This window comes from Gavia stellata, chromosome 2 (assembly GCF_030936135.1).
Source record: "Gavia stellata isolate bGavSte3 chromosome 2, bGavSte3.hap2, whole genome shotgun sequence".
Lineage (NCBI taxonomy): Eukaryota > Metazoa > Chordata > Aves > Gaviiformes > Gaviidae > Gavia > Gavia stellata.
Genome location: NC_082595.1, coordinates 7,412,468 through 7,484,556, shown reverse-complemented (window position 1 = coordinate 7,484,556; position 72,089 = coordinate 7,412,468). Strand labels below are relative to the sequence as shown.

General features: G+C 38.7%; 1 protein-coding gene across 1 annotated transcript; it reads left to right on the top strand.

The window, feature by feature from the left end:
* Positions 1 to 14,725: 14,725 nt before the first annotated feature.
* Positions 14,726 to 41,903, top strand: LYPLAL1 (lysophospholipase like 1). Its single transcript, XM_059835537.1, has 5 exons — positions 14,726 to 14,810; positions 18,903 to 19,002; positions 29,424 to 29,593; positions 40,907 to 41,022; positions 41,646 to 41,903. Exons 1-5 carry the CDS (start codon positions 14,726 to 14,728, stop codon positions 41,883 to 41,885), a joined length of 711 nt encoding a protein of 236 aa, XP_059691520.1. The 3' UTR covers positions 41,886 to 41,903.
* Positions 41,904 to 72,089: the final 30,186 nt, after the last annotated feature.

Here is a 72,089-nt window from a genome sequence, read left to right as displayed (position 1 = left end):
AGATCTTCATCTGCACCAGGTGGAGGCCAAGACAGAAAAGGCAGGACAAAGTGTGCCACTTTGTCCACCTTTTCTCCCAGTTGTGACTATGGGGCTGGTTCAGGCTGCTGCGCTTGTAAGAGGAGGCATGAAACTCCTGCAAATTTCACCTGGCTGCAGTGATCCTAAAGGCACCTTTCTGGTATTTGTGACTCACTGGGACTCAGCTGTTTTCTGATCACTTACTAAATTCAGCCCAACTTGATGCCAGATAGCAGGGTGCCCTAAAGCCATTATAACAATGCTTTAACAATACACTTTACTCCAGAGAAATCCCAAGGCAGCTCAGCAACACTTAGGTAACTCCCTACCTATTTTGTTTACACCTTGTGTCCATGAAAGGAAAAATGGATGTTAAGCATTAAGACAATATTAAATCTCAGTATAACATAACAGGCTGCGAAGAGCTTTGAATGACAGTCAGATAGTCAGCAACCTACAATTTTTGGACCTGAAAGGCTTACTTGCTTTACACGGCTCTCTTCTGTCATATGGACCTTCAAAGCAAGGCACTTACGCAGAGGAGGATTTACAGAGGGAGTGGGCTAGGAAGGCTATACCCACCTTTGAATCAATATATGCTTATGCTGTTTGATGGAGAGAGGCACTGCACTGTGTTGGATAAACTAGTATTTTTCTTTCAAGCTCTCTCTCCCCATCTGGCTCCACACCTGTTATGTGTTAAGCCTATTTTCAGTGACGATGAAAAACATTTAGGATGACCTAATAGATGTGTACAAAATAATGAAGGAAGTGATAATGATGCACATGGTAAAACATCCTCCCATCCAAGAGGCCCAACAGCCATGAAATGTGGCAGAAGCGTTCTAAACATAAACACGAATAAAATCCAATAAGAACCTTTTTCACGAAGATAAATAAACACCTGGAATAAATGGTCACACTGGGCAATAAAACTAAACTGCAATAGTGATTTAAGTATTTTCATACTGCAAATAAAAATATAAACCACTGGAAAGCAGGAATGAGATAAACGTTAACAAGAAAATAAAAAGAAGACACTTGGATGTGTCCATGTGCAAGCTGTGTATGGAATAAAAGCAACTGCAAAAGAGCAACTGTTTATCATTATTAGAGTTATCACTACTTTATTCATTCTTCTGACACCAAATGTATATGAAGCCAAAGCCAGATACTTACAATGGAATTATAAGCACATACACGCTCACAAGATTTACAAGAACAAATCCTGATTTCTTATTTTGCGCTATCACTGTTGAAGATGTTGGCACTGACATATTATACCTGACCACTCATGAAGGATGTTAACCTTTCAGAAGTGAGACCACTGTTACCAAGAATATTTTCTGCTTTGAAAAACCCTCCTGGCCTCTGAAACTGATTTGCTCTATATCAAGTTAGTCCTAAACCTGAACCCCAAATCCTAAACCTTAAAGGTATGGTTCTGTCCCTACATTTGAAACTTGGACCCTTCTCTGGGCTTGGTTCTCCATAGTTTTATTGGTGCCACATTGATTTACACTTGCTGAGTGTGTGGTTCTCTATATTTATTCCCTAAAGACAAGTGGAAAAAGTACATATACCCTGTGCCCAAAACATGTGTGTTTTGAAACAGCCTTTGAAAGCAGTGTTAAGTCTGTAACATCATTAAAAATATGGAAGCACATTTGATTTCTTCTTCAGCAGCTCTACTCCCTCTCAGTTCTGCTAATTTTTGCTCTGAGGCACAAAGCTCATGTGTTCAGATACTACCCAAACACGCTGGACGATAATCCTCTGTTTACACACAGGACAACTCTCAGTCCAAGTTTCTCTTCCCAGTCTTCAGAAGATGTTTTCATGTTGTTCTCAACAGACTGTCTCGGGGCAAGAAGTAACATGGTTTCATTATTGCTTTGCTTGGATGATTGTTGATTACTGCCCACTATGGATGTGGGATTTTATGCCGCGTTTTGGCCCAAGTGTGCTGCAGCTCTTGCCGCATGTCCCATGGCCAAACCAGCAGAAGATGGTGATGGCTGTCACTCCCCATTGCCCTCTGCCAGCTTGGAAACGAGCCGCTGAGAAGCTGCATCTCATTACTGCCGTTGGACAGTGCTGAGCCGCATTTGCGTACAGTGATTAATTCAATTAATTTGGCATGCAGAAAAGAAATGTCTCAAAATTGCATTATTTCAGTGAAAACACCTGGATACCCTTAGGAAAAAAGTATAACAACACTAGTATTGAGAAAAAAGAATCACTAGGAATTTTAAAAAGGGGAAATAATTTGAAGTCACAGCTTTTATGTATCAGATCCAGCTTGGTAAAACAGATCCATTTGCAGTGTTATCAAATGCTCTGGGACATGGGATGACATGCAAGCTGCAGGTTTCCCGTTTTGCTAAAATATTAGGGCAGAACTTCATTCACTGAGGGTTTTGCTTTAATATTAAAAACTTTGGTAGGTGTTTTCTATGCCGCTACGAAACAAAACCATATCAAAAGGAGTTATACTTGTATGCCCCATAAATTTTAGATCAAAATCTAAAATTTTGACTCACAGTCAGTAATGTCTATCTCCTCCTTCCTCACCCAGCTTTTTGACAAAAGGCGGCGCTGGAGAATTTGAGCATCACTCTGTTCTCTTGCTTCTCCCTTAATAAAATATAGTAAAATTGAAAGCTTTAGTAAATCCACACACCCCATCCTCAGGTATCAAAAGGCTGAAAGGTACTGGTAAAACTCAGAAGTCAGGGTGTCTAAATCAGTAACTCTTCTACATCATTATCACAAAGGCTCTAATATTAAATCACTTCAGCTGATTCAAAAGCGTCATAGTGGCCCAGATTTTTGGAGCCTTTCTAAAACTGGAGTTCACAATTACAAATGGACACACAACGCAAGAATCAGCAAAAAAGCTTTGCCTAAGAGTCCCATTTAGTATTTCAAATAGTTACCATACAGAATGGCAGTGGCCAGGACAGAGAGAGGTAGAAGAGAATTTCACCCCAAAATCTACTCAATAGGATTTTATTTGTTGTTTTAATTAAAAAGAATAAAACTCTGCATTCCTAAGCACTGGCACCAGATACATAAGAATGGCACATACTCTGAGATTCCTACTATGCATCTCTCAGTTACCCATTTGAGGGCAATACAATCTAATTTCAGTACTCTGAGCTAATCAAACCAGATTGAGAGGGGCGAGGGTTTCCAGTACTTTTCTGTGGAAATCTCTCATGGCCCATTCTATTTTAAAAAAGTGAGATTCCTTTTAAATCTATAATTTCTGTATTTAGTCAGTAGCGCTAAGTTCATCTATGACCTCATGGAACAAAAGAAGAGGAATGTGATGATGTGGCAAAGGTATTTATTTTCCACGTTCCGTTGCCATGAAGTCCTATCTTCTCAAGCTCACTGCCTATAACATCAATTTAAATGAGATATAACAGGACAATTCATTCTCGTTCTGCAGCTTTCACCTGCTTGCAAAATCCTTTCAGTTCTTACAATTCATTATTTACTTTTCTGAACTATTTTTTCAATTCACTGGTGTGATGAGAAGAGCATTTTCACTACACCAATGGTCTCTAGACCATTTCTCCACACTCATAAATTAATTAGGACCAACCATCTTTAATAAAAATAGAGGGGTTCAAAACCTTCAGTGTTTCTTCAACTGAAGTATAAGAACAATCTGTGCTTGCAACCACTGTGACAGCATACCCAAGGGTGTTTTATGTACATATAAAATACACCAGAATCTGAGTTGCACCAGTCTTGCCTACATAATTGTACCTACGTGTATAGATGATAAATGCTTGCACCATGTTATGGACCTCAGGACTTTTTCATTCTCTGTATGTGAATAGCAAAACGTGATATAAAAGCCATATCATGATTAGTAACAGAAGATAAGCTCAAACCCTTACACATTCAGACTGCTGTTTGAGCACTTCCGAATTAGAATTCGCTTGTTCAAGATCTTGCTGCAATATATTGGATGAGACTCCTCAGTTTAAAATACTGATTTTTTTCATTATAAAACAAGACCATGACAGAACTCTCTTACCTGATCCTGTACTGAACTTTTGCTTAACTTAAACACAACTTTGATAGTAGACACAGACACTTTTGTTTCCACAGTACCTCTAAAAAATAAATACATTCATTCGAAAAAACTTCACCCTAAGTTGATCTTGGTCCTCTTTAAAAAAAAGGTGTATTTTTTCTTCCTGACCTCTTTTCTAGCAAAGACAGATAGATTGTGTGCAGAGTTTATTACGAGATCGATCAAGATAATTGAGGTATAATTTTCACAGCTATTTCTGTCATCATTTTTAAAGGCAGAGATGATTATGTTTCTCTTTCACCCATCTGGGAAAACACACTGTGTTCTCATGTAATTTGAACGTTTCAGCAAGGATGTGAGACCATCTTTTTGGATGTAGCTAATAGCTCTGCCATTAGGCCATCCTCTCTCGAGACTTCATTTTTCTTATTAATAATTGTCAACACTATCTCTTTTTCAGAAACAACCAACCACACCTAAGTCTTCTCTTCCTCTCTGGCACACCACCAGCCAATATTAAGTCCAAAACGTGGCTATGGTTCCTTAAAGATTCACTTGCTCCTTATTAAAATCTTCGTAGACAATCCCTTTTCTATAGCACACTTTTGCTTTTTAAGAATGATTGTTGAACATTTATGTGAAAACAAGCTTCTTTTTTTTCAAGGTCACCTCAAAATTAAATTCCAAGTCCCACATTTTTGCTGGAGTGGCCATACGCAAAATTCTCTTCTCATTTATGCCAATCTTCCAGCGCTATAATTTAAGTGAATTACTCTTAATTGCATCTAACCTTTCAGAGAACAAGATCCTGACTGTCTGCTTTGTTATTTTTCACTCGATCCTTTTTTTCTCTCTGTACTATTCTGTTTCTGGTAACTGTGGTATCAGTTACATCCCTGTAAGAAGCATTCCTGTTCTGAAATACATTTTTTTGATCCAATATTAGATAATTTTCCAGATCTGCGATGGTAACACTCTGTTTCACTGTGATCACTTATATTTCAATCTATTTTAACCACCTGTTTTCTACCCAGGAATTTTGTATCAGTCACCTCCAGTCCTTAATGCTTGAAAAGGTTAAGACTTCAAGTCAAAGTTTTTGCCTCTGCTTACCATTAAGGTAAAACCAAGACATCAAATAGGTTAACAACACATGCATGAGTGTATATTATTGTGTATATAGTTTGTATTAGTGGTTTGAACCCTGACTTTGTTATTTTTCTAGAACTGGCAGCGATAAAACATTCCTACTGGATTTAAGACCAGTGATTTCCAAGTATGTTCATGACATAAGCATATCTAAGCTTCAGTGTCCACACCATATCTAAGCATCTGTGTCCACATTAAACATTCTTGTTTATATGTATATGTACAGAATCTTTGATGTACCTTGTACACCAAATCCAGTTGTTTTATAAAGATAAGCAAATATAGCTGCTTGCTCTGCATTTGACTTAAAGTAATAATATTAATAAATTTATACTGTCCCAGCTTACTCTTTAAGAAGTTTTTTCTCTACTACGAAAAATAAGACATTTGAACTAAATTGTTTTGTGCAAATAATTACAAAACTGAAAAAATAAAAGCAAATTAAATAGTAAACTTTGCAAATTTGGATCATAACGGTGGCTTTTAGTTAAGCAGGAATTTTTTCAGGACTGTCAAAATCTCTTTTAAAACAAACCACAAATTATTCACTATCTATTTGGAGAGTTCAAAGCACTTCAACATTTTACCCAAGAGTTTGCCTGTTCTGACTGGCAGCAAAATAAATATGATGGGTGGTCTGTTTAAGGCACCTGTCCAAGCCCAATCACATTACATTTTCATAGTATCAACATTTGAAAACACTATAGCTGTTGCATCAACAAAAGTGCATGGGAGTATCTCCAAAGCAGATGGCAACTAGCACATCACAAAAACATGCAGATTCCTGAGCCAATTTGTATAGCAAAACAGCATCTACCACAGAGCAAAGGCAAGAATAATTAGCATATTCAAACATTCAGAACTTCCCAACATCACATGGTTTATGCTAAGGACCACAAAAAGTAATTGCTGTCACGTAATACTGGCTTTCATTTGGACAGGACCAACTTACAGCAGGGTTTATGCAACTGAGTAGTTCCCTTTGAATCTGAAAGAATATGCAATTCATTTGAAAATATTGGCTAAATTTTGTATAACAGAAAGCATAGAAATCCAGGCAAGGATCTTCTTAATTCAAGCTTAGGTGTTTTGGTGTCAGCTCTTTTGAAGCAATATGGTTCTAGTGTCATTAATGTATCAAATTTTATCGTAATTCACAGGTATCTAATAAGGATCACATTTCAAGACAACAGTGAGCAATTTGCACCTATATATACACAATGCTGGACTTGTTCACATAACGCATGCTTAGGTGTCCTTGCAATTGTTTCTGAAAACACTCATGCTACACTAATGTAACATACACATTGCACATTGTCTGAAAATGTAATTTTTCATTTTCAACATAATTGTCTCTGTGCTAATTGACTCAGAATGGAGTCATCCAGCTATCGACAGGTGGCCCGGTTTTGCAGTTTTCATATGCGCGAGAATTCATTCAGGTATGTAAAGGAAAAACTGCTCTACAGCTAGGCTTAGAGCAGATCCAACACCCCCGTGGGTAACCTTTCCACAGTGACCTGTTCATATTTTTCACACTCTAATTCCATAGTTCCTCTGCTGCAGGAAACAAAACAAATCCTTGTTATTTTTAGCTTGATGGTGCTGATTTTAAAAATGTAGGTACATTTTGGATGACAGAACTGGGTCATTAGCTATTTTGCTGTCGCACCGCCGTCACACTCCAATGAGACTTAAGAGATCCCAGCTGAGACCAAATTAGACTTCTGAGAGACATCATTTTCAGTGACCTGCTAATAATAATAATACAGCCATGACCTGGAATCCAACAACACAAAACGAAAGTAGAAACTTAGGATGTCCTTAATCTCACCTAACTTGAGATGTCCAGAATTCAGATGGATATAGTTGAGCTCAACACCATAGGCACCCTTCACAGACAGAATCACAGATTCACAGAATCACTAAGGTTGGAAAAGACCTGTAAGATCATCAAGTCCACCTCCCTGGGCAGCCTATTCCAATGTTTCACTACTCTTTCAGTAAAGAACTTTTTCCTAATATCCAGCCTGAACCTCCCCTGGCGCAGCTTGAGGCCATTTCCTCTAGTCCTGTCACTAGTCACTTGGGAGAAGAGACCAACACCCACCTCTCTGCAACCCCCTTTCAGGTAGTTGTAGAGTGCGATAAGGTCTCCCCTCAGCCTCCTCTTCTCCAGGCTGAACAACCCCAGCTCCCTCAGCCTCTCCTCATCAGACTTGTGCTCCAGACCCCTCACCAGCTTTGTCGCCCTTCTCTGGACACGCTCCAGCACCTCAATGTCTTTCTTGTAGTGAGGGGCCCAAAACTGAACACAGCATTCGAGGTGCGGCCTCACCAGAGCCGAGTACAGAGGCACGATCACCTCCCTGCTCCTGCTGGCCACACCATTTCTGATACAGGCCAGGATGCCGTTGGCCTTCTTGGCCACCTGGGCACACTGCTGGCTCATATTCAGCCGGGTGTCGATCAACACCCCCAGGTCCTTTTCCACGGGGGAACTTTCCAGCCACTCATCCCCAAGCCTGTAGCGTTGCCTGGGGTTGTTGTGGCCAAAGTGTAGAACCCGGCACTTGGCCTTATTGAACTTCATCCGGTTGGCCTCAGCCCATTGATCCATAGACAATAGACAAGACCCATTGCCTCTGTTGACTACAGAAAAGAGCCAGTGTTACTGACCCAGAAAGAGATATCCATGCCCTTAAAGTCCAATTAAACAAATTAGTAAGGACCAACCATAGATTTTATCTTTAGCACATGGAAAAAATAGTACATCCAGAACTTATTATCAGAGATTACAGAACCACTCTTTTGGAACATATTTCCTTCAAGAAAAATAAATATAACATAATAAATGTATATAAGATAGTCACTCTGCATATTGATTTTATAGTCAATCATAAATTTTCATGGAGGAAAAATGTATTGACATATGGTATGTCCTTATACCATATCTGGTCCATAACGAAAAAGATGATACACCACAGCGTTTTACCTTAAGGCATCACAAGTGTTATCCTAAAAGCTTGGAGTACAGTATTGCACCATTCAGCATCCTCAATATTAACATTATATATAAGTGTGCATGTTATATATATGTTGGACACTCTCTTTTGGAAGAATTTGGTGCACTGATACTAAAATAATTTAAAACATAATGCATTCAGTTTAAAGAAATGGAGTTTCCATTAATTGATTCTCTGAAAGTGGAACTATATATCTTTAGGACACCCTCTGATTTCCAGTCTTCCAAAGGTCTTGGTGGCTGATCTAGTCAACTAGTCACAAAACTGTATTAGAAATGTGAACAAGATACTCATCTTCCCAAATGAAATGCTGTAAATTTAGGCCAATATAAACCTGTCAGAATTATCCCTCTATAAGTTTCATGCCAGGGTGTGGTGCTGCACAGCTGAGGAGCTGAGCTAATAAGTGTTGAAAAATGAAAAACGCTGCTTTATGGCATCACAAAATTGGCACAAAAAAAATGCTTGCACCTACGCCCCAGTTTTGACAAATAAATGCCAAAATGTGGAAGCCATACAAACAAAGTCCCATTGGTATGAAAGCCGGAGGAAAGCAACAAATAGGTCTGTCAGGGAGTTCAGTATTATACGTTTCCAGTGTTGGTACAAATTTCTACATTTTACCTGCTCAGGCTCAGAATGGGTAAATTAAGCAAAACCATTGTGAACACATATACTCTCTACTTGCAGACTAAAAAAGCAATTTCTGCCATTTCCATGTTCTAATGTCATTACAGGGTTGTGAGTCCAGAATACTCTTTTGTTGGGTTCAGCTTATCTTTGGGTCAACCAGACAGAGTTACTTCAGACTGACAATAATGTAACCAAAACCAGATTTTAGCATTAAGAAAGCAAATTTAGATTTTGTTGTGACTATATAAAGTCTTGCCAATATATTTATATGAGCAAAGCCCTCCTTCAGACTTCCAGTTTATACTGGCAAAATTACTCCACATTGACACGAGATACTTCAGTTGGACAGACTGCTTTTCTATGGAGAAAATGGGAGAGCTTGCTAGCACAACTATGTTATTTGAGAGTGTGATATGTTTAACGCTCCCGATTCACATACACCTGAACGCAGAACGGGGCAGCACAGATCTGGGCACACTCATTTATGAACTCCAGTGCAGTAATGTCACTAGAGTGCTCCTGTTAATTTCAATTCATAAATCAGAACTTAAAAAAATGAGTCAAAATCATGACAGTTGCAAAATAGGAATTGTGGGGGTTTTTTTCTTGTATGTCTGGATTTTGAGGTCCATGTTTTCACAGCTTTTTCCTCAATTCAGAGTGCTTATGTCCTGTTAAAGCAACAAGAACCTGAGATTCGTATTCAGTAACATATATGCAAGAACACTGGTTCTCAAGAGAAATACCAAAACACGCAACAAAATCACAAGGCGTAACAAACTTGCCAGATGCAGTTTAAATCGATGAAGGATCCTTCATTCCGAGTCCAGAAATTTTACCAAAGACTGTAGTAATATCGTGGTCCCAATACCAACACTGTCCCACAGGCAAAGCTCCAATGAGCCAAACCCTCCCATGGCACTTCAAACTTCCCCATAAAGTCCTGAACTCAATCTCCCATGACCAAGGTGAGTTCACTACCCAGTGTAAGCATCTTTGAACTACTGTCTGATACATAAAACAGCTCTGTCAGCAACTGTCAAGTCAATGTTATACTAGTCATACCAGTTAGCAGCCATAGCTCTAATCACCAACATATTAAATAAAAGGCAGACACCACCAGTCCACATATTAATAGAAAGCAGCTTCGCTATTTGCTGAGAATACTGTTAATGTGTTTTCGGTAAGCTCTGAGCATGTCTGCGAGATCCCTGGGGGAATCCTGGTTGAGGAACAGGCTTCCAGGCTCCAGCAGGCTATAAGCTGAACAAGATGGGCCAAGGAGCTTTGCCTGGGAGATGCCTGCAGATGCAGCAGCTGAGTGGACATCCAATGATTCAGAAGCAGCAAACCCGCTGCAAAGGACAAGCAGTAGAAACACACAGGCACCAGTAATGTAGCCAAGCCTGGATTTGCTTAGGCAGGCTGTTGGCTAGCTGCAGGCTCAGATTTCTGAATAAGGGAACTGCCTCCTGTTGTCCCTGGGACTGTGCCCTCATTTGTTTTTAAACAAATTGCATGGCATGCAGTAAATATCTGGCTCTTGCTAGCAAAATTATCTCACAAGACCCTAAATAGCAATTATCTCTTGGGCCAAAAAGAACAAGATTTGTTTATTTATTACTTGTTTACCTTGCTGTGGTAACTAGAAACATTGGGTCAAGATCCCATTGTGCCAGACAGATGCAGAACACAACTTGCTTTTCTCCTTGTGTACTGATTTCCCCCACTCAACTCCATGGTAAATCATATCTGTAATGCACAATATTAAGGATGTAGCCTAGCCAGGAAGCTTTTTTTCCCAGTAAGGAGCAGGAGAACTCGGCACCAAAATATACTTCTGACTGGACAGGAAAACAACTTTTCAAAATCTATATATTTTGACCATTGCTCATTTGCTAAAAACTCTATTTTTTAAACTAAAAAATATGAATGGAAATACCTTTTTTTTTTGGCTTGGTGAGGGCATGAACAGTTTAGCATGATAAATGGACCACTAGGCTGTGCACCTAAATAGCAACCCCTACGGCACTTTCTACCTCTACTGCAGCAGTTGTGCAGAGAACTGTTTACGAGAACTTTTTAGAATAAACTATGCCAAGATGACCACTGAAAGAGGAGACCTAAAAAAACCCCATGCCATATAAATTCTATGTCAAAGGACTGCCACTGATTTCCAGTGAATGAAACCACGTGCAAATTTGAGGATGGTTGCTTATTTTTATCAGATCACAGTAACTGGCATGATGGTCTTAAAAATGGACAGACCCACTCTTAAAAGTGGACAGACCCTTCAGTCTGTAAAAACCTGGGAGAAGGGTAGGAGAGAAAAGGAATGTACAAAAGAGTCAAAGAAATTCAGCATTTAATTTTAATGCCTTAATAATGAAGAATGCAAGTATAGAATAGCTATCAGTCAAGCAATAAAGATATTAATGATGTGATCTTCTGATATGGTGATAATAATGTCATGATACTGAGAAAGAAATAAAGGGGGTGTGTGGAAAGATCCAAACACTTGATATTTTTATTTCCATACCAAAATCCCTGCTTCAGTCAAAATCACCTAAATGTAAATATAATCAACTAGAAATCAGATATACTTCTTTGCAATCATTGATGAAACATCTGTGGATTAACTTACCTACTAAAAAAAACCAACAGTAACCATACAATACCTACAGACTATTTTTCAATGTGGGGTACAAGAGCCTTAGTTCTGCATAAACAGTTACAGCAGTGTTTCTGGATGTTATATATGTACACATGCTGGACATAAAAATTATTCTGCAACATACTGTTTTCAGCTAAAGTTAATTTTAAAGTGCAAAGCCATTTTAAATGAGAAAAATATCAAAATGGTTGCAAGTAAATTAAACTCTTCTGGTTTCTTCTGAATAGAGTCAGTGTGAGAGAACAGAGTCAGAACAGAGAGCGCTGTGAGCAAGAACCTACCCTAAAGAACAAAATGCAGCTCACACTTAACATTTACTTTCTTTAGAAAACGTAAATATGGCCACATATTTACATTTCAATATTTATTTAGAATTTAAGTCAAAATTTAATCCATTTATTTCATTAAGCCCAGAAAAAAATTAAAAAGATAAGCAATTTCAACAGAATATGTTTTTAAAGGTGTGGGACAACATTTTATTAACGCTGTGAAATGTAATAAATTCCTTTCGGAGATGTTACATGTCAGCAGTGAAAGACTTGTAAAACACCACAAGCATCAGAACTTAAGCATATGTTAGTTTAACAAAATTTGCAAGCTATTTGCGTATTGCCTATAATTTTCTACAGTAATTAACATACTATTAATTCATTCAGGATAGTCCTTTCAAGTTAGTAAGGCGAGGTTTTAGCAGCAGCCATGATTTTCATGGGTTACATGTGTCTGCTTCGTAGGCTTCATAGGTTTGGCCCAGCAAAATAGTTATAACCCTTTTCCAGTTCTTACTCCAAGCATGTTCCCTCCTTCCCCTCCTTCTTTGGGTAGAAGGCAAAACTGGCAGCGGAGGGGACTCTATCATCCCTCTAACAACAGCAAACCCCCAGAAAGAATCATCTCCTGGCCATTTCTGAGCACTTGATTCAGATCTATGGCAGTTAGAAGGGGTTTTTTGTTGTGTGCGATTTGGTTTTTTAATGTCATTAAAATACATTTTTAATATCATTAACATTCAAGATAATTAATATACTTAAAAACACCCCAAGAAAATATTTTCTTCTGGTATAAATAACAAGTTATTACAGTAATTTTGTTGTCATCAGAGTTATAACTCAGCTCGTTTCCATCTATGTCTGTTCAGAGCTCCTATTCTCTCACAAGTTTCTATGTAGTTGTCTATTTTGTCTTTAATTTTTTAAAAATATTGGTCTTTCCTCTGAAGCCCTGGAATCCTCTCCACTCAAGGAAAGGTAAAGATAGCCCTTTGCTTATTTTTTAATGGAAAAGAAAGAATGACTCTTATGCCTTGATTGTTTCTCTTTGAAAAAAAAACAACACACAAAATCCTCCAAACCTAAAGTACTATTTTTGCATGGTCTGCTATTTTATCCTTTATTTTGTTCCTGGCATCAAGCTTTATTTGTTGGCAGAAAGAAATCGTGTACCTCCAAGCTTGTACCTCAGAGGCAGGGAATGACAAACCATAAGCTTTAAAAAATCTTGATCATGGTTTGTTACCGTAACTGTGCAGAAGCATTATTCCAAAGCCACACATCAGCTTTGTTCAGGGATCCTTCACATATAATAGCCCTCAAAAGTTACAATGCTCACGAAAGATGGCAATATAAATTAAATTACAAGTAAATATAATTAAATGAGTGAATATGTCCTATTATCATGATTAAACTTTCCTGCTAAGCTAATTGTTTAAAAAAAGAGCCTTGATGTCTCAAATACAACAATTATTCTTGTACACTGCAAATCAAATGAAAAGTAAGGTGAGTCTCAGCTATTAGGCACTGGCAATACTGACTCGTTCATGGTGGCACTACTTTGCTGAGATTTTGTATTCTTGAATTGGGCAACTGAGACTGTAGAAAATTTTAAATACCTCTTTCATCCCTCCTCACCATGCAATTTTCTCATTTCCCCAACTATCAATTTTTTTTCCTTCTATTTACTTCTTGGACCCGCTGCAGAATGCTTCTAGATACATTAAAAAGACAGCTGCATACATTTTGAAGGGGCATCATAACACACCATTTGTCAGTCTACGTTTAACTGGTGCCCTAAGATTTCATGACCTAAATATATAGGAAAATAGTAGTCAGGACAGTAATTTGAACAGAAATACAAGCACAGCACGCTCTTCATATTACACACACACACTGATGTTTCATCTACTTAACCCACAGGCCATTCTGAAGGTAATAACATGCTACTTCAAGAGGCTAAGGTTTCATTACATTTTTAAGGACTAACAGGTGTGCCCCTATAGTTTGCCAAAATACTTCATGATGAACTGCAAAACTAATCTGTAAACTTGCTGCTCACCCCCTGGCTTGCACTGCACCTGGCTAGTGAAATGGCAATAGCGGAGTTTATGCCTGGTCATCCTTGCTCCACTTGCCGCAGACATCAAAGCACCAATGCAGGTGGTTAATTTACACGTCACTAGGAAAAAAAAAAGGCATCTTAGAACCTTGACAGTGTAAGTTACCTAAAAGTGCAAAAGAAAGCGCCTACTCCTTACCCCCCTACAGCAGTTCAGTAGAAACCACCAAGAGCATCAGAGCAGTTGCGCCCAGACACGGATTAAGGTCAGACAAGCTCTCAAATGTCTCCTGGGCATTTGTAACACTGGTCCTCGCAGGCCCTTCACTTTCTGGAGTGCCTCAAAGGAGCCATGAGAGCCCCCGGCCTCACCTCAGCTCTCCTGCCAGCCGGGCCTTTACCCTTGAAAGCATGCACCTGGTGAGGCTGAAGCCTAACCGCCTTTCCAAACGCTTACAGCCACATGAAAGGGGCGACCCCCCTTTCCTGTTTGATTCCCAGTTTGCTTACCATATGGCATTTCTAAATATGGGGTGTGTGGAGATACGGTATTTTCTGTGAATAGGTTCTGGTAACAGGGCACGGCGTTAAAAGTGAGAACTTTCCTGGTTTGGGGCCGGGAGAACTGCTTTTGGGGACAGCCGGGCCCCAGGAGAGGGGGAAGCGGGAGGCTGGGGCTCACGGCCCCGGTACGAAGCGCCGGGAACGGGCCGCAGCACCCGCAGGGCCCGGCGGCGGGGCGCTGCGGACGCGCGGTTGCCTCTGCGCCGGCGCGGTGGGCCGCGCTACCGCCAGGGTAGGGCCGGGAAGAGGAGGAGGAGGAGGAGAGCAGCGCGCATGGCGGCGCCCGCAGCGCTGCAGAGGAGCGTGGTGTCCCCCGCGGGCAGGCACACCGCCTCCCTCATCTTCCTGCACGGCTCAGGTGGCTGCTTTCACCCGCTTCTCTCCCCTGCTACCCCGCGGGGGGGCCGGGGCGCGGGGTAGGGGCTCGGCGGGCGTCGCTTCCCGCTGGGGAAGGGCGCAGCCGTGCCGCCCGGGGGAGGCCGCCCTCCCACCGCGCGGCTGGGGTGGCTGCCGCCGCTTCGCCGCCTGCTCCTGCGCGGCTGGGCCCTCCCGGGAGCGCGCGGGGGGCGGCGGGGTGGCAGGGTCGGCCCCCTCAGGCCGCGGCGGCCCGGTGCTGCGTGAGGGTTCCTGCGGGACGGGCCCGCTGCCACGGCAGCCGCCGGGCTCGGCGTGGCCGGAAAGCGAGGAGAAGGGGCGCGAGGTGTCCCCGTCCCTGCGGCTCTAGCCTCCCCCGTCCTCCCCGGGGGACCGTGCGGCGCTGGCCGCCAAGGAGGAGCCTCCGCGGGCAAAGCGGCGTGCGTGCGTCTGGGCTGGGTCTAGCGTTTGGGCTTTCCCGGGCCTGAGGTGGGTCCGTGGGTGTTTTAGGGACGGTGCCGTTACACACCAGCCTGCCTTCTTCGCCATGAGAACACACACGTCCCAGCAGGTACTCTCTTAATTGGTCCACGCTAAGGGTGGCCACATGCGAAAGACGATTTTCATAATTCGGATGGCTCTTGGCGTTTTTAGGGTCACACTGAGAGTACTGTCACCTTTTAAAAGCCGGTGTCAGTAGACTGACCTTTCTCCATTCAGAATGTCCAAACGGGCATCATGGCCACCATCTGTGGCAGGTTATCTGCGTCAGGAACCAGTCTGAGGGCAGGAGGAGAGTGTGTGTTTTGTTAGGGTTGTTTCTTAAAGGTGATTTCTAACCTGCTAAATAACAACAACAAAGTCCACATGACTTAAAAAAAAAAAAGAAAAACAGTAATTATACGTCTTTATTAAATCAAGGCCTTGGGAATCAATTCTGTTGAGCTGTCCATGTGCATGTGGCAACATGCTCAACTCTTTGAGTGTCTTTCTCCTAGTTTTGCTTTTAGCTGATGCTTCTATTTAGTTTAAGAAAGATGTACGTGGTTGTTAAATTACTTTCATTTTTATAATGCAGTTTAATTTTGCTTTTCTCAAATTCTGTGAGTTAAAAATGAAAGTGAAAGAGTTCATAAGATGTGTTCAGCCCTTTTTTTAATGCTAATGCTTTAATGCTCGAGGAAATAATTTTCTCTCATGTTGGAGGAGTGAGGGAAGATTATGGTTAGAGGTTGATTCCACATGTGGTTAAAGTACTCTACAATTTTTCATTTTTGATATGATTTCATTCCTAATGTTTGCAATGGGGAAGTACAAGGGTGCTTTTATTTGGGTTTGTTTAGCAGTTCCGCGGAATAGAATTTAAAACAGAAGTAGCCACAGTGCCGTTGCTGTGGGCTGGCCTGTAAACCTGAATTGGTGCCTTCTGTACAGTGCTTGTGATGGGAAGTGGCAGTCAAATGGCACGAATCCATTTTGTTCACAATGCTTGCTCCAGACAAATTATAACAAGTGGAGAATATAAATGTAAAATGGTATAGAAAAATACTAGAAAATTCCCAGTACTGTACATCAAATTTAGGTAGAGGATCCATTTGGTAGCTCAGCAGGGAAGGCAAATGAAGATAATAAATGTATAATAATTTTTTAGACTTAGGTTACAACTTTGCATGTTTAACATGCATGTTGCAAGTTGTTAAGTTTAAATGTTGCACAGAAAGAAAATTCGGAAATACAAGCTATATTTGAAAGGAAAATAGTTCATATTTTACTTGGGGGGGAGGGAAGTTAATATTGCTGCCATCAGTCTATTTCAGGTTTGGGAACAGACTTAAAGCAGCATTGTCTGTGCATTGTTTGCTTATTTTTAGTGGTGTTCAGAAGAACGTATAATGCTAAAATCTAAGAACGGCCTGAAAGACAAACTTTTCAGAAGGTTTTTGGGTTTTGTTTGGTGTCACAGTCTCCTCTCTTTCTCACTCCCCTCCAAATTTTATTCTTACCAAATCAAAATGCATTACCTCTGCAAGCAGGCACTCACAGCGGTTGCAGAGCTGTGAGATCATGGGGACTCTTGACACGCAAGAGGTCATAGTTAAATTTTCTCATACTTAATGAGTTTTCTGTGAACTTTTCACGGACAAACTAGCTTCGTTAACTGTAAATGTTTCTGCTGATCTTGGCAAAGCTTAAGAAACGTGAATAAATAGTAAAAGATGTGTCCTGCACCATTAAGGAGTTTGTAAGGACTTAAGTCCCAATTCTGTAAGCATTCAGATAGTTGCTTAGGTTGACGTACCTGAGGGTTGGTCCTGTCCAAGTATTTGCAAAGCCTAGACTTTTGCTTTCTAAGTGAAAAATGAGGAGTGTGTAGGAAAAAAAATGTTTATTCAAGCATCCTTAAGATACGTTATTTGTAAATTAGGGGACAGCAACCATGAGGAAACCCTTGCATGTCAAGAGTGTCTACTAAGAATTAGAGGTGTGTTTGGACTCAGACCATACTACTCACATAAGCAAAGTGCTTGTGGGAATGTGTTCTGAAGCATCCAGTTAAAGATGTAACTTTGATTTTAGTGTTTACATAGCACAGAATAAGGTTTGTGTCAGTTTTGTGACCCTGTTGCTTATTTGTCACTTGGAGCATTTAGGTCAAACAGAAAACTTCATGGTTATGCTACTTGTGCTCTACAGAAAAAAAAAAAAAAGCTGGGTTTGAATCCTTTTGCCTTCCATTTTAATTCTGAAGATGCATTACATTAATTGTATCTGTAAATAAAGATCACTGAGTTTTGGTTGAGTGCTAAAACAAGAGCAGATCTTCTCCATTGGGGAATTATAGTAATTGTAACAATAAATTGGTATATTCATGTGACATTGTTCAGACGAACTCCTGTAATGTGGCAGTAAGCCTGGCTTAGAGCAGTAATATATTATTCTTGTGGTTTGGCCATTTTACTGAGAAGAATAGAGTGAATTCTAAAGTCAAACTGGCCGATTTGAGATAGAGTAATAGAGAATACTGTTAACTCAGATTAGCAGTTTGAGTTGGTAATATGTGGGAGTGACTTCAAACAAGACTAAACGCCTGTGGTATGAGTGGCAGTAGTGAAATTCCGGTTTGCTGAATCCCCACCGTATCTTTAGGTTGGACATTACTACAGGTTGTATTACTGCCTAATATAAACCATGTTTCTTCATGGGCCAGTTTCGTCAAGCTTGAAGCATTGTTCAACTCTTATTGGAGACTTGTGTGAGCATGCTGTTCAGAGAGATGGCAGTGAAGTTATAGTTGAAGATACCAGGGATGCGAAGACAAACTCTAGAAACTGTCTGGTGTATATTTGTTTGAAAGGAACATGTGCTGTCTGGATAAGAATTAATCCTGTATATCTGTTCATAGCACTTCAATCTGCAGGGGTTTTGGCTATAGGCTGAGTTGATAAGACTAGGAAAAAGCACACTGAGAAACGGATCTCAACTAGCTTTCAAATGGAACTGTGGTATTAAGGTTTTTGAGGAGCCTGCCAAATATTTTAACCCAAGCTCATCTCTTGAGCACTTTTACAAAATGTTGGGAGTGTTTGACTGATACTTCCCTTAAAGCCTATGTGTAATATTAGCATAATTAAATGTGAAGATCCTTTTTATTGCTCTTGACTAAGTTTTGAAGTGCGTGAATATAAAATTCTGTAGTAAAAGTAATTATCTTTTTCTGAGGGGAGCAGCAGGTATTTTATCTTACTTTTTAAGGTGTTCATCAGTACTTTTTGTTTATCACTGTTATCTGCAAATAAGGTAAGTTGCAAGTAACAGGTAATACCTTGTGCCTGATTAGGAGGTACTTAAGCCATTGGATGTAGTAAAGTATTAAACTTGTGGGGCCTCTTAAGCAGTCTGTTTCTAGGAAGTTTTGAGTCCATCTTCATTAGAAAGGGGATTGAGGTTATTCTAGAAGGTTCTGTTTTAGCATTTTGGAGGATTAATTTTGTGATTTAGAAATTAGGTCAATCTGGTGTAAATATATTTGACATTGTATAGATTTTCTTTCAAAATGCACAGGATAATTCTTGTTGTACTCTTCTGTGTGATACAGGTGATACTGGCCAAGGAGCAAGAACATGGATAAAACAAATTTTGAATCAAGACATGGCTTTCCAACACATAAAAGTAATTTACCCCACGGCTCCTGCCAGGTATTTTTTAAGATATTTTAACTGTAGGATTAAATTACTCTATTCCATTACTGTAAAATACGCTTCTGAATATTGGTACAGACTCATAACACTTCTTCTTCTTTCTCATGTATGTGCTTTTTGGCAAAACTGGAGCTCAACAGTGCATTGCTGCCCAGGGACTGTGATTTTAAGTGGTTAAGACTCTTAAATAGTTAAGACTTCACAGAAGTCACAGTCTCCAATTCAAATTCAAGCATTGTCTTCATAGTATCTTGCCATCTCCTTGATGTAAGTAGAAGATACTCCAGCGTGTGTTGTAATGGCATTACAGAGCCATGTTCTGGATTGCAATCCTACCTATATTAACTCCCATAAATGAACCACTGAAATATTTTGTTGTATTTAATGCCAGGTTTCATATCTGAAGGTGGTTGGTCTTTTTGACAAGTAGGATGTGAAAGATCTTCAGCTGCTAGAGAAAGGACTGGGAATTTAAAAATACACATTGCTAGTTGTATGGATCCTGACCCAACTGTTTCAAAGAGAATTGAGTTGAACACTTGCTGTAGGCACAAATCTCGTTATTAAATGACACTGTGTTCAGCGGTAGACTGGGAATATAGTTAACAATATTTACCCCTGGGAATTTGAAAGTTAATGAGGTCAAACCTAAAGGCTAAAAGTTGGGCACCTACCTCCGTATTTAGCTATCTAAAGACATGGCCTTATATTTCAAAGATGTTAAGTTTTCTTAAGATAAATTAATTTTAAGGTGTCTGTGGCTCTGAGTTAGGAAAGTGTTTCCTTGAAAGGTAATGGGGCTTAAACTTCCGTCTGAATTTGTGCGTAAGTGTGGATGAATGCTGAAAGGAAAAGGAAATTGTGACATTCTACATGGACTTTCGAGGTACAGAGGTTTGAAAGTCAGAAAAAATTTTCTTGGAGGATACAAACAAGTATAATAGCAGATTTTGTCTGGCACTCACTAATACGTGAAAAAAAAAAACTTTCCTTGACCATGTATTTTTATGATCTACTTAGTCAGGAAAAGCAATTGAGAGATTGCAGTGTGAATGTACTCACTGTGTTACAGAAGAATCAAGCCCATGAGTGGAAGTCTTTGAAGCAGTGTGGTTTGGGTTAGTAGGTAGTGAATATGATTTTCTGTAAATAACGTGCTCATTACTTCACTGATGACAGGCTAAAGTGATGGCTAGAGTTATCAGTGGCACATCACACATACTGACGGGCTCCATTTCTTCCCCATTAACACAGCAGGTACTGGAGAAATGCAGGAGGTTTTGCTTCCCTATGAAACGATCTTTCTTCACATGTTACATGCAGCCAGAGCACTTCAGACCACATCTGTTAGGCCAGTGCTTCACTTTTCCATCCCACTGTGCTGCTGGGGTCCAATCCTTTTCTCATTTGTTTTGGTTTCTGTGGATAATTACAGTTGTAAACTATACATATTAATGATTAACCAGCAAGATTTCCTGACTCAAATGAGTGGTGTTTACAGGGAATTTGTTTTCATCTTAAGACTTTGGATTTCAGTACTTTGGTAAACAGATGGGACAAAAAATACTGTTGTAATTAAAAGATGTGAATAAACAGTTAATTCCACTCTCTTTTTTAAGTCAAGGTTACTCCTGTTCTTCTCTAGAGCAGATGGAGTTCATGAGTGAGTTGATTCGTAAGTGGTTTTTTAGCAAGACTGTGAAAAGTTGTATATTCAAAGAATAAAAAATACCCACAGTTTGTCTTTGACTGGCAATACGAAGTACACTTGGGAATATTAGCATACAGCCCTCTGTTGCTGATAAGCACTATTAGCTGACACAGTGAAATGAAACAGATGCCTTTAAGTACAATAATGTTTGCCACTGTTTGCAGCAATGCTGAAGTGAAGTTTGTGCAGACGCATGTTATTGGTTGAAACGGAAATAACAGAAGCCTTTACAGACCCATTTCATGTTGGTTTGGTATTCAAGTTCAAAAGACATTATGCTTTTTGAAACATTTGTAATGGTTGCTCTCCCTTCTTCTACCAAAAGTTAAAACAAGGCCTAGAACATCCAAACTTGAATGGCAGGCATTAAAATAGTTCTGTTTGCATTAGGAACTTGAACATATCGTCTGATTTTATGTGTGTGTATGTATATATGTTTTGATAAGAATTCCAAATACTTCTGGCACCAAGGGGGGAATTCAGCATCCTTCATAATGACACCTATAGGTAGACTGTTACGGGTGTGCAGATATGCTGAAGGAGGTTCTGATCCAGTCTTTGATCGTGTAGAGACAGAGCGATATGCTGGTGGAAAGCTACGCTGATGTGAGTGAGAGTCCGTGTGGGTGGCGCAACCTGCCCTTGCATTGTCAATTATAGGAGCAGATTGCGAAGCTTGCCAGCAGATTTTAACACTGATGAAATCAAAGAAAAGCTTGAAGTTAGGCAAGACCATACTAGGATTGCTTGGCTAATACACTCTTCTGGCAAAATACTGTTAATGTGGATGTAGTTCATAACTCTGTAAACTCCTGTCTTTTCCAGCATAACTTACCACATACACATTGAACGCTCTCCGTCAAAGCAGTTATGCCAGTAAAAGCAGGTTTGATGATATAACTGAAATGCTAAAGGCTTTGGCAGGATAAACTGCAGGTCAGAAATATCTCTTCACGTTTTTGATGGATATACTTCTGCTGATAGATAGATCTATAGATTCGGCCTTACACATTTTTCACATCTATTAAATAGAGTTTTGAAAAGCAGTGGAATTCACATTTTTCCACAAAACATTGTTTTTTGTTTTCTGGTTTTTTTTTCTTTGTGGAGGGTGGATGGGGTTTATGTTTACATTTTGTTTAGATTTTATCCCAGGCACAAACATAGATATTTTTCATTTATTACAACATCAGAGGTACAGACATGTTTTGATTCAAGAGTCAGTATGTTTGAAAATTATTTTGGAAAACCAGCCCAGCATATAATCTAGAAGAATTCTAAAACATGTTCTCTCTCTCATTAGCACTGATTTTGGAAAACACTAGAGAGGATACTTCCATTTTATGGGTAAAAGCAATAGAATGTTACTGAACTACATTTTATAAAACTGGTTTTTACTATTATCTATAGGTCTCTGTAAAAAGTTGCACTTTTTTAAACAGAATTCTTTTTCTTTTATCATTTTTATAATGTGCAGGGTCTGTGTAGAGAATGATCACTAGATGTCCCCTGGACAGGTAAAGTGTTTGCAGCATTTTGTCACAGTCATCCTGCATCACTTTGGAGGGTCCTATGAGTCTCATATTTGTGTTTCCTGAGCGAAAATAACAGAATGTACATAGTGCAATTTACTATTAAAAAATAAAAACTTGCAAAATTTCTAACTAAAATGCTTATGGTAAAAAGCATGCTTAGATAAAAAAGGGAAAAATATGTACATTTGAAGTCTCAGTGTGATGTAGTGAGAGTAGTGGCACCTGAACTTGGAATATGTTTGGAAATGAAATGCCTGTAGCTAGGGCATGCAAATTTTGCTTTACAGATGAAAATTTTTAGACTTTGCTTAGAGAAGTTTTGGGTTTTGTCTGTAATGTAGGCAACTGGGCTACTTAAAAATTAGTAGGGACCTTGTTTTAATAGGTTCTTTCAACTTTATCTAGCTTTCTTTCAAGATCAGTGCTTCTGTACATAGATTAAACTTGTTAAACACAACAGAGTTCTATTTCCTCTCCCTTGTAATGCTAATGTATATCTCGAATTTAAAAAAAAGAAGCTCAAATTGTAGCCCTAGCAGCTGATGCAATCCCTAAAGCCACGTCTACAGTAATGGTTTTAAAGGAAAGGGTTTCCTTTTTCCTTTTTTATTTGGGTCAGGATGGCTACAGCTTTAAATACTGTTTCAGCTGCTGCAACTGTAACTTAAACATTAGGTTTCTATTGAGTTTCTAAATCAGAACTGAATACCACCCAATTTAACCTTTTTTCTTTTTTTTTTTAATAGAAAGTGGTAGTTTAAATTGGCATTAGAGGAGCTAATGTGGTAAAGTTAAAACCATTTAGGCTCCACTTCTTTTAATAAGTATACCTTACCTTCTATAATTCCCTTAAAAAAAAATCTAGGTCAAAGATTCTTTGCGTTGTCTAGCATTCCATTCTGACAGTCCTCTTTTGCAAGTCAGAAAGTAAATTATAAATCCTTCTTGGGCGATTTTGTGGATCTATTTGACATTCACTCAACATACCTTTCTGTGGCCAGAAAGGTCTTACTAGTCTCTATGCAGAGTTTGTTTGTTGTGGTTTTATTTTCTTTTCCCCCTAATTTCCCTTGTCTGTAAGTATGTGGCTGGTAAGGACTGCTCAGTGTTATATGGCCTGGTACTCCATCCTTTCACCTAAGTTCACATCTTTGCTCGGCTCATGGGTGGAAATCAGTTTCATCTCATCGTAGTCCCCATTTGGCTATATCACAAAACCACCAGACAGTTTGGCACCATTCAGCTGCATTGGCAGTCTCTACTTGTGAGAGGCCTAGGACTGGAAAAGCAGCAGGGGTACTGCAGGTCAGCTTGAGATGGATTGGCGGAGCCGTGTAGGGGAGCGTGCACAGTGCCTATCGTACTATGTTTGGCTCAAGCAAATGTTATTAATCCTTCACTTTGTAAGCCCTAACCTCATTCATAAATTTAACACAAAAGAAGTCTTTTTAGAGGTGGAAGTTAGAGGGACAAATGGAGAGGGTTTTGGTTGGTATCATGGGGTGGTTCTTTCATCTCCTTCTGTAAGTAGAAATTTAACATTCTGCATAATAATGATGGAAGCATGCTTGGATAAACTTCATATATTGCTTTTATTTCTCCTCTTGCATTAGGTGAGGAAAACATGGATATGCATACAGGTAATGCTTACATCATACACTAAATGAAATGTGGAATGCAATAAACACTTGTCAGAGATACTTCAGTCATGCTTTGGGAAAACAAAGTAGAACATGATGTCAATAATCTTGGATTTCTAGTCCCTTTATCTACATTGCGGTCTTAAACATCCTTCCTCTTTTTTGTCTTCTCTCAACCATTTTCTAATGCAGAGGAGTTGGAGACAGTGGTTTTTATATGGCCCATGCAGCAAGCAGTTGTGGGGTTCTAAGTTATGTGTCATTCTCTGCTCTTGCTTTACAGTCTTTTCAGGGGTTTCTGCGCTTAGCTAGTGTCATTCATCCATTCTCAGTGTTGTTTGCTACCAGCTTGTGAAAGATACTGCTCTGAATCTCAGAGTGTCTCTCAAACCCTGTAATGGAGGACTGATTCAGATTGGACCCTGGTTTGCCTCTTGCCACTTTCTTTCAGTGAATTCATAAAGCAGCCACCATTAGCTGTTTGCTGAGGGACTGGCGAGGTCATTTACAGTCGTCTCAATCATAACATTATTGCTGTTTCTCTGATTAGTACAAATCCCCACAATTTATACCACCCACCCCCCCAAGAAAAAACCCAAAACCAACCCAACAAACCAAAAGAAACAAAGAAACAGAAACAAACGCAGATTTTGACCTGCTAGAGTTTTATGTCAGCTTCTGTTGCAGCTTCCTTTGTCTTGAATGAATAAGATTTGTCCCAAGTAACAAAAGCTGTCAACATAGTATTTCTTTAGATAACGGTACTGGTTCAGTTAGCTCTCATTTCAGGCAGTATACATCCAGAACAATTCTATCAAAAGCGTTTGCATGTGGAACAGCCGAAATCGCTCCTCATGGAGATGACTTGCCTTCCTTTTTTTAATTGTTTTTTAGTATACTTTCAAGTTTAAGCTGTTTGAATATCTGACACATCTTATGCTGTGTTACCATACTGCAAAGCTTCATTTTAAGATGTGTTGAACCTCAGTTTTAGCATAAGAGATACCTTGGACTAGAACTTTGAATTATATTTCTGGTTTGAATAGGTGGATTCTCTGCCTTCCCCTCCTTTTCTTCCAAAATTCACTTTCTGCTTCAAGCAGACAGTGGGAATTAAAAAACAGACTTACAAATCAGATTTTCTATTGCAGTGTACTAGTATCAGCAGTGATACTATGCTAGGAGGGAATTTGGGATGGGGGAGTAACATTGTTTTCATTGGAAAAACCTGCCATCAGCTTTAAGAGAGTCAAGACTTGCTTCTAGAACTTAAGCAGTCTGGCAGTGTGCTCTGTATACTTTCTCGAAGGGATGCACAGATTTCCAAAAGACAACATTACAATGTCTCATGTGACTTTGTGCCTCCTAACTGACAGGAGATGTGTTTGGGAAGGAAGCAAAAGTGAGGATTTCAAAAATTTGGATCTTTTTCGTTCCTTGAATCTTGAAGCCTAACTTCACTATAAATTCCCAGTTCTGTCTGACATGTCAGGAAGTTCTGTCTGGAACTTCAAGAAAGCTGTAAGCCAGCACCAGTGGTCTGGGGTTTATGTCACTGCATTTGTAGGGTGATCATAGCGCTAAATGTGAAGGCAGTGATACGATTGTGCATCAGGAGAAAGAGTTGGGGGAAGAATATTTACTATTTCTCAACATGCTGCCTGCTACTCTTATGTTTCTTATTTAAAGCAGCTAGTAATGCTGGTTTGTTTTTTAACTTAAAACATTGGACAGGGACAGTGATCTATTGGATAACGAACAAAAACATCTGTAGTTTTATGTGAATTGGTATGTTAATATCATTGTTTTGGAGATAGGATTTCGCATGGTTTTAGATCTGATTTTGAACCTTGTGCAGCATCATTGAGTTGCTTTGCACTTCTGTTAACTTAAGATAATTTCAAACTACTTAGCACAATTCTAAACGTGATTAAGAAGGTCTAGAGTATATAATCCATGCTCCAGGAAGGTGGAAAAAGATGGTGTTATTGCTCCCTGCTTTCACTATATTTTCATTATTAGCGCGTAACTGACATTAGCAGAAGCTAACCTTTCTTCAATTTGTGAACACTTGAATGATATGTCTTACTTTGAAACTTTGCAATGAAATCAACAGTGAAAATTGCTTCAATCTGAGTACATGTTTAAAAGATAGAAAGAATGATAAATACTTACAGAGATATTACAGGATATATTTTCCTTTTAAGACAGTGGAATATTACGTGTGTAGGATCTTCTTGAAACTGCAGTCTTATGCAAGAAGGGTATGTGTGAGAAAACAATTGCACACCCTTAAAAAATAATACCTATAAAGTAATCAGAAAACATGGTCTAGAGCGATTTGAGGATGTTGGGAAGCATTTTAAAGATTCTTTTCCTCAGGGTGCCTGTAGTTTCTTAAATGCTCTTTGATATTAGCCATGTCTCCTTTATGTCTTCTTTTCTCTTTATTTTAAAATGTTAAGAGTTAGTTCAATTCATAGGAAATTGTTTCAAATGTCTCTTGAAAATGGTTACAAGTTTGGAAGTTGGATATACCCAGAGAAAGGGTTCTTGATTCTTGTTTTCTTACGGGTTTGGATCTCTTGTGTGCTCCAGAGCAAGCAAAACAAAAACACACACCACCCTTTAAAATTAAACAAAAAACAACGACAAAAAAACCCCATACAACTTGGGGGGCTATATATTTTCATTCCGAGTTTTAACAGCACATGTTTTAAAGACATGGAGCTTTATTTTTAGTATCATTTTAAAAAGAGAATAAAGAAAGTGAGGCACAGAGGAAAAAATCATTGGGACTAATGTTACGAGTTTTGGTTAAACTTAGGAAAGCAAAAAATCCAAACTTAAAGCTGACCGTTTGGTCTGACACTGTCCTTAACTGACCATGCTGATCCTACTGGATGGAGTTTCACTCCACTCTTTCCTTCCTTTTGTGTATTTCAGTTCAACCTCTCGTGTCCTTGTAACAGGGATTTTAAAAATTTTTTTATTTTGTTGTTTAATTGTATGAAAAAATTTTGTGCTGTATTCTTGGACCTGTACAGATGGTTCCATGCCAAACATATTTGTTTACCATGGTAATGTCTGAGCAGTAGTGTGCCAGCTAATAAAGGGATTTATTTAAGGAACAAGGTGAATGACTAAAACAGATGTGCCAGTTGGGTGAACCGTTAAAAGAATCTTACTTCTCAGCTTTATGTAAAGGTTATTTTTAATGCATTTCTGAGAAATCAAGAGAGGTTGCAAGGATGTTTTTGAGACAGCTGAAAGCACCTTGTCTATTTGCTTGGGGTTCTTTTCCTGTGGGCTTAAGACACATTAGTCTTTCATCTATCTTATTGAAGAATTTGCAAAGACAGCAGGTAAAAGTCCTGCCTTTCGACATCTGATTAAGTATTGTAGTCTCATGATAGATTTTGTCCTGTTTATAAATTGTATGATTCTGTCTTTCAGTTGTAGGGAAACCTGTTTTAATTTTTCTGTAATGTAATACAAATATTTATCTTCATTCCATGGAAATCCTGTGTCAATCTGCTGTAATAATACTAAAACCTTTTACTAGAAAATGAAGCACTCTGGCTGCTAAGCATTTTACCCGGAATTGATGTAAAAGTGTTTGAGAAAGAAGCTAAAGCCATGAATTAAATGCTGTTTGCCCAAGTGATTAGTCTGTTGTACATCACATTGTCCAACTGACTTCCAGAAACTCCACTGATTCCGCTGTTGATATTTTTGACTGGAATGTCTCCTCTTAGAAATTGACTTTTGTGAATTAGAGATTTGTAATCTTGTTTCTTAAGTGTTGATCAATTCATTCGGGAATAATCCTGGAGACAGTGGTAATACAAAGAGAAGTTAAAAAAAAAAAGAGCAAAAGCATTTTAATAACATTTTTTAAACTTAGGTTTAGCTTGTTGGGTGTACAAAATATTTCCACTGAATTTCCTTTAATTTAGGAGTTACCTTTTTTTTAATAGACAAGTAAGGGCTAACTTGGAAAAAAAATAGTTAATTCTAGTGCTTAAGTTTATGGTTTGCTTTGAATTAAGCAAATGAGGGGCTACTTAAGGCACACACTGTACTAAACTTGACCACATACTTATATGCCATTTTGAATAACAGTAGATTGTTGTGGTTTTTAGGTACTCATTCCTAAAGTTGTGCTCAGAAAGATGAAACAGTATAGTCTGTTAGTACCTATCTGTGGCTGTTTGTTGCCTCTTTCTTTACGTTTGGCTTAGCGGCTTTTAAGTCATAAACTTTATTTCATGTTCATGGCACTGGCCAGAAGAAAATCTGTGTTCTTTCATTTTTGACTTGTGTGACTGAGTAGTGTAAATAGTGTACTGCCTCTTGTACGCTTGTAATAGTGGCAGTATTTCTGGTTTAGAAATAGCCATTTACATATGTGAAGCCTCTCTGGTATTAATAAAGGCAGAATTTGTTCCTTTAGTAAGAATAATTGAAATAGTGACTTTCTCATTTTAGGTTAATTGTGGTTTTGTTTTAATTCTAGTACTGAAATCTAGAGAGAGAGCACAGAAGTCAGTGTTAGTGTTTTCAGTGAGTTCCCATCGAGACAAATTTATCAAAGGCTGTCTGTTTGTAGGCAATGATTGTAATCTGATCTGAGCTTAAGTAAAAATGAAAAATGTGCCCCCTGATTAAACATTGCAATTAAGGATTTTAGGGCACTTGGTTTTGAGATGAAGCATCAATCTCAAAGCAGCATGTTTGGTATTAAATTGTAGAGCCATTGCAAAGCAATTAGATCACCTTTCTTGGGATTTCAGGGATCTATTAATTTCTTTATTTAAAAACAAAGAAAAAGCTGCTTTGAATTGTAGCTTCCTTGATTATCTGAGGTTTGGGCAGCACGTTAAAGCACTTAAAATACTAATCTGACAACACAGTATTAGGGGGGTGAAGTATCATTATGTCTCTAATCTGTGTCTGTGCACCAATCCAGCAAGCGACATGGCATTTCTTTCAGTTATTTTTGAGATACCTGCCCCATTAAGGTGAAGATGGCTGTATTTATTTACGAAAAAGGAGAATTGACAGAAGGAAGACATTTTTGTAAATACCTAGAGGTTCATGATATCCATCTCCTGTCCATTTCAACAAGAATAAGACAACTGAATCCCATAAAGTTAGCTCCTGCAAAGCTGTCTTGTTAGCAGTTACTTCAGTTTATACTATTCCAAGGTGGATTTCAACCCTGACTTTGTTTAGGATTAAGAGCCTCTTGACAGGGTTGGGATTTAAAATGTTTAGCTGACCTGATCAACCTTGACATTGAACTGACTGAAACTTGCATTTTATACAGCTTCCAAATGCTGTCTTCATTCTTGAAGGACAGTGTTTTGAATGCAAGGAAATGCAGTGTGGCTGGGTGTGAATTGAGTTAGACCCAAAAGAGGTTCCTTCTCTGCTGGAGAGAAACTGAACTGTTTTTATCAGGTGTGCTGAAGGCTTTTGATCTTATGCTTGGTTAATAATTTGTTTTCTTCCCTTCCACTACTCCAGGCCATATACACCTATGAAAGGAGCCTTTTCCACTGTGTGGTTTGACAGGTATAAGATCTCTAATGATTGTCCAGAACACATTGAAAGTATTGATTCTATGTGCCGGGGACTTACAGACTTGATCAACGATGAGATTAAAAACGGCATTGCAAAGAATAGGATACTAATAGGTAAGAGAGACTTATTTTTAATGTGTTTATTTTAATGTTTTTAAACTGTTAAGAGATTATCAACTGTGAATTTACTCCATCCTAAAAGTTCATGAGCATGCCTTGCAACTGCTGAACAGCCCCTTCAGCAGCCACTCCTCAAGAATATTGAATCATTATTTAAACCTGCATCAGGTGGGGAATGTGGCTAACTGCAAACAGTGTCCTCAAAAATGTAACTCAAAACTGTTTTGTTATTGTAAATAGTAATTTGTAATTGTTATTTTAAATACAGGGTGAGTAGTGATTTACTTTAAAAAGTACATATTTTTACTATTTCCTTTTAGCCGTTTTCAAGGAATGAAAAGCATACTTTCCCAAAATGACTTGTATTTTGGAGAGTGGGCATGTAGCATATAAATAATTACGAGCTTTTCCTTACTGCTCTAATCATTTTGGGTTAATCCACATGGGGAAAAAATTCGCATGTTACACATCACTAAAGATTAACACTTGATAGCAAATGAAGTATAAGCTGTCATAGTTCATACGTGTCTATCTTCCTGTCCCTCTTAATTTCCACAAACTTCCAGTAACTTTCACAGTACTTCTGTGAAACAGATAGTGGGATTTTGAGGCACAGGAGTTGAGGGAATGAGAATTCATGAGTCCTTGGCTCCCTGTCCCATCCCTAGACCACAAACTATTTTCAGGTTGGGGAAAAAAACTCTTGATGTGGGAACTTTATAAATTTATGGCCAACTGAGTCATGCCATCAAAATCTTGCGTGGTGGAGCCACTGCCACTCAGCCTACATGTTTTCTTGGTCCAGCCCCATGTTGCTCTTTGAAGGCCTCTGTTTACTTTCCCTTTCTGGCTCATTGCTCTGGCTGCAGAATGCGTTGTTTTGGATGGCTGTCAGCACAGTCTCTTTGATCTGTCTTTCCTGTGTTATACCTGCTGGCTTGGAAACAGCTGAAGAAGCGCAGGTGCTTTTCTGTAGGGTGAGCTGGGAGATGTTCTGTGTACAGATCTAACTTGGTACTAGGCTTTTCTCCTTTCTCTATAGCCTTCAAAGTTAGAGCTAGTGAGACTGCAGAGTATGAAAGTCATTTCACAAGTCATAGGCAGAGTAAGGAACTTGGTATGCACTGATTGTTTCAGCCCGTAGATTCTTTGGAAGTCCCCGTCTCTGTGTATTTGCATTCCTCATCTGTAAATCAGAAATAATTGTACTTATTTTCTCACTCTGAGAGCTTTGATTTCAGACTTCTAGAGTAAGGCACTGTTTCCTTGCCTCTGTGACAGAGACTAAAAGCATACATTCTCACAGTTGAATCTAATATTTGTGTAACAAACAAAATAAGGCACCCCTGAATTAGATCCATCCAAACTGCAGAAGAGGACCCATGTAGATACGTAAGAAATTTTCTAGTGGAAAATGAACTGTGTCACTTGTGGCAGCACAAGATTAAATGATCTTCCATGAGGACTTTGTGCCTTCTCTGCACTGGTTTTGGTGATTATCCAGTGTGTGATGCAGTGGAGAATGAAGCTTAGAGATCCTGTAAGGTTTCTATGCATAAAGGTTGTGTTTAGTATCAGTCTGAGTCAGCCTAATGTGACATTCGTAGTTGTTTTGGATGGGACTTTGTGCAAATAATTGCCCATCTTCTGGCATTGTCGCTTACAGGAAATCAGAAATTCTGTAAAGGCACCTGGCCGCTCTATAATGTTTTTGATCAAAAGAGAATATGAGGCCAGGGTTTAGTTATGAAGATACAGTCAGTATGTCTGCACCAAACTGTAGCCCTCAGTGGAAAAGTAGAAATGGGTGGTGTGAAATTTTTTTGAGTTAAGGAAAGATTGGTGTGCAGGAGGTAATGAAAGAGACAATTAGAATGTCAAAGAACTAAATCATGTCAGATCTTGTTAGATTTCTCTTTGAAAAAAGTCAGGAACATCCATCTGGTACAAGAAGAGGAGGCTTGAGGTAATGAGTGGGGAGCAGACAGTGGATTTGTGAGTGCTGGTGTGATAGTGTTGGAGGAGGCAGCCTTCTTGAGGTGAAGGGAAAGACTATTAGAGCAGAGGAAACCACGGTGAGATGTTGCTATGAATATTTCCCCAGTGCATTCAGTGACATGGTATCATGTTGGAGATCTATAATTGGAATACTGGTACGTATCTTATTATAGAAAATAGAAACAAAGTGGTTGAGAGAAGAGACTGGAGGACTCAGGAGTTTGTGAAGAGCAGTGGGGGTGCTTCTCAGGTAGGTCACAGAAGACAAGACAGCAGAGCAGTTGCATGAAGGGGGAGTTACATGGAATGAGATGGTTGTTAAAGAGTTAAGGTGAACTGGGTTGTGGGACTGTCTGTTTTATAATGAGTGGGAGTTTTAATGAGTGGAAAGAAAACAAAATGAGTATGAGGAGGGTAACAAGATTGAAGGTTATGGTTTTATATGGAATAGCAGACTAGAAATTACAGGCTGAGGATGAGTGTCAGATATTGTTAGATGAGGGCGAGCGAGGTGTTAGGCAAGCAGGAAGGTGGGTAGCTGCTGACAGCTCAGAGGTGTGGGATAAGAAGGCAAGATCTGAGGGAGCACTGCGCAAAGGAGAGCGAGTGGGAAGAGAGGGGAAGCAGGAGCAGGCTCTTGAGCAGTGGAAAATGAGAAGCCCAACACCTGGTGTTCTGGGGGATGATTCTCCTTCTGGAGCCATTTGAACTTTCCATGAGGCTCAGGATTGTGGGTACAGTAAGACTATTTGTTCTGAAAGAAATTATAGCCTGGACTGTTTGTTTCGGTAGCACAGTTAGCTCTTATGCAATGCCACTCCTCTTTTTCTATATCAAGAAAAATATTGGTGCAGCCTTGTTTTTAACAGTTGCTCTATGAATCTACTTCTAAAGGAATAAATTACTTAATTTACTGGAAGTAAATAAAGACTTATTATTAAAACCTCCGTATCAATTTATTGCAACAACCAGCACACAGTAGTACGTGGCTCATCTACCCATTCCTACTCCCTGACAGTTTAATGAGTTGCATTCCTATTAATACAGCAGTCTTTTGAAGGAAGTAGACTTCTGGTTCATCAAGGTTTATTTCCCCTGACCTTTGAGGAGAAAGGAAGGGAGACTGACTATAATATATATTTATTCAAAAATAATTTTATCATCCCCAGAATTTGATAACGGAAGTCACTTTTTAGCCAAACATTCTTGTTGAGTTACTCTTACTGGTCTTCCTGGCTAAAGCACTTACTGCAAATAATCCTGTAAGTAGGTTTATATTGACTTTGGAGATAAAAGAGGATGATAAAATTAGTCAAATTCTGACACTTGGAGCTTTGCTAGTATCCCCCCTTAAAAACTGTATGTATTTCTTCTCTATAAATGCCTGAATTCATTGCTAAATTAGCTAAACAAGCAAATAACCACAGTTTGAAACGTGGGATGATATTTTTTTTTCTATTTAAAGCTGAGTTGGTTTTTCAGGTGGTGGTGGTTTTGCTTTGTTTTATTTTCTTGTGTGTGTTTGTTTGGGTTTTTTAACTGCTTCCATAGTGATAGTGCACTATAGAATAACTCCACTTAGATGGAAATTGTCAAAGATTTCAACAATCTCATTCAAGAATATGTTAGAAGCTCTTGAAAGAAACGGCCATTTCACATTCGGAGCATTCTGATAGTGCTCACTTTAGTCAACTACACTTCAGTGAAAGGCAGTCCTTTTTGTTCTCTTTTTTTTGTTCTTAATTTAGCACTGCTTTCCTACTTTTACAGGTCTCTCTTTGTGTAGTGCAGAAATGCTGATCCAAGCGTGTTGGTCTCTGCCACCTGTAGTCACTTGTGTAAGCAGCCAGTGAAAATAAACTTTCCATAACAGTCCTGTAGATTTGACTGTATGCCAAAAAACACATGCATGATTTCTGACCCCTTGTACTGTAACAATAACACAAGACAGACAACCACTTTTTGTTTATTGCTAGACTTCTTACATAGCTACTGAACCATGGTGGAAGTAACATGAAAGCTCTGTGCTTCTTGTAAATATTAGCATTTCCATCTCTCTCAGCGTGTGTGAGAATGGGATGGGGAGGAAATATCTTGGATTTGACATCCCAGAGAAAGAGGATTCTGTAAATATGTGAAGATAAAAAATTCAACAATAAATTGTTAAAACGTTGGGCAAACTACTTCACCTACAGTCTTGGTATTTATCTTGGTATTTATTTTGGCTCCTAAGCCTTCTGCTGTCACTCATCCTATCTTGTATCTTCTGTCTTTATTAGGAAAACATTGTCTTTCATTTCATTACTCAGAGTAAATTCATGGTTTTATGTTGCCATTTGTCACTGCAATTCAAATGAGATTTCTCTTTCTGTACCACCCATTACGTGGCTTTGTGATTTATCTAAATTATGCCTATGAGATGCTGGACTCAAAGCAGTACTGTTAGTGCATCTCTGCCATAACACCAGCAAACATTTCATTAATTTTCAGTGTGTCAGTGTAAATTTGCATTGCATTTGTAGTTCAGGGAAAATGTTTGCTCCTCTTGTTTGTTTGCACCTGAACTGGCCATTTATTTTTCTTTTGGATGTCTGCTACTCTTTTTACTTCCTGATGTGCAAGCAAGAGACATTAACAAATGAATGTTTCTGTTTCCTTCATAAATCATTCAGTAGGAGGTACAAATAATTTTAACCAGAGAATAAGATCCACCACTTGTCACTTTGTTTTCCAGCTCTTGACAGTGTCTGTATTAATATATCTAGAAACAAGGATCTTTAAAAGGTGGCACATCCTCAGTTTCGATCTGCGTGGTGAATGGCAGGCTTAGCAAATGATAATGAAGATTAGGAGTAAATAAGGCTCACAGCAGTAAACCCCAAAATAATTCAATTATATTTTCTTCACATACTATCATCAGATAATGGCTTTGGGAAGGAAAGAATTATAGTGTGAATCGAATTCTGATCTTTTCAGCCTTAGTAGAAACTCTGTTTCTACATATGCTTACTTATCTTTAATAAACGCTTGAATTCAGTGCAAAATTAAACGGATGGATGGGCTTTTAGAATGCTTAAGAGTCATGTGTAGACATGCCCATTAACTTGTGCACATTAACTTGTACTTTCTTCACAGTCGTGCCTACAGGATCATGGAAGAGTGAGGCTTAACAGCATTCGCTAATCCATCTTCATGTGTCAGTACAGGTTCAGCTCTATTTAGGCAAGTCCTTACCATTGCTTTTCTGACTTGTTCTAAAAGATATCCATTAATGGAAGGTTCACAGCTTTCTAAGGCAACCTGTTCCTGTGCTTTACTATTCTTCACTTTTCTGTGATTCAGTTTAAAATCATGAATACCATGTCATAAAGAATAGGTTATTCTCTCCTTTTTCCATGTTGTGCTGTTATGTTGACTGTAAAAATGACAGGTAAGTGTTGCAGCAGGGCTGTACTGTCATCCTCAGAAACACCAAAGAAAACACACTAGGTAAATAAAGCATGCCATAGATTTGATAGAGTAACATCTTAGCAAAAATTGATTTGAGCCTTTTCATGGATTTTATTTTCCTTCTAGTGCTAAAGATTATGATTCCTTAGTTACACATGTTGGGTTCCCTTCTACTACCCATATCAGTTGAAAATAAAACTGTAACTGGTTCTGGTTTCACTGCGAGTTGATACATTAGAAACTATTATATACTTCTTTTTACAAGAAAGCGGTAAAACTTGTACCTCTTAAATATATGCATTTCAAAATCTGTTTTGGCTGGCGAGAAAGTTGGATAGCAAATTGATTCATGTTCCTGACAAGGGGAAGTGGCTGAGTCAGTCAGGGGAAGGTGCCTTTGTTCTTGAAAAGACTCTCAGTTACTGAGTAACAAACAGAATAAAAAGGCTATCAAAGGTGGAAACCATTCATTGCAGTTCTGCTAGTGTGTAAGGTTAGTGTTCAGTGAAGTTTCATGAGTAGATTAAAAGGAGAAAATCGCTGCTGTGAGGAAATTCACTTGAGGCAAAGTACATGTTTGAGCACTTACACAGGAGCAGTGTTCAGGGAGTTCTGTGGAGAAGGGAATTTGCTGTTCCACTGGCATTTGTACTCTTCACTGATATTCATATACGAACACTGTTAAATGTATATAATACTTCCATTCATGGATGAAAAAGGAGGGTCGAAACAGAAAGTCAGCTTCTTTGCAGATGATGTGTAGAACAAGGTTTTGCTGTTACCATTAATAGAAGGTAAATCACAGAAAGTCCCTAGGGAGAGTGGAAAGTAAACTGAAATGTAGCTTTAGGGAAAAATTCCTGATAACAAACTGATTAAAGTAACTCTAAGTTGAAATATCTAAAGAAAAGAGAAATTGAGAATGAAAAATGCTGGGAGAATGGAAAGAAAATGAGGCAAGACTATGTAATGTATTGTGATGATAACAGAACGGGCAAAGACAATTTCTAACTGTGCTGGTGTAGCCTTATACAACAGAAGAGTATTTGTCTCTCCTTGCACTGTGCTGGCACTGGCACTGTATGCTGTAGCATTCATCTCTTGCCACTTCGTTACCAAAGCTGTACTGACAAATTTGAAGAAATACAGGGAAGATGAAGAAGAACTACTAGAGAGAAACTAGTGAAGAAATACTGCTTAAAATAAACACCCCAAACTCCACCCCTACACCCAAGTCCGAATCCTTATCTCATCAAAGTCTGGGGCTTAGTTTTTCCTCTTCTTCTTTTGGTTCTGTGCTGTAATGGAACAGTTTCTACCTCTGCTACTCAGATTCATGCAAGAAGAGCTCAGGGTCTGTCTCTGCAAGGAGCAGAAGATCTGTACTCAGTGCAGATGTCAGAATTCATGCATGAAATGTGATTAATAACTAAAATTTGTTTCATACGGCTGTGATTTCTAGCATGGAAAACATCTTTGATCATGTTTTAAAATTAAACCGGAAAGACCAAAAAAAGTGATGTGGTTTGTTGTTTCCTAAGTCCATAATCATTATCGATAACACATCGACTAAGGCATTTTACAGTCAGATCTATATGACTCAGGAAGTGATCAGCAATGTCAAACCTGTGTTTGTTAGAGAGGTGTTTTTTCTGTAAAGAAGAATGAAAACCTGAAGAGCTTTCTGAACTCAGGAATAGGTCATTGCAGGCACTAAAGTGGAGCATGAGGGAGAAGGCAGAGTTTTTAGCATTCTATCATGTATACAGGACACGAGAGAGACGCTAACTAAAGAAACCTTTGTGCTAGATAAGAAAGTTAGTCATTTTTTGAGATACAAACCCAAACATTGTTAGAACAAATACAAAGAAATGAATAAAGCTGAAGTTTGACAGTAGGTAAATATTTGGTTTCGTGTACTCTATATAATGTTGAAGTGTCATCATGGACCAGATTATCATTTCAGACAGATACAAATGAGGAGAAGATTAATATAAATCAAGATCTTTAGCAGAAGCGAGCTCAAGGTTTTATACAAACACTTCGATATTTAAAATGCTCCCAAGGTCATTTACAAGCTCTCGAAAGAAGGTTTTATCACTGAAAAATGGCAGCTGTGATGAGGGTTTCTATTTTATTCAAGCAGGAATAAATTCTGTATGAGAAATTCAGTCTCTATTCACTCTGTGTTACATCATTGTATGGCTGGGTTGCCTTAACATAGTTACAGTTGATATTCTAGCAAAGAATGTTTTGTTTTTAGTAAAGTATTGCATGGGAGTTTCCTTCTGATTCAGATTCTTTAATTTGGAAGTGTGATGATCCTGTGATTTCAGCAGATCTTTTTTCAACTAGCAAAGGAAGTTACAAGCAGCTTTCTTCTAGCTGCAAAGGGATATTGCCTGGAAACCAGCACTACAGAGAAGCACGCTTGGTCATAAATGGGTACTTGAGTGATGTTGCTTTGCAACTGAAAGAAAAGTGCTTTACCTAATTGAGTCTGTTTGTATGTGTTTACCTTTTAAGCTGTGCATAAACCTCCTTTGTAAGGCAGGAAAGTTAATGCAAATAGATGCTTTCCTGAACTGGTATCCTGAGCATCGTAGAGCAAACACTTTTTAACTGTTTCGAAGCGTTAATCTCAGATCTCTTTAAAAATAGATATAAGGGGAAAAATGGAAAATGAATATACTTATGTGAAACCTATTGGCAAATTCTGAACTTCTGTGCACACCCTTTGTACTTCTTAGCAATAGATTGGCCTCAAGCAAAGGGCTTGCTGTGTTCTGCCCATCTAAGGTTGAAATGTTGTGGTGTCATTTTTGATCATGATTAACACTCGTGATGCAATCTGCTTAGTAATGCTGTGAGGTTTACGTATTCTTTATGCTCAGATCATTGGTGTACATAAGCATACTTGTACTTTTCTTTTGTGTTTTGCTTACATTCTGACTCTCACTTCATGCATTTGTTTTATGTAATAGCTGTACCTGCCTCTTATTTTTCTTTAATCCAAAATTTGAATTCTTATAAAAGTTCTTGACTGAGCATGTCTTCTATGTGTTACGTCAAATTTACACTTATACTGAAATACTTCCAGTAATCAAAAAAAAATTTGTCTCCAACTACAAATGCTTATTCAAATTATTGTTTCTGAAGCATTTACTATGTGGCATTTACTCAGAGATTGTTGTGGTATCAAGTGATAAACTTCAGGTTTTCCCCTGGAAAACCAAATTCAAAGAACTAGTCCTTTGTATTACATTTTGTCATAGTAGTATGAGCCACATAAAAGAACCATTACCTAATATTCTTCTAAACAGAAGGTGACTGCATTGTCAAAGACTGCTGGTGAGTAATTGCAGATAGTGTTGCCAGATTGTGACTAACTGGGTACAAAATTTTAGATTAAATCATTTACAAACTAGTAATGAGTTTTCAATGCAGCTTTTTCTTCCTGTATTCTAAAATACTTAAAATGGACTTCATTTTATATGTGGACAAAGTATATCTGTATTTATTAGTAAGCAAATGCAAAATGGTCTCTTAAAGTGTAAGTGCTACTTCTCGGGTTTGGGGATGACAGCATCATTCAGAATGATCAAAAGGAAATGAAGAAGTAAATGATCAGATTCCACAGAAGAGAATAAAGAAAACTTCAGGACAAGATGTTGCTCTTTACATAGTCACTTTGCATAGCTGTTGTATTTTATAAACTTTCTCAGAAGGCTGTATTTTTCTCTCTGTGAATGTGGGGTCAATGGTGTTGAATTTTTGTGATTACTATGACACTTGTGCAATTACATTTTTTTTTTTCCTTGTAGAATTCTTTTACGTGTGATGTGAGAACATGTCTGGTAGGAAATAGTGATGCAGATGAAAGGCTTGCAGTAGTATTTTCAATATTTTTATTTTTGTGAAGACAAGTTTATTCAAAACTTCAGGTGGTGTGGGCTGTGTGAGTTCTTAAGGTGTGCTCTGAACTTGTTTACCCACATTCATTCCTACTTTTCCTCAACTACCTTTGTTTCTGAACTGCCACTGGGCACTTAGACATACTACATTTAACTTTGAACTGGTTAAAGATTGATTTGCAGGGTAAATAGTGGGTCCTGGCTTTATTTACCAACGATAAATATCAGGGTATTATCAGCCCGCTGGGTGCATAGCTGGGGGATCCCAGGTATATCTCCTAGTTTGAGGACTGTGTTTGAAAAAGGAAAGCAAGACTCCAGTCTTCCACGTTGTGTTGTCTTGCTCTTTCTTCCTAAGATCCAAGTCTGTAAGTCAGGAACCTACAGTTACCGCTTTTGGCCATAATAATCTCTTAAGACTACAAGGTGACAGTAAGTAGAAAGAAGAATCAGAAATTCAGTAGAAATTCTGATCAGAAACCAAAAAATAATGTTGTGTGGGATGTCTGGATTAGTCTAGTGTTTTCAGGAAAATTTCCTACACAAATCCAGCCAAATCTTCCACTCACAACACGGGATGGAGTGTGAGCTAGAAGGGCCTCAGACCTGCTGGGACTTGCAGATAAACATGCTGGGAGAGGATTCCCCATTAGGAACAGTCTCACTGTGACCCAACTAGTATTTACGAAGTGCAGCCTCTCAGCTTGTGTGCGACGAGATTTCCTGTGTGGTCCCAGGATCCAGTGAAGTGCCAAAGTTGCAGCATGCCATTGGGCTCAGTTTCAGTGCTGCAGGGGCACTGCTTCCTGCCTGGGTTTTGTTGAGCACCCATGTCAAACTTCTGCGTAGCACAGCAGTAGGGCCCAGAGGGCTTACATAGCCCTTGCAAAAGAGCCATTCCCATTCTGGAGTCTCATTTTAATAGCTTCAAAAAGATAATGAGCTGAAATGGTTTGGTATTTTGTCTACCTACTTTTGCATTTCTACTTCAATCCCTAATTTCATGTTTCTTGTGTCAAAAGGTCTGGGCTCAGAATTTTGCAATTAATTAACACCAATTGACTACCTAGCACAAACCGATTGTATCACCGGTACCCTGGATGCTAATGCCGCTCTAAGCAGAGCTGCAGTCATAACCTTTCTGCTGGTTGCCATCTCTGTGCTAGAAGAGATTTCAGCAGCCAGTCATTCTTCACCCTAGTCACTATCTGGATACAGTCAGTATAATAGCTTATGTACTGTGTCCTTGTGAAGTAATGCAGTAGTCTGGATTTCTTTGCTAATGAATAAGCATTTGTCATGTAAAAATCATCCCTGAGGAATTATCTCGTGTAAGGAATTAGTGCAGCTGAAGAGACATATGGAACACAGAAGGCCATTAATTCAGAGATCCTGTTAGAGCTCAGGTGGCGGGTACATTGTAATTTTTCTCTATTTATTATATATCCTAAGGTTTAACAACAAAAACCCCCTCAATCTCTATGTACTAGTCTAATGTGGTGAGTGTTCATTGATTATACACAATAGTGATACAGATCTTTCATGTGTAAATGCTACTAGCCTAGAGGAAAAGTTGAATAAAAAAGCAGTGAGAATTATCTGTTCGTAGAGTTTTGCTTTGTTAACATCAGAGACTATACGGCCACAGTGTTCAAGTACCTGGTAGGGACCATACACGAATGGCTTCAAAAGTAATGGCATTTTGGCTGATTTTTTTTTTTTTCTCTCCTCTCTCAGTAATGAATCTTCAGTGGTACTTTAGCTATCCAACTTCTTAATTGAATCATGCTTTGATTTAAGATCATCGTAACCTTTGTGTTACTAAAGATGTTTTTTGATTGCATTGTGTATAAAAGAAACAAGTCTGAAGATAAATATAAGTTGGACACTGGGTTACAAAGACATATAGCAAAAGGCAATCTTTGTTTCTTTTGTTGCATCCTAGGAGGCTTTTCGATGGGAGGTGGAATGGCAATGCATTTAGCATATAGGTTTCATCAAGATCTGGCAGGAGTCTTTGCATTGTCTAGTTTTCTAAATAAAGACTCTGCTGTTTACCAGGTGAGTGTGTGGTAGACTTTACAGAAAAACTGCTTAGCTAAAAGAAAAACATGATAATTAAGATTGAGTATAGCATGTTTATTCATCAGAGGCAATTGATAAGAATTCTAAACTTATGACATTTTCTGGAAATAGATAAGCAGAGTATTAGGGAAGTGAGGCTTTAAAGCTGTCCTTACATGACGTTTTGTTGCTTTTTTGCATAGGCAGTACAATTATTTTATTCAAAGTAAGTCAATGTAGAAGGCAGATTAACATATGAAATGCTTTGCAAGTTGTCCTTAGTTGTTAGAGAGTCCATGTAAGTGTAACTATTCTTTGAAATTTTGTGATGAATTATAATACTCATGGGCTCCATGTGCTGTCATGGATTTTTCCTATTTCTCTTACTTGGAGAGGGTTATAGACCTTAAAGTAATCCTATCATTTGTCAAGAGTTAGCACATTAGAATTTGAAGTGCCATTTTTTCCCAATATTTCCTTGTTTGCTTTTGCAGAGATAGTACAATATGACCATTAAAACACAGATTAATAAATGAAATGCTATGTAAATTGTCACCATGTAATTGTAACTATTTTAAAATTTTTAGTGATATGTCTGACAGTGTTTCTTCTCTGTCTAGGCTTTGAAAAGAAATGAAAGTGTTCTTCCAGAATTATTTCAGTGTCATGGAACTGCTGATGAACTAGTTCTCTACTCATGGGGTGAAGAGACCAACAAGATGTTAAAGTCACTGGGAGTATCGACTTCACTTCATACTTTTCCAAACCTTAATCATGAGTTAAGCAGAACTGAAATAGAAAAACTAAAAACCTGGATTGTAAAGAAATTACCTGTTGAAGCAGCAAAGACAAATGAATAAAAGAAGATGAAGCTTTCACATACTTCCTGATTTTTTTGTGGTTTTAAGATGATGCATGGCATGATGTGGGTGTCCCATATACGTTATATAAGCACAGCTTCAGGTAGACACTGTTACATTCCATAAAGTTCACTTAAGTGGTGAAGTGATGGTGCTGACTATTAACACTCATTTTATGATATGGGTTTCTTTTTTTGTTTTCTTGTTCAGTTTTTAAATACACATCCACATCAGTCTATGGAAAATAATGACTGATAATATTAAAACCATTCCTAAATAATCAAAAAAGTGTTCAGGAAGCATTGCTCTGAATTTCCCAGATACCTTTTTTTCTTTTTTTGATGTGTGTTCTAAGATGGAAAAATATATAGTGGTATGGTTGTCTTTCTAATGGCATTACAGCAGAAAAAGGCCGATTATCAAAATAATGGACTTTTACTTGCAGAAATACATGCATATATTCAAGTTAGTTCACAGAGAGGAACCTTATTGGCTTCAGTTGGATTCTCGGTATGTAGGAATGAACCTGCATCAAAGCAGAGTAGTATCTCACCTCAAAAAATAGCTGAGACTTGTGTTATATTTTTAAAACTCATAAGTAGCTGTGTCTAGCTGTACCACAGGCTCTTTTTATTTCCCATTGTTTTGTTACTCAGAGATCTAGCTTTATGTGAGTTGCTTGAGCCCTGTGTGGTTTATAGTGTAGGTTTAAAAAAATAATAAAAGTGCCATCATGATTGTTAAGATCTATCCTGTTTTTGAAGAAATTGTTCTTTGGGCACTGATCCTGTAGAAACTTATTTTTGCCAACAGTTTTATTTTGGTCTGCAAGATCACTTTTTAAATTAAAGGATGAGGATACTTGACTCCTCCATGAATATTTAAGAGTTGTAAATAATGATTGTGATATAAAGAAAACTGTATCCCATTATTTTAATGGTGGATGATTCATCTCTGTGTCAGTTTGATAAATTAACTCAGAGTATAAATATCTATTCTTATGTAATTTTAATGCTCTTTTTTTTTTACTTCCCCCCTCTGCCCCATTTTCTCCTCCCCAAACTCAGTAATTTTATTAGCATGACAAGGTACTCAACCTTTTGCCAAAGTCAATAGATCCAAGTCTCTTGCTTAATCTTCTCCTTCCCCCTTTTCTGAAGAGTGGATCTAGGACACTGTTGTTTGCTCTGTCACAGCAGATTGCTGCCAGTGTTGGCTATGACTCCAGAAGTGTCAGCCAGCTCTGGGGGACTAAGAGTTTTGTTCGAATCCTCGTGCACCAAGACCTAAGCCAGCTTTTACCTATCTTGAAGAATAAGCAAAGGGGAAAAAATGCCACTGTTCAAGTACAAGGCATGTAATTGGCAGTAGCAAGTAACAACTTCCTGCTGCTAAAAATATTTTGCTTTATTTCATTTTGCTAGCATTAGCAAGTCAGCAGTCTGTTCTGAAAAACAGGATTTTAAATGGCACATGAAAACTCAGCTATTTGAAATGGTAACTGAAAAGCATTTTTTCCTGGTGCCCTAGGTTTCCTAATTACTACAAATTAAATTGAAACAGGTGTGTTCAGAGGCAGCTGAGCTAACATTGCCTTGGCCCAACTCTAATTACAATCCTTGACAAGTGAAGTTGTAGCATTTTAGTGATAATACATCATTTTGAGTTTTGCACTGTTTTTTGCTCTTCCTGCCGTTCCTGTCAGGAGGCTATTTGAACACTAATGCAAGGTGGTAATTCATTTTGGTGACAAGTGCATTCAGATGGGAAAGTGGCAGGCTCCTGGCAAGGTGGCTTTTAACAAGGTCAGAGGAACAGCACAAAACAGTTGAAAAAAGATCATGGAGGGAATAGAAACTATTACCAAGCCAAACCCAGTTCTTCCAATTGTTTTTGCAGTCTCAATAATTGCAAATGCAGTGGATACAGAGTTTGGTTTTGTTCCCGTGATACAGGCTGAGAAGCAATTACAAAGGTCTGCATTTCATGACGTTCTTAGAAAACAATGAAGCCCCCAGTTTGCATCTGTTTTCTTCCATCTTCCTCATCTTGTGAATGAAATGCCAACTAATCAGGAGATGCATTGTGAAATAAGACTGGACATCTGTTAGGTGTATGCTGTAAAAGGGGTCCCAAATCTCAGTTTTCAGGTCACTTTTGGGATGTTAGAGAACTCCTCAATAGTGTTTTCCTTTATTCTGCAGGTAGCTATGCTGAGGACAGTGTGACTTGCCTAGCCCATTTGCTGAGGATGGTGTGGCTCTGTGTCCCAGATGGTGCCTAGCTCAGGTTGGACAAACATACTGAAGTTTAGCCCAGAAAAAGTTGGATTACTGGTTGGTATTGAGAAGCAGCCAGAGGCAATATTAGTCCTTGAAGACAGTGGGCCTGCTGTTAGATCTCTAGTCAAATGAAAACTTTAATAGTCAAAATTAGCCCAGCTACTTGACAGTATGTTTCAGAAGTAATCCAGATAGGTTTTTGACTGACTGGGCTTTTCTGACCTGGTCCCTTTTTACTACACTTAAAATCATTTTTTAGATTGATAGTGGAGCACAGGGCAGGGTTCATTTGCCAAAAGGGCGTCTCAACAATGCTTATGGCACTACAGCTCCAGAAGCTACCTGTTGATTGCTGGGTGGAGTCTGAAGTACTTCGTAGAATGTTTAAGGATCAAAAAGAGTTCCCTGCTGACTAACTGGTTGCATATTGTTGGGACAGAATTACAGTAGCAGGTGCCAGGGCATACGGAGCCCTGAACTGGTATGTCTTATCAGTTGTGTCTAGATTTAGATTAAGAGAATGGAAAAGAACACAACTGGTTTCATTCATCCCTAATCTTTTACTCCTGATACCTTTAAGGGTGTTTACATATCATATGAAGATGTTGAGGTAGATGCCATGTACTCTTAGGAGGAGCAAACTCAGGGCTCTGTCTTTTTTTTTTTTGTACATAGACTTTCTCCTGTTTCTCTCAAAGACTGAAGGAGACAAAACATGTGTAAAGATATAATCCTGTACATCATTTTGAGGAATAAATTGCAAAATTTCGGTGCCAAGCATGGATCCGTATCACTTGAGCTACTGAAGATATGAGAACATAAATTAGAAAGAAGGCAGCTCTGTGCTGATCCAGGGAAGGCAGAGGCAATTAGTTGGCATGCGGTTTATGTTCCTACTGTAACTCTTTCGAGATCTTTTTTTTTCCTTTTTTTTATTTTTCAAACTTAGAAAAGAGTTTGGCATTTAAGTAGAAACTTTTAATACTGTTTAAAAATATAATTGAAGTAACTGAGTAAGTAAATCCATTTAGATTGATGTTACTTTGTTGGAGCTTGGTACTGTTTTAGTGAAAAACATAATTCAGTAAGCAAAGGAAAACTAGTTTAAATTAAACTTTAACTCTCTTGGGCTCGGTTACTGTGTTCCTTACTGCTTCAGAGACAAAGCACTAGTGTTTGGGCTTTTTTTTTTTCTTCTTTCTTTCTTTCTAATTTTCTGACATTACACATTTGTATTTCACATGTTTGAAATTTGTGACTAGATCATTGCTGTGAACTTGGGTGCCTTCTGAGTAATTAATGTGCTAGTACAGACATATAGAGCCAGAGAACAAATGTGAATAAGGCAGAAATCAGCTGATCAATGTGGGAAGCCAGAAGTCATTGGTAATGTAATTTTGACATTAAAGAAAGAAGTTCTCTACTTAAATTAATCTCTTCTCATGTTAAATCTTTAACTCCAGCTTTTTTAGTAAATCATCTTTAAAGCCATTTAACAAGTCTCTACAGATGAAGCGAGCCAAGTGGGTGAATGTAACTTGGATTTATAAAGATGAGATCCAGATGGCAAAACACAGAAATGGGAACCTAGTGGACGATGTTAGAATGAAATTTGTTAAGACATAGATGGAGGAAAGCAATAGGAGTTTACTTTCCAGTTGACAGACATTCTAGGACAGCTGAGAAGGTTGTTTGGGACATCTCAGCAGAAAAACCTATTCCATGAGTTTTCCAACTGGAGTCAACCTTCATTTGTGATGCAGCTGGTTAAAGGCGCTCTAGAGAAAGGAAATAACACAATTACCAATTCATGTAGTTTCCTACTTCTGTCTGTTTGTTTGTTTTCCAAACCTCCTTCCATTGTGGGAACCTGTTACCGCTACTGAGAAGAAACAGCAGCTGGCAGTTCTTTTTTCAATACCAGATTGCCTGCTCAAATGTTTCTCTATACACTGCAGTCGGACTTAGCTGCATCCTGTTCATGTCTTAGTTACCGACTGATCAGTAGCACTCACCCAGCATGTGGGAGACAAGTGCTTTTCCTGTACAGAGCTGTGAGTGAGAATATTTGCCTTTACAAATGAGAGCCAGAAGGAAAAGGTGGTGGTTTCCCCACCCCTGTTCTGTACTTTGGTGGCTAGTGGTAGCTAAAGATGTGAGACACCTGGATTTAATTCCTCTGCCCATCTGAGCATGTTCACCTGTGTGCCAGGCCTCAAAATGTTACCTGTATAGTCAATTTATCTAATATCTTTTTAGTATAGACTGTATCATCAGAGAAGGTATTCCAGATTTTCCTTTGCTTAGGTGAGTACCTGCAAAAGAGTTATGCTTGTTCTCCATCTCTCTTTTAAGGAGTGTTTAACTGTTGCAGTTGAAGTAGAGAAGGCAGGGCATCCTGCATCAGTCTACTGATCACTGGTTTGAGTAATTTCCTGCGAGTGGGGGATAATGACCTGCACCCTCTCAGGCAGAGACGGGAAATGAGCTTGTTCCCTGTGTCTTGGGTGAGCACTGTGTTTACTGAACAGTTAGATTAAAAAAAAAAAAGATGAGCTAGTGGTGTAGATCTAGTAAGGCCCCTTATTCCCCAGGGCACAGCAGTGAGCCTGACTACCTTAGCTAACCTGCCGTCATTGAGATAAGTTTTCTGAGTTTGATTTGAAGTACAGAAATTCCACTCTTGTTAAGCGTGTGAGAACTGTAGACTCTGCTTTGGTGAGGAGGCACCTGAAATCTTCTGTGGGTTCATTGTGTAAATCTATAGACTCCTTTGAAAATGCAAGCAAAAGTTGGTTGCTCCTTATTAAGTTCTCAAAAACAGTGTGCAATGAGTGTTAAACATTATTCTTGGATCATTAATTGTTAGGGACAAGGAAGTTAGATTCCTGAGAACAAAGCCAATGAGACTTTGTAACCTGGGCCTTAAAACATAGTGAAGACAGTCAAAATAGACCAGAGAATATAATTACAACTTTTCCACTACTTCACAGAGACGGTATTTTGTGGTTGGAGGATATGTTGCTCAGGATTGTTGAATGTGCTTGTTGTTTTGAATTAAATGCAAAATGAAGGAGTAATAATCTAATACTCTAAAGCTCAGAATAAAACCATAGAATAATTAATTGCTTGCTTGTGCTCTCTTGGAGTAATTAAAGGTGTTTGTCAGAATGTATACTGGTAGGCATCGAGCACATCAGATTGTAGTTTGAATTAGAAAAAACATCAAGAGATGTTACTGTCATGTATACAGTAGAGAATTTATAAAAATATGACTTCTGCTGCATCTTGGCCTTTAAAATATGCAGAACTAAATCATACTGCAAGGCTTACCTACTGTCATAGTTGATCTTAATGTAAAGAAATCCTTTCTGGAGCATGTTTCAGCCAAATACTGATATTCAAGCACATGAACAACCTCTGCTGCCTCAGAGTCTATGGTTCCCACTGATGGATCTATGTATAAAGTCTGGCTTCAAAGATGGAGTTTGTTTTGTTTGAGTTTGGAGGGTTTGGGGTGAAGTTCTTAGTGTAGCCAAGGTCTTGTGGGGGGCAGCCAAAATAATTATGAACCTTAGTCACAGTAGTGTGCCAAAAATGCAAAGGTAGTGATTTAATGCTTCCAGAGTAATAAGAATGGTTGAATGCTCAACCATCCTTCCCTTCCATGGCTATGATTTTTAATTGCTAATCTCTAGCCCAGATAAGGTTTGCTTGTATCTGAGGAAGGTCTCTCTTTTGGTTTTACTTTTTGATGAAGTGTAAGTTAATATAATTTGCAGGTTAATGGGATACATCATTCTGGCAGCAACCTTCATTTATACTTAAAAGAAAATGGAGCTTCCCTTCATTCTCTTTGCACTGCAGAAATAGCAATGGCTGATTGATGACCTTCTGGACAAGAACTATTGCCTTAGCACCAATAAGATTTTTCCAAATATGCAATAATTTAAATCAGGTTTATCCATAGACCCATCTTGATTTAAGCCTTGATCCTGCACCTTTCAGAGAAATGAGTATTTTTCAGTGTTTCCACTGAACAGCTTACAGTCTAAATCTGCTAAATAAATGCCCAGCGAGGAGCTCAGGGTTTGGAAATGGGATGAACCCTTTCTGGGATATCCATCAGAGTCTGTTCCAGTTAGGACTTACAGGTGCCTGTCTGACTGCCACCTTTCCTTCCCCACTCGTTTGGGAAGGGAGAGGAAGCTTGTTTAGAGGTAGGTTCCCTCTCCTGTTGGGCAATCAGCCTGTGGAGAAATGTTTGATTCTATGACACATCGCATCAGATTTACACTTAGAACCATGCAGATTTTTCTTTACAGGAAGAGATTTTTGTACTGTGGACACCTGCAGCATGTGCAAAGGTGATGTGTAATGCCATGTGCTAATTTAAAGTAACTTCCTCAATAATGAACTGGATCAAAAATGAAGGATGGTGCTGCCAGTATTTTTAATAATATCTTGACGTATTTTTTGGAAACTGTGGCCCATGCTTCCGTTTTGTATTTATAATTTAGCATGACTCATAACCAGAAGTCAGAACTGTCCTGGTGAAAAGAAAAGAATGGATATTAAGATTACAAGTGCCAAGGCAGATTTTGTATATCAAAAGCTGACAAAAAAGACAATTTACAGAGGTTTCAGTAAGTGCATCATTAAATCATCGTTGGCTCCTTCTCAATTGTTTTTTTAAAACGATGCTTCTCTAAGCAAAAATATAAACATGTGGAACACTGAAGGTGACTTTCTTGGAAGAACTGTTTTTTTCCCCACTAAGGAAATATATTTTTTCTGAAGATGTCCAATTGATTAATGCCAGACCGCATGGAATTACGAAGTGAAATCCTCAAGATGTTCTATTGTTTTTATAGCACAACTCAGTTGCCAGTGTTTTTCTGTATGTGAAAATATTTGGCAGCTTTGTTGACCAGATAGGCAATGGTATGTGAATTTTGCATTTTATATAAAGGCCTTTGGTTTCACATCTAAAATTTAGAGGTTTGACATTCAGCTAAAACAGCGGTTAAGTGATTGTCTTCATAATTTCTGTAGAGTGTCATGAGAAAGGAGAGCCTCATGTCATGCTCCACTCCACCAGAACTGGACATACACGTATCGTTTTCGTGAAGGCATTTTCGGACACAGGAACTGTCAAGCCTGGAATTGCCTGTAGTTCTGCTGGCCTCAGCAGCTCTCCCCATGGCCCGTGTGGAGACTTAGGTCTGCTCTCCCGGTGTTACCAGCAAGTTCTGTCTTCGTAGTGGAACCCCCTTACTATGTTTGGCGTGAGCAGCGCTGAGAAACATACGTATTGTATAAATTCCCTTCTTGAAGTACTACCAGTACTTCGGTTAAGCCACTGTAAAACTACTGGTATGCATTTGTTCATAGTTTGGAAAATACTGTTTTCATTACAGTAAACCAATATAAACATCAGCAATATTCCTATCAAACAAATTAGTTCTCATGTGAAATGTATGGTAAGTAAATTTGCTGTGTAGCTGAATATAGTGTTATTTAATGGAACTTGATTTGGTGCCAAGCAAACATATGGATCTTTAAATGCATTCCCCTTGTGGCTATGTTGAAATCATCCACCAATAACATGTGCTGAATTCCCTTCCAGATTTGCAGGCTGGCTGCCCTTGTTGTATGAGGTTTTGAAATGCAACAAATAGTATTGGGGGGGGTGGAAATACAGTGCAACAATTTCTGGTTTGTTAGTTATTTTTTAAAAAAAATTTTGCTTGACTAAAGCCTTTCTTCTCTCACCCCCGCTTCCTTTCAGCCTGGAAAATAGTTTTGGGTTATCTTCAAAAGCCGTAAAGGTTCTTTGTTCCTTTGAGGATTTTTGTCTCCATTTCTCTTCTACTTCTTTCCTTCTTACCAGGGGAAATCGACAACAGGGGAAAGGGGGAGATAAATGGAAGACAGGGAAATACAGGTAAGTATTTTTGTCCTTGCCTTTTTACAATATTAAAATTATTACTATAGGAATAGGTATTACTGAAAAAATAACTTTTTCTGAAAACAGTGCGTTTTTTGTTTTCTTAGTTGTGACAGTCTATGTTCTTTGACAGGAAGCAGTATTGGGAAAGCTATTTCAGCCATCACATTTTTAACCACAGCACTTTAATGGGCTAACAAAGTAAGTTACATTACACTTGCAGCAGAAGTAATAGCATAGATCCTTGTCTATCGCTTCTGTGCGCACTTACATTGATTGCTGTGTATGCTAGTATTTGAAATCGGTGTCATTCCCTTCTTGTAGGGAAACAGATAAACAAGTGTCAGGAAGTTTAATACAGTGTTCCTCCACAGCAATCAGTGCATTAAGGTGGGCTTTAAAAATTACTGTACTGGAATGACTTCAAGTCATTTAAATTTAACACATTGCGATTTCTTTAAAACCTTCCCTTTGTACTTAATGAAATGCTGAAGTGGTCCTAAGAAGGATGGGCCTCATTTTACTTTGTCAAATCCCTCCAGTGCTATAACCACAAGTGAGTGTGTTATAATGATTTACCCGTATAACACTGCACGCGCTGATGTCTCTTGTAGACGAAACTGTGTTTTGGCTTACAGAGACAATTACATGGTGCAATTTGTGATTTGTGCCCAGCGTCATAATCAGAGCTTTGAATGCGCTTAGCTTCTGGCTGGCTGGCCAGACCTGGTGAGGTTACCTGACAGTGGCACACAAAACTTGCAGGCATTCAAAAATAGCTTAACCTCCAGCTCCAGGCACTGGACTGAGACCACCTTGGAGGGACTTGGCTTTGGAAAGCAGCAGGAAAATAAAACGTTCTTTCAATAAATAATTAGGAGGACCTGTTAATGCTATACAGAGTAGAGCAGAGTTGTCTGTGCCAGTTCCTTCTGTAAATTGGTGTAGCTCCTTTGGGACAAGTCGAACTGTGCCAACATACATCAGCTGAGGACCTGATATAAGTGGAGTTACTGTGCCAGCTGAGGAGCTGCTTCTCCTGGATAGTACATCAAGTAGAAGAGGATGTCGAAGGGGCAATTCAGCAGTGTGATTTTTGTTTTTTTATTGATATTTTTTTAGAGCCTGGAGAAAATGTAGGTGAAATGATGGCATGATGCTGACAGCTGGAGAGGGGGCGCTTGTGTTGCAATTAATAGAGCAACCAGTGGCAAGCTGAAAGATGTTCTTACTCCCTCAAAAACAAAGTTAGGGGCCAATTATAGATCCACTGATGTAATGGGAACATTCTGACCCACCATTATTGTCATAATCGTAGTTGTAAGTCTGGTAAATTAAAAGGTCTGTTTTCCTTGCTTTCTGCGTAAGAATTTCATTTCATAACATTTTGGTCTATTTCAGGGAGGTTACAGGGCTCTGAATGTGATTAAACTAACTCAGTCATCAGCAGCTTGACTTGTAACCCACCCAAGGACTGCTTATAGTAGTATCGCTTCATTTTGTTATTCCGCTTGAAAATTTCTTCGCTGAAGGTGAGATGTGGTCTAGGGAACCTCAAGTGCTAGACTGAAAAATGAGAGTTCTGTGCAGCTAATACGATCTGCTGTCTATTTTGTTAAAATCTTGGCGGGGGGGGAGGATAACGAGGAGGGGAAGCGGTCTGTGGGGATTGAGCCTTGTGAGTTGTCCTCCTACAGTGTAGCGTGGAGCAGTGTGTGTGCGGTAGCAGTGTGCATCGTGGGGCACTTTCCAGAGCAGGACCAGGAGCAGCGAGGGGATCATCTGTGCCCTTCTGGGACTTCACTGTGTTAATTCAAGCTCAGTCCTCACACGTCTGCTGACACACAGACTTTGTGTACTTTTTTTACTAGGTGAGTGCACCAAGTCTGTCTGTGACCTTATAGTTACACCCATGTTTCTACAAGAAAATTGCAGCTTGTGTCTCAGGCCATCTCTAGCGGGCAATCGACTCCTGAACTGTTTCGAGGCAAAACCAAACTTTCGGTGTAGTCTGTCCTGTTACAGATAATTTAAGCTGATTTGTCAGCTTGCCCTGAAATGGTTTTGAGGTGCTCGCCCTGAGCTCTCTTTGGTCTTATCTGGGAAGAGATACCTTGTCCCTTCCCAAAGTGTTTTCAGATCGGAGCCCAGCTCCTTTCCATATCCCCTTGGTGAGAGCAGTGGGTTTGTCTCAGAGTAGAAGTGTAGAAGGGGCAGGAGCCAAATGCTCAAGAAGTTTCTTCTGCCTGCAGAGGTGTGTTTGGCGTATGGATGACGCAGGTATTGTGTCCAGTCAGGATCAAAGTAATGTGAGCCTGTCAAGGTGCTGTTTGCTTGGTTGGCTGTGAGTAGGTTACGATCTTGCCCGTTCAGTCAGCAGTAAGCTGGGCTTTACTTGCACAAGCCAGATGCAGAGACAAAACATGTAGGTCTTGAGTGTGTTTGGATCTGGTGTTACAAGCTGAGGTGTACTGAGTGAGGTGCTGTCATAGCAGCGTGCGCGGATGAGAAACACAGTCCCGGAGGATTTGACCTTCTAGGAAGAAAAATGACGTGCACTACTGTTTTGTCATTTTCATGTCTTTTTTTTTTTTTTTTTCAGGATCAAAAGCAGTGTATAATATGATGAGCCAGGATAGTGTTTGAAGTTGACAGTCAGTACTTGGGAAGCGGCTATCGGAGGTACAAGCATGATGCAATCTGATGAGACATGGTTGGAAAGGGTGAGGGAGGACAGCAGAGATGGTGAATAACCTTCAGAGGAAGGACCCTGGGGGCCATAACCTCAGATCAGAGAAGACGTAATACTTACAGGGGCCAAAGAAGGAGTAGAAAATGTCAGAAGCCTTTGAGAGGGACAGAAGGTTATGATCGGTTCCCCAGGCACCACTTGGAGATAAGCTTCTCTTTAGGAAAGAACGAGCAATATTTAAAATTTATGTGACGTGCATAAAATAAAATGCTTTGTCAGCTGATCCTGCAGCCAAATGTAAAACATAGTCAGAAGCTTTTCAAAGCTTCATAATCTTTTAAATTATAAATCAGTGTTTTTACACTGTATAGAAATTACCATAAACTCCCAGCCTTTGTGATAAGCTACCACAAAAAGGACTAGAAGCCAGCAAATATTTCTTGCTAATAATCTCAGAAGAAACACCTAGTTCTTTCCCAAATGACTGAAAAAATTGGTTCCCAAATTCTGTTCAAACTGGTATAGATAACTCTGTCACTTTGGTTATATAGGGAATAACTCGTCAGGTAAAAGTTAGAAAATTGCTAGTTAAAAGGCACTCAAAATTATGTTAATTTAGCAAAGTGAAACAAAAGTCACACTGTAAAAAAGGCAAACTGCTCAGTCTAGTTTTTCTGTCCCAAATAAAATGTGGAAAGTAAACCAACTACACAATGGAATAAATGCAGAGCTAAAAACTCTTGTCGTTTTGTTGCGAATTTCGTGGTTTTGTGATGTGTTCCATAAAGCTGTAGCTCATATAGAGTCATGATTATGTGAGAATTTTTGCTTATTAGCATGTCAAGTTTTCAGTCTGAATTCTAGGGAAACTGAAAATACGCTCTAAAAACTCTAGAAATACAAAGCAAAGGGAAAAAACCTTCCAAATTATCTTCAGTAAAAAAGATAATGTAGGTTTTTTTTAAGCTGGTCATACAACTTGAGGGTATATATCTGAGTGCTGTATTTGAGTAAACTGTATTTGAGTGCTATGTTTCACCACCAACTTCAAAATAATTATCCAACCTCAAGAGAAATATTTGCTAAGTAATATGACCAGGTCAAGATGAGGGTGATTCCACTGCATGACTTCATTGCTATGTGAATTTACAAGCATGTAACTTAAGACTTCATTCTTGCAGATAAACTTATTTTTTTCTTACTCTTTATGAAGTGAACCTGGAAAGCATCTGATCACCATCCTCCTTAAAAAAATTACTTTTTTTTCATATTGGGAAACTGTTGCCACTTATCCCTTGATACTCTGTTCCTAGATGAAATCTAAGTTCTTCAGTCTGTCCTTATGTTTTGTAGGTCTGTATAATTTTTATTGTTCTTCTGTGGTTTACTCCTTTTTAACACGTGATGCTCAAATTGGGTAGAGTACTCTGGATGAGAACTTGCCATTGCAAAGCTGCACAGAGTAACTACTGCCTGTCTCTTAGGAATGATGTTCACATTTTTAATGCAAACCAAAAAGACTTTTGCCCTCTTGCAGCATAATGATATTGACATGTATTTTGTTTGTCATCTGCTATAACCCCAGATCCTTCTAAGTTGATCTACATTTTGTAATAGTACAAAAAGTGACAACAAATTATCTCTCTTCTTTTTTTAACTGAACTGGCTTAAAAATAAGCAAATAGAATTTAACTCTCTCCTTTTAAAAAAAAAAAGGGGGGGGGAAGAATTAGTTTTTGGGTGGAGAGCTTTTATTTCTAGTTTCATCCCAAAGCAATTTTTTATGGCCGAGTTACAAACCCCTGAAAATTGCAGTTCATAATGGAAACATTGGCAGACCTTGAACGGCGCCGCTGTAAAGTAGTATGAAGCTTTAAGTTTTTCCACTTTAGACCTGGAATAAAACTAAATTACAACACTTTCCATACAGGCATTTGATTTTCCCCCCAGTAATTTCTGCTGGATCTGTCCAGTGTTTCCTGACTTCCTGTGCTGCCATTGGACTTTTTCCTATTGACTAGGCAGTTCGTTTCCTTCAATCAGTAGATTTACCAATGGAGATACTGAAACAAAGTGTTGTTTACTGGGGTAGAGGGTGCTAGGAAATGTAATGCTGGCTTTAGGAAAGTTACAGTACAGATTTATGGAAGAAATTTACAGCAAATGGGGCTGGAACGAGTGTTACGGGACTCACAAAACGTGAAATGATAAGGATCCCTACAATGTTCTGCAGAATAGAAATGTTCTTCAGGACTCCATCCAAACCCACTGACAAAGCGGATGCAAAGGCACTCTAAGAAGATAATATCACAATTGTTTTCCTTTCCCAAGGCAGGAGAAATAGAGCATCAATGCCATTTTTCATAGCATTGCAATATGCTAGGGTATTCCAACAGGAGCAATTTTATCTGAAAGTGGATGTGAAAGCAAAAGGCAGAATGGAAGTCAGCAAGTGGACAGGGCTTTTTTCTGGAATTATTCCAGGAGTCATTTCTCATACTGGCGCAGGCTGCAGGAAGCCAAAGATCAACATGCGGGTTATTTATAGCCATTTTCTAAATTATTTCAGTGCAAATGATCTGTTTAGCTACTTCAGTCCTTAGGGCAAGAGTTGCAACGCCACTCGTTTGGCCCCCATGGCATCCCTGTTACAGCTTATGGAACCAGGGCATAAGCAAATAACATACCCTTGCTTTTCTGTTTTGGGTCCCTCCTTGAAGATGAAATTTTTTGTTTATTATTATTGTTGTTGTTATTGCATCCCGATGGATCTGTGGTGCTTCCTGGCATGAACAGCTGAGGGCTATGATACATTCCTAGCTGATGTGTATTTAGCTGCCTTGTCCAGGCAGTTTTGCCTTCAGCCCTGTGACAACTCCCCAGGCTGTTGAGGCGGCTGGGACTTCGGCATGTGGATGTGCCCGCTGTTTCTGGAGTTCTCTGCAGGCAGCAGGTAAATTTCTTTGGGCCCCAATGGGAATGATTCTAACACAAGATATGGGAGACAGGTGCCTGAAAATTAGCCTTAAGGTCATTGATAAAAGTGATGTCTACATCCCCTGGGTGACTGAGAATCATTTTTGAATAGTGAATTAGCTTAGGTTGGATTAGCGTTCCTGCTGAAGGCTTTATCTAAGTCCATACTATTTCTGCACTTGCTTTTTCCTGGATGTAGAAGCAAAGCCTGCAGTCCATTGTATTGAAAAACCCAATTATTCTTTCCCAGTCAACTGGAAAACTTTGTGCCTTTATGGGGAATTACAGTAATGACACTGAGCAACTAAGAAACTGAGCAACTCTGCTTTTCCTTATTTTCATCCTTCCTCTACTGCAAAATACTTGTATTTCAGCATAAAGCATCTCCAAAACACAGGCTCTTCTAAAAGGATATTTAGATCTGGAGAGGAGACAACCAACCTCACCTGGATGTGGCTGAAGATTGTACCTCTCATTTGCCAGAAGTTACAGTACCTGTAGCTCTTTACTGGATGGAAGCGTATGCAAGCTCCATAACCTGCTGCAGGAAAAGTTAGTTCTTTAGCTTTCACTGAGGAGCTGAGCTATTCCAGTTGACTTTGTAGGTGAATTTGAGTAGCTGTATCTGAAAAGATCCGGGTAGTGTTGAGCCCTCAGTAAAGATAGTGATAAACTGGAGCAAGTCCAGAGGAGAGGACCATGATAGTTAGGAAGCTAAAGCATGAGGGGAGCTAGGAGTTGCTGAAGGAAGGGGGTTTGCTTAATCTGGAGAGGGCTACAGGTGGTTGAGGGGATCCAGTTGCCATCTTCCACTATCCAAAGGGAGCTTTTGGAGCAGATGGAATCAGACTTTCTAAAGGACACCATGGCAAAGGGACAAGAGGTGATGACAAGTTGTAATGAGGGAAATCGTGTTTGGATGTGAGGAATGTATTCTTCATCATGAGAGTGTCTAAGCACCACGAAAAGTCCCTCCTTGGAGGTTTTCAAGCCTCAACAGGACCTAATCTCACTATGAAGCTAGCACTCCTCTGAGTTGGTTGGAGCAGGTGACCTCCTGAGATCCCTTCCAACCTAATTTTTGTCTATGAATCTGAATTCGTTTTACCTGAGGTGGCATATATATGGAAGGAAAAAAAAAAAAGTACCAGAACTGAGGATTTGAGAAACAGGTATAGATCTGTATGACCAACTGAGAGAAACAGATTTCCAGCTATTTACTTTTAGTGGTTTAGTTTTCCTTTGGAAAATAAAATTGGGAATAGTCTGGAGTCTGAAAGTGAGAAATCCAGTTACAATCAGAAGAGCTTAATATTTTTAGCTCCTGTTTTTCAAAAGTTAAAACATCATTAAAAAAGAGTGTATTTCCATGGCAAAGCAGAGAATGACTGTAATGTTCTTAATATGTATTGAAAAGTATCAAAGTCCCATTCTCTGTTTGTGTATGTGTGTGTGTATTAAATATATATATAAACTTTGATTTATACATTTTCAGTCACTTAATGTACATCATTTTGCATTTTAAAAATCATGATCATGGAGTTGTCATATGGGCCGTTTTGGAAAACAGCGCTCCCAAAAAATTATATAGCATTATGAAAAGCTAAGGTGATTTACACTTATTACTGACTTTTTTTGTTTCCTGCAGCTGAAGTACAATTGTGGAAGGCAAGAAATGTGAAGAACTGGCCTTTTGCTAATATATCATCACCTGTATAGTAGCCAAAGTCTTGCCACTTTGCATTAGCTTCACTTTAAAGCTCACCAAAAAGATCGCCTGCCCAGTAAAACAGTCTAACTTCTCCAGATGAATAAACAACCAGGGACACAGTAATCAGTGCTCCACGGTGCTGCTCGTTGTGGAGCCTCTGTTGTGCAGGAAGCCAGGAGGTAGACTGGGGATCAGAAACCGGGTCTTCTGTATTCTGGGCTAGTCCAGCTCACTTTTCTCTGTCCTGCTCAGTGCATTTGTTGTTAATACAAGAACCAAAATCAACTAAAAGCAGATAACCTTGTGTTATAGGATCCTGATTGTTTTTAAACACTGATAAGGGCCCTTTGTAAGATCAGCTTTTGATTTGTAGCTGTTTACATTTGAGAGATGCTAATGTCCCTTCTGGCATTCATAGCTATTTTGCTTTCTGAAGATTTGTGGGTTTTACATGGCGTAAGATCAAGCGGTAACAAAGCTGTGACAGATAGGATTGCTGTTGAGGTACAGCATGAGCCTTTCGGCTCCAAACATGTTGCTTACTTTGCAAGTCAGTGTCTGCTGACTCCAGTGACTCCTCTTGCATAAGGGTCATCACTTCAGATGTAAGATTCTGAAAAAAAAATAGTTGTGTCTCATCTGTGAGTGGATGAAAGAAGGTTCTGAGCTGGGATTTCTTTTCTGCTCAGGTAGGCTTTTTCCTGCGCCATAGATGTCCTCACAAGACAAGCAAACATAGTCTCTGTTATTAAGCCAAAAGGAGCAGATAAATCTGACAGATTTTGCTTTTCTGCTGTTTTTCTCTTCTTGGTTTATAAAAGGTCACAGTGTGAACCACTTCAATGCCTTCCACTGTTTTCTTTTACATTTTATAGAGCTTGCATGATCTCAGTGAGGGAGCATATTTATTGTGCATGCCATTCAATTTAGATTCAACTGCAGCACATGATTACAGCAACTTAGAGGAAAAAACTGGAAAATAAGTCCCTGATGTAAAACTGGTAACTGAGCCAAAACAGTAGTGCCAGTTATTTCAGTGCCTCACACAGTGATTTACGAATTCACTGCAAACACATTTAACAATTTATTGGGACAACTGTACGTATTAACCAGCTCTCTCAAAACCTTGGATGCAAACTTCTTTTGATGATAATTTTTCCTTTTAATATTTTACAGAGAGGCATTAGAAGGTGACAGTAGGGAAAGCTTGTGTTTGCATCATACTTTTCAGCGCCACCCGTGAGTTTATCCCTTCAGTCTCCACTGTATTATTTTATTTGGGAAAATATATGCAATGTCTCATGGAAGAATGAATACCTACAGGACTGATCTAAATCCTGTAGATATTTAGTAAGCTGACGCATAACCCATTTTTTTCACACACGTGTATTGCACATGCACGTGCCTACGTGGCTCTCTTCGGCTGCTGAAAAGCATGAGAAGCAATTTGTAGCTGGCATCAGCCTTTGCCTCCTCTTTCCTAATTTGCACAGATTAAACCTGCAGGATTTACCAGGAAGGACACAGCTGAATGGAGGGTTGCAAGTAAGAACAAAATAAGTTTTAGGTAATGTCTGCCAACTTCCTGACCTTATAGCACATCACACACAGATGATAGGTTCCTTTTATTTTAGGCAGGCGTTTACTTAGCTTTGTAATAGTTTCTGTCACAAGCTTCTTGTCCAAGAAAGATATTTCCAAATCGTGCTTGTGTTGATGGTAAACGCAGAAGCTGTATCAAACCTTTCAAACCATGTATGAGACGCCAAAATGCCTTTTTACTAGACAATATTAATTACAGCTGCTGTCTTCCTATTAAAACTGCAGCAAGGAATGACTAAATGCCACCTACAAAAAGTTTTAAAGGTAAATGGAGTTAATGAAAGCTCCAGGTTAATTCTTTTTGTTCGGTTTAGAAGCCGAGAGATGCAATAGCTCCGATTTTTCTGATCCAGTAAGTTCCCATCCCACAACCTTATCTATATGATGGTAAGGTAACGCAGAACAAAGTGCCAGCACAAAGTAGATAGTAAGAGCTGTCTAAAGGTTGGAGGAGGAGGTTGGAAGTAAAGACTTGTTTTTCACACAGTGTGAAAGCTTGATCTTTGTCATCCCAGCTGGCTGGTTACCCGCAAATAAGGTAGGTAGATAGATACCATTATAAACACTTTGGAAGATGCTCTTATTTTTGTAAATGTTCAGTGGGGCTTGGGGTGGTTATGACAGTAGAAAAGATCCCTTTATTCTCACTGCATATATACTGCATGTGTCTAGGGCTCAAGTATCTCAATCCTGTTGCATATCTATTTTTAAAAGGTGTATTTTCTTACAACTTACATACAGAGTCTCCAATGCACATTTACGTGCTACAATGAGGTCATTTTTCTGGATAATTGGGAAAGTTAAGTAATTGCTTGAAAAAGTAAACATTTCTTTTAATGTCCATGAAGCAAGTCTTAGAGCTGTTTGATACCTATACTCCTGAAATTAAACAGTGGTTTATGTCAACATGAAATCCATCTTGAACTATCCTATGATGTCATGTGGCACTGCCAGGGCACGTGCAGGCTACTTCAATACCCTTCATTCATGATGGGGAGCCTCATTGTGATTTCACTTTTCCCTTAGACAGCGAAAAGCAATATATAAAATGTGGTATCCATATGATTTGTGTGTATTTGTAACGTACCTGTTGACAGCTTAAGACACCAGTGGGACAGACTGGCAGAGTTTTCTCTCTATCTTTTATTGCCTTTATGCTCTCCAAAGCATGACCTTCTGGCTTTAAAGTAATTTACCTGTTGGCATACCCATGTGGCAGCAAGATACTTTGAAACACCCCCCTTTTTTTGAGATTGTTGTATTTATTCAGGACCAAACAGAACAAGCTTGGTCTGTGTCTAGGCTTCCTTATTTTATGTGGTTTAGGCTCATAATTTCCCTCTGCTGGTGATTGCAGCTTCTATGCTGATATGCCCAGCCTCCTCTGGGGCACTTTAGTACCTTCTTCAGTAGACTTTCCCATGAAAGTTTCCTAATTCATCACCCTCTGGATAGGATTTAACTATAAGATCAAGATTTGTCTTTGCACATCAGAAATGTTGATTCTGAGATTGCTGCTTCTAATGTAGCAGCACAATCTAATCACTTCTTTGCTTCCACCTACTCACTGTAGTTTTTACTACGCTATGTCATTTGCCAAACTCTTCGACTCAAGCTCCATCAAACACGACTCGTCTTTTTGTCATCTCACAGTTTGATGACTCAAACTCTGACTGGGATGCCAGTTAATTATTTCTACTGTGGATATCCCCAGTAAACAGTAGTATTCAAGTCACTGAGACAGGAAGGAATTTGGGCAGCAAAAAGCCAAATGCCAGTTTGATAAGAGAAGGGCAAAATTTATGAACTGAAGATGAAAGAAACAGATTTTAAATTTTGTTGCAATAAAGATGGGTGCACTGCATAGGAAAAAGGGAAATAATCTGGTCTCAGAGGCTGAGGTTCTCCATAATGGAGTAGACACTGGAGCCCTCAGTTACAGTATGAAGGCTGAGAACAAGTAAAGTTAGGGGGTTTTTACGGTGTTGAAAAATAAGAAATCCAGGAGGACTTACCACGAAGGCCAGCAAAAGGGAACCATGGCAGCTGAGCTTGAGTAGTCATCCTTGACAACAGGGAGCAAAAAGCAAGAGAAGAAACAGAAAACAAGTGCCAGAAGTGGATCCTCAGCAGAAGTCACTGAAACTCAGCCTCTGATGGGTGGTTAGATATCCTGTAATACTTCAGAGGATGCTGACATGTCCATCAGCTCCTTAATCTCTTTGATTTGTTCTGAATACTTCTTAGGTTAATATTGGGGTGCTTTGACTTCATTTGAATTCTTCTTGAAAAGCCTGGCTGTAATAGGCAGTTGTTGATTTGTATGCTTGATGCAGCGTCAATTACTTTCTCCGAGGGAATCAGAACCTCCCAGGAATTCAACAAGTCTGGGTGGATCTCTCTGCTGGTAATAGAAATCAGTCACCTTAATCTTGTTTTTCTGAAATATCAGGAATATCTGCTATGGACTAAATAAGCTTGTGTTGCCCTTGGAACTAGCTGATGGCACACATCGCTTTCCAACCCCTGCATAGGTTTATCTTTCAAACGCACATGTTCCCTCAAAAACATTAATTAGATTTGCCACTGTGCCTTACCATACTTCTGTAACTGTTTGGTATGACACAGGAAAAAAAGTAGTTTCTAGCTCATTGCTTCAGGAAATGAGTGCATAATAAGCTCACAGCTGTTAAACTATGGTCAGCTTCTTCTGACGCTTCGTGGCACCATCGGCATTATTATGAATTGGAATGGGGCAGTACAGGAAATAAAATTATGTGATTGCTAAGGGCTCTGGTTTCGAAACAGATTTACACGTAAGGAGTGCAAGTTACCAAATAGCATCTTAAGGATAAGTTAACCAAAAAAATATTTCTGATAAGAGAGTTAGAAATCATTACCATAGACACAATTTTTTGGAGAATTGTAAAAAAAGCAGAAAGTATAAATGCCCCAGTTTTCCAAAACAGCTACACAGTCTTTGTTGATTCACCCCAGAGACCTCAAAGAACAATTAAGATAGATTGATTCTGCATTCAGTTAGAGGTTGAGCTGTGCAACATCTACGAATACTGCACCCTTCCACTTCCAGATGCCAGCTAGATTTCTCAGTCTACAAGAGTGAGGAAAAAGAAAAAAATATCATATACTTAGTGACCTATTGTCAGATAAAGAGTGAAGCCTTCAAAGTGCTGCCAGCCCTTGAATGCTAGCTGTTAGCCCAGTTGTGTGAAAGTGCTGTCTTTGGTGCATATCAGTAAATGGGGCAATGAGGTTATACATAGCAATAATGGACTCATTAGTTTGAGGGTTTTATTTATGTACTAAGAGAGAGGAAAAAATGAAACTTATTTATTTTGCACAGTAAAATGTGTAATGAGAGAAAGTATTAAAATTAATATGTTATTTAGAGGTGGTGTTGCACTGAAAGCCTTAGAAAAGAAAGTCCTCCAGTTTGTTCACAAAATAGTCACTACAAATGCACTATAAATTTGTGTGTGTGCTCTCTCTAGCTGCATCATTTGCTTACTGCTGGAATCTCACTTTTTTAGAGCTATGGGTCAGCATGAAGCAATTGTTCGTTCTCTTTGTCATCAGTCTTACAAATGTAAGCCAAAGGCATGGTTTAAGTGTAGGACTTCTCTAGCAAAGAAAGAACCTAGAATTAATTCTAATTAATTCCAACAGCCGTATTACCAACAGATCTACAGGGCTGAAATGTTTTACCAGCAGATAGCACTAGAGGGGTAACTCTCAGAGTTGAAAGTTTTCTTCATTGCTTGACCAAAACCAATTTTAATTTTGTCCTATTGAATAGTTTTACCAGAGAACAATATTTTAAAAACAAAACACACTCATCCACTTATAATAAACCTTCAAAGCAGTAAGGTCTGTGGAACAGGATCTTCTAAGTTAACTAGTCACACTCCCTTCTATCATTAAGTTATGGTGCAACATAGATGTTTAAAGGAAAGCATTGACAAACACAGAAGCATCACCATAGGCTATATGGTGGCGGTGATGATGATCATACTGAATGTGCATCTCATTAGTTTCTCCTCATTCCAGGGGTGATTAGGGCCTGCATTTTCAAAATGGCCAGAGAAGGCTTACTTTAGTTTGGTATGTGTCCTTTTACCTCCTTATTTCATTGAGGCGCAAGTTCAGACATGGACTTAGCCATGTTTGATTTTGACTTTTGTTTCTCTTCCACTCCAGTCTGTGATAGTCTGTTTTGTGTTAAAGTTTATGATGGAAAGTCCATGCTTTGCACTTTCCTCAAGGACAAATGGAAGTCACAAAGGAATCTTTAGCAAGTATTTCAATATCTTGATTAGAGGTGTGAAGTTTTGAAACTTATGAAAAGTTTCCTGTGTTGAAATGCCTCTCTTTAGGAAAACAATGGAGGTCTACACAGCAGAGTAGAAGTCCATGGCTCCTGAGGCTTTGATGCAGTAAATTAGGAGAGGGGAACAAAGGGCAAGCTTTTAAAAGAAAAAAAAGTTACAGATGATCAAGAAATATAATTCAATTTATTTTCAAGCCTCCTCTGAGATGGATGGCTCCATAAGAATAAAGATGAAAATAAAACAGAACCAATTAATATGTTTAAAACTCTTTTGCATAATAATAACTGCAATTACAAGTCATGCCTGTGTGTGTTTTCTATTTCTACACATGTAAAAGTATGTTCATTCAGACACCAAACAAACATGACTTACATACTGACCAAGCAGTTTTCATAAAACCTGTGTTCATGAGCACCAGGGAACCAAATAGAAAATTTTATATTTTTTAGTATTTTTTTTAAGATATTAAGTTTTTTTTATTCTACAGTCATTAGAAGAGTGTTAACAAAGTATTTATTACAGCACTTGAGGGTATATATTTAACTTTAGGGACAATATGTAATTTTTTTCCAAAAGAAATCACAGAACAATTTATTTTCCAGTTGGTGTTCTAGCTAATTTCTAATCAGACCCCTCCAAATATTTTTATAGTTCATTTAAAGACCCAGAATTAATCAAAACTTGAGAGAAACTGTGCTAGCTCTCTCAGCACAGAATAGAGTTTGCTCATTAACAATTACGGTCTTTGAAGAACAGCCATATCCTGACTCAGAGCAGTCAGTTCACTGATCAAAATATGAATGTTTTTCCCATGCTCTCTGGGCAACCCCCCAGCTGTGCAGGCTGCCTGCAGAAGCAGCTGCCTCAGTGCTTTGAACCACATTTACAAACTTCTCCAAGTGGAGCAGGGGAGAAGTGCCTGAAGTCAGGTGCAGCATTCTGTTACCTTGAAGTTTGGTTGGTTGCTTTGTCCTGCCTTCATTATAGGTGAGCAACTGGATTTTTTTTTTTTTTTTTTTTTTTTTTTTTTTTTTTTTACACACACACACTTTTGATCCCAAAGAGGGCAGGAATGATTTAGAAAACATCCAAGTACTTCACTGTGAAAATTTTTAAATTCAGGATTTCCTTTCAGAAATGCCTTTGGTTTTCTTTCACTTTTTGAAGTGCAGATTATTTTTACATTCCTTTTTAAGTTGCTAGCCACTTTTCATGACTACCTCATTATCAAGGATCAGTTAAAAATTTTCCTCAGCTCTTAGAGAAAAACAATGTCTTAAAAACGTAACCAAAGAATGAAGCAATACACCTTGCTTGTTGTGTGAACAAAGTGTTCTCAGTTGAACTTGGATTATTTTTATGCATCTTATTTTTTTATTTAAACAAATTTAATTAAGATATTAATGTTTGCTTGGAATCTGTTTGCCTTTTAACTCTCTTTTTTCTTAAGTTCAGCTGCTGACCTAAGAAGAGAGCTGGATGAAGAATGAATTTTTGACTATTGCTGTACGACTACCTTCACTCAGATGAATCCCTGAACTTGTTCCAGCTGCTGACCTAAGAAGAGAGCTGGATGAAGAATGAATTTTTGACTATTGCTGTACGACTACCTTCACTCAGATGAATCCCTGAACTTGTTCCAAACAATGCTGCTGTTGGAGTGTTGCAGAATCACTAAGGAAAACTTGCCTTTCAACTCCTGGCCCCAGCCAGATGATGGGTAAAACTGAAAATAAGTATTAAATTGCTTAGGATGGAAGTAGTTAATCTATTAAATACAGGTCTGATTAGGACAATGCCCATTTCATCTTATACAAATAATTTTCAATAAAGTAGGAATTCACATTTCTAAAATTCCTTAGAACTGGTTGATATCCTTTAAACTTTTTTGGGAAGTTTTCAACCTTTCTTGCTCCACTAGATTTCAATAAGAGAAGGAACACCACCATCATGAAGGGTGCTAGTGAGATAGCATCCAAACTGCACTACACAGCTCTGGTCATCTGTGTTCTGGAAAGATTAACTAAATTAAGCGTGTGTCTCCTGTGAAGGGAGGGTAAACATTTGGTTGTCCAGCACAGAAAAATGAGAAAGATGACTGATTTACGTGAGCCAGTCATGGGGATTAAGGGGAAAGGAAAGAATTACTTAAACTAAAGAATACTCTTGGCTCATGAACAAATGAGCTTGAACAATTCATGAATAAAGGAAGCTTTCAGAAGAAGCTTAAGTACAGGGTCTGGAACAGTCTTGTAGTCAGGAGAAATAGGTGAAACAGTGACCTTTCAGTTGGAGCATGATTAGTTATGAAAGGAGCTTGTATAATGCAGTTATTGAGTGGCCCAAGGAGCCCAGGAGGTCCCTCCCCAGCCCGTGGTCCTGTATTACAGGGAGCACAAGAACAATAGCAGCATCCTAACAGGGATGTCAATGACTATAGCTTTCGTCAGTTTTCTCATTGATTTTCATATGTATCTTTATTCTTTTTTGATTAAAAAAAGTCAAAGTAACAAAATCCCTGCACTTCAAAGATTTTGACTGTAAAATATTTGAATAAGGGAGCAAGAAACAAAACTATTTGTTGAAAGAAGAAAAATACAGTAGAGCTGTCCTTCTTTTCCCTCTAAATTTTTCTGTTCCATGTGCATATTTGTTATCTTGCCAAGAGCCTGTGTTGTTGGCCAAGTGTTCTCAGTTTTTAGCAAGGTGAAACAAAAGAAAAATAAGGAGTCAAAGATACTTGCATGATCTGGCTTTTTTAAAGATTCTGATTTTTTGAGAATGTGACATTAAAACTTTCTACACTGATTATGATGACTAAAATTAAATTTGCATTGTGGATTACGATCATTTCCATCTAGTATTGCAGGTGCATTCTGTCTAATGATCCTAATCCACTTTCTCATTGGATAAATGGCAGGATCACAAATTCAGTTCTCTGCAAAATGCTAATTAACACCCTTCAAAGCAATTTTAACTGAAGCCAAACATTATTTGGGCACAGGCAAGGACTAATACCCACAGCTTTTTGTCTATAGCAATGAAGTCATTCAGGGAAGATCAGAAGTACAGTAGATTAGTGTCTCCATTATGTGCCTGCCTCCTTTCTGAAAAAAGTCCAGTCAAGGCAATAAAACAGGCTTCAGTCCCCATCACTGTTCAGCTGAAGGCCATGTCAGGGCACATATATCAGCTTTCCAAAGCAGTAACAGCACATTAGCTCATTAGTAGCTTCATACAAAACAGATCTGGAGTCCCTCAGTGAATAGTATATAGCTGCCTTTGTGTAGACAGGATTTTGACAAAGCACTACAAAGTGTTTCTTAAGCTCTAAGGAGGAGTGAAGCAATGACAAAGAAGAGACAATAAAATGTGGTATATCCAGTTAGGTTATTGCCATAAACCTTCTTCCCTGATTAAATACCTAAAAAATCCATAATGGCTTAAGACAGGCACCCATATGTTTAATTCAATGACTTGAAGTAAAAAAAAATTTAAAAGCACCACATCCCACTTTTCTAATTCTCTTAGGCCCTAGGGGCTGAAATCACATTAGATTTCTGCGAGATTGAGGGGTTTAAGTGTAATTGTCCTTTTTTAAAAAAAAAAAATGGGATTTTAACACAGTCAATTTAAAATAAATCAAATAAAGGCAAAAGTCATTTTCAGCTCAAAATTTCACCCTGCTCTCCATAGAAGGTAGGAAATTTTGGTTGAGGCAGAGACCTGGGGTATTTTGCTTATTACAAAATATTTTGAGGTCTTACGTGGAGAGCCAGTTGATCCAGATTTTATGGATTAAATTTTATGTTTAAATACCAAAAGAGACAGAAATAGTAGGATCCTAGTGGAACTTCCTTTCAGAGAACTAATTCGTATATGGCTAGGCACTTTTGAAAGACCTACTCAGACACATCTGCATCTTTAGAAAAGCATCTAAAAACCCTTTGAAATAAGCCAGATGCTTGCCACCTTCCTCAGAAAACATACCTCCCTTTGGCACAAAACGTATTTGCTGAAAGCATGTATTTAATGCTGCAAACAAATGTTCTAACTATCACGAAGTCTGATAAAAACAGCAACATCGCTTTCATGGAAATCTGACAGCCTTGGCAGGAGTTTAATTCTTAAACGCTGCCGGTAAAGAAAAATCCATTTAGGTGATACATAGTGCAAGACATCCACCTTATGGAGTACTCTCAAAATGTAAAGGCTGAAACTGATCAGGGTAATGCAGCACTATGAATTCTCTTACAACAAAGAAAAGGTTAAGAAATAGCATTCATTTACTTTGGGTTGCACTGTCTTCTCAGATGCATTTTTTTAAGGATGGCAACTGAAAGGAATTAGTTTACTGTGAACAGGTACAGTGTTGACAAAGGATGGATGAATGAAAAACATAAAAATGCATTCTTTATACAGAAACTGGAATTTCATGCTCTTTCTGAAGACACTACAGAAACACAGGGTGACATTTGAAGATATTCAGCCCCCAACTACATGAATGAATTCCTACTGTTGTGGGGCTGCGTTAAGGGTTGGAATTTATTGTAAAGGCACTGAACCTAAATTTTTATTTATTTATTGCTTGCCACAGGGTATTTTGAAAGTAAGTGGTGAGTGCAATGGAAAACAACTTGAAGCAACCACAGCCAGTCATCCAAAACCCAGAAGGTTTGCCCACTGACTTCTCTCCCCGTTGACAGTTTCTGTAAGCATGAACGTCCAACTTCAGTCATTTCCTGAGTGTTTGTCTAATCTGCAAGGCAAGCTGTACATCTCGATTTAGCTATTCATTGCAGACCTTTTCATTTGGTTAAAGAGGATAGCTAGAGCTGTATTTCTTAAGACTTTTATCAGTTTGAACTCTTCACAGAGTCCTCAGTTGGGAGAGGGGGCTATACATATAACTGTAATAGTGATCATAAATAGTAATGATAAAACATGAATAACACCTTCCACCTCATATGTGGTAGCTTTCATCTGACTTTTGCTCAAAATTGTTTTGCTCCTTTTTTTAATACCACTATTAACCTGTTGAGTTTCACAACATTTGCACAAGGTAGATACTATCAATAATTTGCAGACAAGGAAAATATGATACAGATGCTGCATTTCCTCTTGGGAAATACCAGTAAGTTGGCTCCCAGTGCTGCTATTATCAAGGGAAGTTCTACAAAATTCATGTAAATTTACAGAATAAAAACACTAAGTGACTTGCCCATGAGTCACTGGAAAAATTAGAAATTTAAACCAGGAGCTTTGTTGCAGCTCCATGGCAGTGCCTACCACCATACTTATTTGATAAATTTCTCAAATCAAATGATGATTCTTTTTCAAAATAAATACCATATGGCTTATTTTTAAGTGCTGCAGTAATCATTTTACTTCTTCCTACATACAAATTAAAAAAAGATATCATTCAAGAACCCATGTTTACTATCCATTTTTCCTGTTATTTTTTTTTTAAATCCAGATACTGACCTCCCTGTGCCACAACAGCTAAGCTGAAGCTTTGAAATACAGTGTTACAGTGAGTTGGGAGATAGCAAGCTCTTGGGTTCTGCTATTTTGTGGGTTTTTTTTGGGGGGGGGTGTTGTTTATTTGTTTTTAACAGCACATTACAAATCCTGTCTTTTGGAAAAAACTGTTGAATTCTAAGTACATTTTTATATTTATTTAGGAAAATACTAATTCGTGAGGATATTCTAGGTCTCAGAATTACTGATGAGTAGTCCTCAGGAATTTGTTTATGGGTAAACCTACAAGGTTTTTTAATCTTAAATGTTGTCATTTTTAATCTCTTACCCCTACCAACCTGATGTGTCCATTGCATAAGCCATCCAGTCACTGTGTTTGTCACCCCTTTAAACTCCTTTTACATCAAGTCTTCCAGAAGTGCCTTATGGAAAGGGTCTCTGAGAACTGGACAACTTGTATAATCAGCTAAGCCAATATGTGTAATTGAGCTAGAACTAGTATATCATAATTTTTTGGTAGCTTACCTTGCCTAAAATACCTTGAAATTAATTTTTAAATGCTGTAATAGCATTTTTGGTCCTGAACCTAGACAGAAACCAATGGTGAAAACAGTCTGAGGTTTCAGAAATTGTTAAAACAGAATCTGCCTCCCCTTAAGCACTACCAGTATTCAGAATGAAACTGGAACATAATCATCACCTTATTAGCATTTCAATGCCATAACTTCCCAGATATGTTCAGGGTTTTTTTTACAAAAATTTTCACCAGTTGATTCAAATCTATGTTGGACAATACAGGACCGTATAACCACCACTCTCTATTAAGATGTAAATACAAAGAAAAAGCCTGATTGACCTTCTGGTGTAGCCAGTAACAGTTCAGAAATGGAGCAGAAGCAGGTAGAAATGAGGAAAGAAAAGAACAGGCTGGTGGGAACTGATTAAGAACAGGAAAAAAAAAAGAATTGAACTGCAGTGAGTTCTCTTTATCTTACTGCCCTCTTTCAGGATATTTTAATATAAAAGAAAAAAGTCCTCTCTTCCTTTCCCATTCCCCAACAAGGAAATGTTTCCACTTTCAGGGAAGTACAAATCAAGCCCTAGAAGTTCCTGCCTGAAAGCAGAAGTTGGAATATCTGGTGGGAGCTGTAATTTGCTCATCAGACTGGTTCTCTTCTATAAATCAGGATTTGCAACTGGATTATATCACCCGTAAAAAACCTTGGCCAGAGGTTCCAGGGTGAACATCTCTCCCCTCACCCTGAGCAGAGACCATGCTGAGAGCACTTTGGTAGTAAATAACTACAGCATGCAGGTTGTTCAGTTGACTCTCCAGCTTTCTGCTGAAAGGCAGGTACAAATGGCAAAGTTGCTCTGGAGAGTGGGAGGCCAGCACAAGGGAGAGCTAAGAGTTCGCTGTATTTTTGCAGTAGTCAGGGCAGAGAATGAATAAAGGAGTATGTAAAAAGAAAAAGCATCGTGTCTTCTCAAAAACTACAGAAACAGACTAAAATGGGCTTTTGGATGTTCACCAAGATCCTTTCTGTACTGTTTGTTAGCCATACCAAACTTCCTAAATCCCCTATATTCAAAATTTGTGGCCATGAGAATATGTTTCAAACAAGTCCCAAAACTGCATTTGTATTTGCCTACCTGAGGAACTGCTTTGCCTCTGTCTGCTCCCCCCAGGGTACAGATCAGACATACACAGGCAGAATGGGCAATGAGAGCTTGGGTTGAAGCCCAGGTCCCAAGCCCACAGTCACAGGGTCTACAAAGAACCTCCGAAGATCCTCCTCCAGTCGTGGACTTGATTCTTCATTTAACCTCTTAGCATGGCAACTGGTACTAAACCCACCCAATTACCATATACTGGGAAATTCAAAGTGTCTTTCCTCAGTCCTGTTATGACAGGTTTTTGCTCCTGCAATCAGAATGATTCAAAGGAGACTGACTGCAGTTTAAACTGACAGATAAAAAAATAAATAAAATAGATACCAACAGTAATGGGGAGAACCATTGTGGCAAAGTACCCCCAAGGAATAAAAGGCAAAGGACAAGGTGGAAAGTCATTCAGGAAAGAGCAGAATGCTGCAACACCAGTGGCACATCTCTCCTTCCCGGCAGTGAATGCAAAGACAAGCCATTCACTTTCCAGTGGTTCAGGGTGTCTCTACCAGGAGAGTCTCAGCCAAGAAGTTACTTACAAAGCCAGCCTTTGGAGGAGTGTCTGGATGATCTCAGCAGATCCCCTCTAATACCTCTGAGGTTATGACTGTGTCTGAGCTTTAATAGGGGTAGGCAGGTAGATACCTTCTGCTTAGAAAAGCTTTGTTCCCAGCAGCTTTCGCTTACCCGTGAAGTGTAATGCCTGTGGAACTTCAGGGTTTACTTCTTCCCCATAGCTGTATTATTTTGTTAAATAATCTTCATCACTGCAATTATTCTATAAAGAGAATAAGAGATGTTTGTCACAAAGGCCTATATACTAATGGTAGGTACAGTTAGAGAGCTGAGAATGAAGAAATCACTGTGAGGAAGTTGTCATTTTTTAAGATAGTTATGGGTTATTTGATTTGATTAGCAGGAGTTAAATAATCTGTTTATTTGACAGCATATTTTAAAAGACCTTTGAGAGCAGATCACTGAATGAGTTGGATGGAGGCCACCCCTTGTCTCTGAGGCAGATGGATGGATGCAAGGAAATACATTTAAGACAAGTTTCCTGTGCCTCCATTTGGGAGGAAGAAAGGAGGCCCCCAGTGGACACAGCTCTCAACCCCATAAGCATACTTTTGCCTAAGCAGGACAAATCTGAGCATGAGTCAAGGGGGTAACATGAGATTAAGGTCACTGAAACAAACATATGAATAACTTTTATTTGTTGGCTTTTTTTCCCCATTGTTTCAAATTAACATTTTTTCATTTTAATAAAAGTAGGTGATATTTTAAATGAAAGGCAACTTTACTTATGAAATACTAAAACATTTTCATTCAAAAATGCAGAGAAGAAATACATCAACTTGGAAAAAAATAATCAGCAAGACCAATTCCATAAAGCCATGACAAATTGGTGGAACACTCATATTGAACCTCTGCTTTTTTCTGAAAATAGCTCTCCCAAAATTTGGCATCCAGCTCTAAAGAAAAATTAAAGAAAG

What these genes read in the sequence shown, in the direction of transcription:
- LYPLAL1 (XM_059835537.1), top strand. Translation starts at nt 14,726, where the DNA reads ATGGCGGCGCCCGCAGCGCTGCAGAGGAGCGTGGTGTCCCCCGCGGGC. An exon ending in AAAGAATAGGATACTAATAG is followed by an intron (nt 29,594 to 40,906) that starts GTAAGAGAGACT and finishes GTTGCATCCTAG; the next exon opens with GAGGCTTTTCGATGGGAGGT. An exon ending in AAGACTCTGCTGTTTACCAG is followed by an intron (nt 41,023 to 41,645) that starts GTGAGTGTGTGG and finishes TTCTCTGTCTAG; the next exon opens with GCTTTGAAAAGAAATGAAAG.